The sequence below is a fragment of the Trachemys scripta genome, chromosome 7 (genome assembly GCF_013100865.1).
Source record: "Trachemys scripta elegans isolate TJP31775 chromosome 7, CAS_Tse_1.0, whole genome shotgun sequence".
Taxonomy (NCBI): Eukaryota; Metazoa; Chordata; order Testudines; family Emydidae; genus Trachemys; species Trachemys scripta.
This window is the reverse complement of record NC_048304.1, coordinates 10,483,091-10,555,179: the sequence shown is the minus strand read 5'-3', so window position 1 is coordinate 10,555,179 and position 72,089 is coordinate 10,483,091.

Here is a 72,089-nt window from a genome sequence, read left to right as displayed (position 1 = left end):
TATTCCTAAAACAGCACGAGTGCTCCAGAAAAGAGTTACGTTGGATGGTGTAAGTTTTACACAGGGAAATAGCATTAACTGACCATTTACAAAACTACCAAAGAATTTTCAGAATCAAGTTTTACTTCCCCTAGAAAACCAGGCTGTGGGTTTTCAGCGGAACTCATTAAATCCTGGAAAACAAATGTTTGACTATTTTGTGAATACCAGGCATTTGGTTCAATTTGACCTTATTTAAGCCCTTTAGCATTCACAGATCGGTGAAGCTTCTAAACTAGTCTGCCTGCGTCCCCCTAGAGCTCGTATTCAGAAATTAATATGTGCATTTGACCTACTGATGGCTTGGGCGACCCGTTTTTAAGCTTGGATCTCAAATACTAACACTGGACACTGCAGGAGTACGCCAAAGAACAGTGATGTTCATTGAGTATTTTTATATCCCCAATAGATTAGTAAATAATGGGCATGGTTTATGAATGCCTCGTAAAGCGCAAACTCATTACATTTTGGATTACTACCCACACAGCCCTGCTTTCCAGACTGTGGAGTTTTTCCCTGATTCCAAGAAGGCAGATTGTAAAAGCTAGTTGGGGCAGGCAATGGCTTTCAGTATGTGTTTGCCCAGTGCAAACAAAGCTCTCAACTGAGCCCTGTAGGTACTATAATTAATAATAATGCTAATACACTCAATAGTATTTTCTCCCGGACTCTTTCAGTGCTGCTCTGAAATATCACAGTTTAGGAATAACACTACTGGATCCACTAGCATCCAACACATTTGTTACTGACCTCAAAGCCCCGTCCAAAGCATTCTGGGTAGTGGGAATATTGATGATAGAATGATCAAAAATTAATTTAAAAAAAGAACATAAATAACTAAAATAGCTGTTTTTAGAAATAAAATCTCAGCCCTTTTGTATACATCTGGGATAGGATTTAGCAAGAACGGTATGTGCTGCGAATCATGTAGCGCTTATGCATGATGCAATTGTTTTGTTTCTATTTAAAGATCAGCCTTAGAAGTGGGAGGGTTTTGCCAGGGCTTTTGATGGCAAATATTTGTGGGCAAATTCTCTGCTGGTATAAATTGTCCTAGCTCCAGTGGAACAACTTATTAAGGGTCATGGTGGATTCTTCATCACTGGCAATTTTTAAATCAAGATTGGGAGGTTTTTCTAAAAGCTCTGCTCTAGGAATTATTTGGGGGCAGTTCTAGGGCCTGTGTTCTACAGGAGGTCAGACTATGTGATCACAATGGTCTCTTCTGACCTTGGAAATTATGAAGTCAATGGAACGATGACAATTTACACCAGTTCAGGATCTGTCCCTGGCTCCTGAGGGTCATTTTGAGATCCTTAGAAATGTAGTGATCCCTGAGTAGGAAAGAGCCAACTTTAAATCTTTATCACAGGGGTCGTCAACCTTTCAGAAGTGGTGTGCCGAGTCTTCATTTATTCACTCTAATTTAAGGTTTCGCGTGCCGGTAATATATTTTAATGTTTTTAGAAGGTCTCTTTCTATAAGTCTATAATTTATAACTAAACTATTGTTGTATGTAAAGTAAATAAGGTTTTTAAAATGTTTAGGAAGCTTCATTTAAAATTAAATTAAAATGCAGAGTCCCCTGGACCGGTGGCCAGGACCCGGGCAGTGTGAGTGCCACTGAAAATCAACTCTTGTGCTGCCTTTGGCATGCGTGCCATAGGTTGCCTACCCCGGCTGTAGCAGGTTTAACTTGTTTCCCTCCCACAGTGCCTTCTTTATACAGGCAGCCACAGATGCCACCAGCAAAATGGGTGAGCAGATCACGGTGCAGTGTTCAATCCCCAAGAGGCTCCAGTAATCTCAAGCCATTCTACCTCTAGTCTTTCATTTCATATCCAGGTAGAGCCAGTCAATCATAAGTAGCTCTTTGGTTGCTGCTTTGTGGACCCTTTGATACCAGTAGAGGGGGTACATATAGCTGTGAGATACTGGTGGATCCAGGCCAACAAGTTCAAATCTAGATCCCAATTTTTCCCAACGTCTGGGGGTATTTGGTTCAGCCCCTCTTTATTAGGAACCACTTGAAGGTGCATTATTAGAATACTTTGATGAAAACTAAAGGCTATTGAACAATTTTATCTATTAACACAACTGTGTAATTCCCAGCTGGCTGCACACTCGATTCTGCAACATGAAACAGATATCTTACCACAGACTTGGGGTGAAATCCTGGTCTCGCTGACATCAATGGGAAATTCTGTCATTGACTTCAACTGGGCCAAGATTTTATCTGTGATACACAGGGTCTTGATTATGACTTTACCATTGGCCCTTGGCTTCATCACCAGTGCTGCAAGGAACAGGCTAATATAAATGCAGTTTACGGTGACATTTCAACTGTATTCCAGTCTAGCTGCACCTTTCTCTTCCCGCTCTGTTGGGTTGATACATTTGGGTCTTGGCAGGTTTAAATGTGGGATGTGACGAAGGCCCAAAATATGGGGGAGGACAAAAAAAGCCATTCATGCAGGAAACTTTAACTACTGAGGGCTTAATTCCTGCAGAGTAAATAATTGTCTCCAAACATAACCTCTGTTCCAGGACTCTCCATTCCTGAGGTAAATGATTTTGAACAATAAATATGAGGTGGAAGGCAGGTAACTGTGAGATCAAAATGGGTGACATCCCCTGCAATGAGGGACACTAGAATGGTGTCAGATAGCAGAGACATTAAAGCAAAGGAGTCAAGTCTACATCAGTGCCAAATCCTTTCTCCACAAAGAGTGAACAGCTCAGGTTCTTTGAGTAGCATCTTCCACCACCCCTCCCCCCCCCACCCCAAAAAAGCACAAATTCACATCAATGGCAGAAATATGCCCAGACCACAGCACTGGATCTGATCCGTTCCCACCCAAAAAAATTGGGGAAGATCTCAACTCTCCATCTCATGCCCATCACTGCTCAACGTGTAGAACAAACTTGTCCACTTCTGTGAACTCCAGAGAACTCGACTTTCCACTTAACTATAACTTACTTGTTATTCTCCCATTTCAGAGTGAGAGAATCCAAAATCACAATTCCACCCCCCCTTTCCAATCTCATACTTCATTATATCCTCACATCATTACATGAGGCACTTGGGATTGTGCCTGCCTGAATTTAATTTATCAACGTTGAATCTAATGAATGTACACTACTGTATATAGGGGATTTTTTTTCACCTTGCAAACATAAGGAAATTAGCGACCCAAGCAGCAGGTATTTCTAAACTATCATAACCTAATGTAATGCTTCAGAAAGTTAAGAAAAGCAATTTTTCAGATCTGTTTTCTGCCATCAATTAATGCAGCAAATACCAGACTTGATTTATTCCAGTGTGTAGAAGTGGAATGAATGATAAAATCCCCTTGCAGTTTATATGCCAGCAGGTCCTGTAATTCTCTCCTCTGAGCCCTGGAATTACTATCCTGTTTTTAATTACTTATTTTGCTAATCTGCAAAAATTAACATTTTTTATTGCTTTAATCCTTTGCTTCCTCTCTGTTTTCTCTAGAGCTTGGAATGCAAACATGTCACAGATTTCCATAGCAGGACTCTTCTTACCACCACCTCCTCCAAGTCAGGGCATTATTGCTATCATATTAATGAGCTGGCAAAGCACACCAAGGCTAGGAGGATTTTGTCTCCCATATGTTTTCCCTGCCTTATGAAAATTGATGGCTTCAGTGACTGAGCTCCCTTTATGCTGCAATCCAAAGAGCAGCCTTTCGCTAAGGTTTCAATCTTGTTTTCTTTCTGTACTTACCAAAGGGAATTAGTGTTTGTGAAAAGGGGCTGGAATTATATCCTTGGAGACTGAGAGCCTCTCTTTATCCACTAAACGGATACCATAGTCAGCTACCCTGCCAATGTCCTCAATCCTGACCAGGAATGAATTGAGGGGTTGGCTGCCCATACCTTTTGTGCTTGCTGCTGACTCTGCCGATAACAATCCTTGGGATCCATGGATACACTTAGGAACAGAAGTAAGACCAACCCACAAAACCCACCTAACAGCTATCAGCTGGTATCTTTGGGTCAACACCAAACTCCTTGCATGTGAATCAATGATCTACAGGTGAAAAGCGCCCAGTCACATCACTCCAAGGCTGTATATAGATGACAACCATAGCATTTACTTTACTGCTGAAGTGAATGTGATAATATCGCCGATCTACAAGATGCCAACAGATATTTGGGTTTAAAACCTTCATGTATTATGTATCTTTACCATCTAACCTTTGTAGAACCTTTTCATGCATTAGACTTTCACTAGGACTTTTCAGACCGCTGCAGGTCCACCAGAGGAAGCTCCAGTGTAGATAAGGCCCAGGTGCGCTCAGGCATTTTTACCACCATGTTGTCTGACCCTGCATAGATCAAGGTTAGATGATATAGAGGAAGAAACACCTGAGCCTTGCTTGTACAATAGACTCCCACAGTGAACCTGTACCTGCTGGAAATTATGGGCCCAAACAATCCTAGTGCGGACACAGGCTTTGTTACATGGTTGGAAAGAGCTAAAGGCACAGAACCATGGCCTAAAACTGAGGAAGGACTAGCCTGGGGTAAAATCTTCAAAGGCATCCATGTTCCACCAACTGTCACTTAGGAACCTAAGAGTATGTCTATACTATGGGGGGGGGGGGGGGGGGAGGGGAAAAAATGTGTTCTTAACTTGAGTTAGCTACCTTGGGTTAAAATAGCAGTGAAGACACAGCTACCTAGCTATTAACTCAGGTTAGCCGTGCAAGTTCAACCCCAGGTTTTAACTTGGGGTAGCAGCATGAGTTAAAAGTCCAAGTTGTCATGTCATGATTGCTATTTTAACCCAGGTTAGCTATGTCTACACTACAAGCACACACCACTGTAGAACCCTGGGCTATGTCTACACTACATCGCTTTTAGCAACACGTCTGTGTCGCTACAGCCACGCTGCGAAAAGTCACGCTGTTTGTCCGATCTCCTGCCGACAAAAAACTTCCACCCCCCAAAAGCGGCATTTGCCTTGTCGGCAGGAGAGCGCTCCTGCCAACAAAGTGCTGTTCACACTGGTGCTTGTCATCAGCAAAACTTTTGTCTTTCTGGGGGGAGGGTTTAGCACCTCTAAAAGACAAAAGTTTTGTCATTCTATTGCCAGTGTAGCCATAGCCCTAGTGTAGATGGAAAGGTTTTTTTCTGTTGCTGTATGTAATCCACCACTCCGAGCAAGCAACTTACTTGCATCAATGCTGGAGGTTAGGTCATCTTAACTATAGCACTCAGGTGTGACATTTTAAGTGTAATCCAGGCCTGAGTTAACACACCATTTTTTCCTGTGTAGTCACGCACTAAATCTCATTGAAAGTCTGTGGACTCAAGCTTGGTCTACACTTAAAAGTTACGTCTGTCATAGCCTTGCTGACAAAACCCACAGTGTACATGCAGCTATGCTGATGGAAGAGGGCTTCTCTAGACATACCTAACATTGTTGAGGGAGGTGGCTGACTGAAAAACTCCTTCTGTCGGTGTTGGCTGTGTCTACAATAGATTGCTATGCCAACATAAGCTCTGTAGCACATACAAAACTTTAGACTCCTAAACCACTTAGGCACTTTTTGAAAATGTTACCCCCACATCTTAGTAAATTCTTAACAGTTAGAACAACTGAGAATTGAATAGATCTGGGGTTGAGACTATCCTGCTCTTCCCACATTGCTAAATTGAAGGGAGTGGGGTTCTAGCTGGGTGGGAGTGGGGTTTTGTAGTAGAGGAATCTCTCTATGGAAAAGGTTAAGAGCCATTGGAATAAACTAACTAGGGAGGTGATCCGGGGCCTCTGCTTAGGGATCCGGAGAAGAGCTTAGAGAAAACCTTAGTGGGAATGGTGTGCGGAGTCATCAGATAATAGGGGTCAAGTTGAAAGACCCAGATTGCTTTCCTGTGTGTGTGTGCTCCGAGTGAATCTGAACAGCCACTTACACTTTCTGTCTGTCCTCAAGTTAATCATGTCTTCTGTCATTTGAGATATCCATCAAACAGAGCTGAAGGATGAAAGATTTTTAAAAGCGATCACTTCACATCTGTGAAATCTAAATGAAGTGTTATCATCGCTGCTCGGAGAGGGGAATTAATTACCAACAGCCAGTGAAATGTGCAATTGCTTAAAAATAAAAAATAAACCCTTTAAAGATAATATAAAGCCCCAAGTACCTCTGCTGTTTAGCCTGACAAATGAGCAAAAGCTAATTCCTTATTTTTTTCTAACATTCTTATAGCTTGCACTGGAATGCTGTTCATTGGGTTAAATAGCACCTCATTGTTATGTTTTACGGAGCTTGTCAGTTTGTCTCTAAAGTCATAAACCTATTATATTAGCTGAAGGGAGAGAAACCTGCTTAAACCATCTTGTGATACACAAACACACACACACACACCATATTCTTTTAACCAGTACGGTAATGTTTTATGTGATACCCTCTGAAGGGGAACATAGAAAGTTTATTTCTTTAGCTAACGAAGTCCTCTAGGGCCTGGTCCTGTGATGTCCTGAGTACCCTCCTCTCCCAATGAAATCAAAGGGAGCCTAGGCCTTTCCTAACCTTGCAGGATCTGATCCGTAGTGTTCTTTTGCTGCTTAACTTGTGCAGCTATTCACAGGGGCGTTTTAGCAGCTGGAATTCCTTGGGCCTGAGTCTGATCTCACACCCACAATGCAACACCATTGACCTTGATTCAGCAAGTGCTTCATTGTAAGCACTTGAGTAGCCCCATTGATTTAAAAGGAACTAAAACACGTGCTTGAGTTCTTTTGCTCAATATGATGGACTTAAACACGTGCTAAAGTGCTTTGCTGGACTGGAGCCTTGCCCTGGTTTATGCCAGGGGAAATGAGAACAGAATCAGCCCCTTCCAGTGGTCTGTGCTGCATGTTGTCAATGCACTGAGAGTTATTGCATCTGCATTTGTATTTAATTAAAAGGTTCCACCTATTTACATGGAGTCAATCAATAACCTCTGCCCAAAAATGTCTTTGTAGTTGATTAGCAACGTACTGCAGACAAATGGCATTGAGTACAAATGATTTTTTGGAGGAGTAATGTAACCAAGCGGAAATGAAAAATATCACTATTTTCACTGACGCCATTGTATAACCACTCACGTACTGTACCTAGCGCAGTGCAGTATTTAGACAGTAAGCTCCTCAGTGCAGTGGCTTTAATTGTCTGTGAAATACCCCCAGGATACCCTGGGGTCAGTAGAACAACCACCCTGGGTGTACTTTGTAGGCTTTGATTTTTGTAGACGACGGATACGAGTTTGCAATGATCTGGTCTGATGGCTGCCAAAACTCTGTTTCTCCTCCCATAATGCTTCCCACAGATGTGAGTGAATGTAGCCCACTGGTGTGTGTACGGCTCTCCCTCTGTACCAATCCACAGAAGATACGAGTGCGTACAACCCAAACTAGGGAGCCCTGGCACTCTAGCTCAAGCTATAGCACTTCCTCCATAGTCTCCACTTCAGTCCCTGCTGTGTCTGCCAAAATGGTGGCCATCCCATGACTTTCTTCTCATCTAGCCTTTCTGGCTCTCTCTCATATTCCTAACCCAACAGTAAGAACAATACTTGGCACTTCTAGAACTCCAGCCATCCAAGATCCTTACAGTACTTTTCTCTTGGCCTGGGAGGTAGGGAAATATTCCTAAAATGGGAAAATCTGAGGCACATAGATGTGAACTGAGTTGTCCCAGGAAACACAGTGAGGGCTTTTCTACATGGAACAATTTTATGTAAGGGGTGGAATGAACCTCGTGCAACCTCTTATTTTGGCTCAACAAAGGCTTTTTGTGCCGATATTTAACCTATGGTGTGAACTAAAACCCATATAGCTAAACTAGTGCAGTCTCCTGTGTGGCCACTTTCATTTTGCATATGTGTCTCTTTTTCACTTTAGTTTAAGTCTACTAGGAACACGTTCAAGTTAAACTGAAGTAAACCTCTCTTAAACCGAAATAAGCGTGTCCACACAGGAGTGTGTGCACCAGTTTAACTGTATTAGTTTACAAACCAATTAAGTACACCTTTTGCAGGGAGACAAGGCCTGAGTCGCTGGCAGACCTGAAATGAGAACCCAGGCAGCCTGATTCCAAGTGATATGCATTGATCACAACACCAATCAACCCTTCTCCATTCTTGCTCCCAATATCTCCCCATCATCTTTCACCACCACCATTATCCTACAACCTTTGCCAGCAATCTGGCTTATTATCCCCCACCACTTCTACTTATACTCTCCCACATAATGGTCCAGTGTCCCCACCTGACTTCTCCCCTCAGTTCTTTCCCTTGCCTTCATTTACTTGTCACTCTTCTGGTCCTCTCTCCTGTACCACCATGTGTCCAGCCTAGATCCTGAGTGTCTCCCAAACATTGTTCCCGTCTTCAGGCCTGGTCTTTCCTGCCCACACATTCACGTTGTCCTCCTGAGAGGAGAGTGTTCTGCGGCTGCTCAGGGCCAAGCTGCTGCCTCCTTCCTACTGTCTGACTCTTCTCCACACGGCCTGCTCCATGGGGCACAGTGAGGGCAAGAAGGCCAGCAGGGGCAGCAAAAGGAGGAGGTGTCATCTCATGAGCAAAGATGGAGCCAAATCTGTCAGTTCTGAAAGCTGGGTGGCCTCTGGATCTGGGAATTTGATTCAGGCCCATCTCTAATTATAAATCCTTTGGATTGTGCTAAATATATAATATGTGGAGTAGGAATTGGCAGAATATGGCTGCACTGATAAATTTTTAGAGGACTCAAGGATAATGGGCATTTTAATAGGAAAATGTAATATTCCAAAGTGTCAGAAGAGCAATACAAGAATCTATGGGCCATTATTAACACACTTCTGTGGTGATTAAAATCACTTTTCCTTCAGACTTGCACCTCCCAACACCCCCAAGGCATATATTAGCAGACTATTATATGCCGACTCTTATCTTATTGCCTAATTTGAACACTAATTAATAGCACTGTACCATTTAAAACACAAATAGCACTGGGTACTATTTCACTGAAACTAGACTTGACTTACTGCAAGCAATCCAAGCTTCATTTTTTAAACGCATCCATACGTTTATGGGCCCATTAATAAGAGAGGAATTTCTTTTTCTTAGTCCCACCTTCCCAGATTCCATGATCATCCAGGGAGGTTGGAGGCAGAAGAGCTATGATCTGATTTCCAAAAGCATTCAGCCAGTAGTCAATGCTTAAACGTAGGCACCTGCTTAAGCACCTTACTGAATTAGGGCCCAAAGGCCCCGATTTGCCTTTCTAACACTTCTCATCTATTCCAGGTTTTCTTGTTCTTCAGATGCATGTGCATCCCCTCTGGATAACCTACCATGCACATTGAGGGGGTTGTATAGGTCAGGGAGAGAGCAGAGCTAAGCAGGAGGACTAACCAGGATCAGGAAGCAAGCTCCTGTGTGAGTATTTTCTCTTCTAAGGCCATGTCTACACTAGGAGCATGTGATAGGCCACCTTAGCCAATCTGGCTTTGGGTTAGCTGCTGCCTCAGTTTCCCTTCTGTTCCTGGGGCTAATTGCCTGCATGCATGCTGCACCGCATATAAACTTCTGTCTCCACAACCCATGAAGGACTCACTTCTGCACCCAAAGTCTTTTTCCAGTCCCAATTTTATTCTCCCATCATAAAATTTAGGCAAAACATCAAACACAAACAGTTCCTCAGCCCACTCTGGGCTACAGAACCCAGAGCCTTTCTCCCTTTGCCCCTTCTGCTTCAGGGCCTATTGCAGGAGGCAGAGCCCTCTCCCACCCACAGCTCCCTCCAACTTGAGATCTCTCAGCCCTTTATAGAAAACATCTGGCCCCTTCCCAGCTGGGTCTGATAAACTGAGCAGGGCTGGCTGGCCCCAGGCCCTTAAAGGGGCAGCCCAGTCTATTACAGAGCCCTTCCTCGGGATAGCGATACTGGGCTATACCAGCAAAACTGCACTTTGGCCAGTATAGCTTATTCCAGCCATCTCCCTCCCCCACCCTGAGCGGAATGAGTTACACTGGGGAAAGTACAGCTTTGCTGGTATAATTACCTCTACACTAGAGGCTTCTGCCAGCACAGCTGTGTCAGTCACGGTTCAAACCTCTCCATACTCCTGACCAACCTAGCTAGCCAGCAGAAGTCTGGCCTAAACTCATCTGGAAAATTTTGGATGCATAAATTCCATTTCCAAGGGTGGTGTGCTTTGGCATTATCACGGAGGCGAGTCAGGGGCAGTGATTTTTCATAGCCTACCAAACACTTGGCAAAGGCTGGGTAGGGGGCCATGCTGCGACTCCTGTTTACCTTACCATATGTGATTGTTTCCCCGTTATCTTGTCCTTCCCTTGTTTGTTTGCTTTTCTCTGCCTGTTATCGCTCATCACTTCTTCAGGGCATAGACTGTTGGTTTTTCAACTACATGTGTGTACGGTGCCTAGCAGATGGGAACTGATTCCTGGAAAGCCAGAAGGACTTCTGTCCCTAGTCATGACCGAATGCATCAGGACTCCTGGACCCTCAGCGTGAATCAGTTACCTGCTAACAATCTCGTTATCAGAGCCCACATTTATCCAAGCCACCCCTTAGTCAATTATTTTTTAGGACCATATCCCCCAAAGATCCCAGCTAAAGAACAGGGCCCCATTTTGCTAGGTACTGTACAGACACATAATAAGAGACAATCTCTGCCCTCAAAGAGCTTGCAATCTGGCTTTAAAAAAATGGCAAAGACTGCAAAGGAAAGCAGAGACAGAGAGAAATGATTTGCCCAAAGTTACACAGCAGGTCAGTGGCAAATGTGGGAACAGAACACAGGTCTCTTCACTCCTGGGAGCAAGTGAATTTCCAGTTTGCAGAACATTTTGGATGAACAAGGTTCCTCTGAAACTTTAACAGTGATTTCAATTGAGTTATTGGATGTGAAGGAATATTGTGCTCTGTCCTGCTTCTGGCCTTTGCACGAGCTATGTTTTTGAAAAATGCATTTGTTACTGGGTTAACATTCCCTCTCAATTGCAATCAGTCAGCGTAGATGCTGGAACTAGGGACGTGGAGGTGCTGCTGCACCCCTGACTTGAAGTAGTTTCCATTATATACCAAGTTTACAGTTTGGTTCAATGGCTCTCAGCACCCCCACTATACAAATTGTTCCAGCGCCCCTGTAAGTCAGGGAAGAAATGTGCGAGGTAAGGAAAGGAGATTTTCTACGCTAGGTAAAAAGAACAGGAGTACTTGTGGCACCTTAGAGACTAACAAATTTATTAGACATAAGCTTTCGTGGGCTACAACCCGTAGCCCACGAAAGCTTATGCTCTAATAAATTTGTTAGTCTCTAAGGTGCCACAAGTACTCCTGTTCTTTTTGAGGATACAGACTAACACGGCTGCTACCCTGAAACCTACGCTAGGTAAAGTCACCTCCCTGGGAAAGGGTTAACAAGTAATGCTTAAATCTAGGGATTCCACAGTGCCCTCTAGTGACAGATAAGAGTATCTGCACAAAATGATTGACGAAGGCTAGGCAAGCATAAACCGAGATAAAGGGTTTGCAGAAAAATAAAATGACGGCACAATAGGGACAAATACAGTTCTCCCAACATTAATACTTAAAGAGAATCTGACTTGAAATCAGCTTAGCGAAGAAGCGAGTAAGCAAAGCTTTGGATGCTTTTTCCTGTGGGATCACTTCTCTTTGGCCTTTTGGCTCAGACCAAGTGTGGTATTAGTTTAGTATCTGATATATCCTCTGTCAGGAGACTATATTCTGCTTTTGTAGGGGATTTGACACTCGTTTACTGCTGACCTGATCCTTTCCTGCTATGATCTGAGTTTTACACTTGTAAGCTGATCTATTGCCTGGAATGGTGGAGGAGCAGAGAAATTAATACATCCAATTCTGTAGAAAGATAAACAGCAATAAGAAAGGGGGAAATAATCTAAGGCTTGTTGGTGAATAGAGCCCGTCGCTTGGAACGGTGCAGACAGATGCAGTGTCAGGAGGAATAAAAAACGGGTGCTAGAGAAAGATTGTCAGTGACATTACTACCTGTCACACATGTGTAAAGTCATCAAACGGCAGGTGGGTGGCAGTGACAGCCCTGGGAAAGACATCTTCACTAGCTTCCTTGGAGCTGCAGTAATATGACGTTGCTGTATATCAGGGCAAGCAGGCTGTTCTGCTTGAAGCCAAGGGCAGCGTTCATGGCAAATCACGTATTCTACAATCTTACCCATTTAATTTGTTCTGAGTTTGCTGTTGTCAGACTCTGATTGCTATGAATTGTTTTGTGTTGTTGGAAAATGCTCCACAAACCTGTTAGGTGAATGTATTTCAGGTTATAGGGCGGTTGGTAAGTTCTTCACTTTGGCTATCTCGTGGGCCCTTTGTTCTGCCCGATAGGGAACCACTCATACAAGTCACATGGCACTGGTGCTGCTCTGCTCTCAGATTTGACGATTGAAACTTTTCTCTCCTCCTTTTTATAACTCGGAGAGATTTCAAGATGGCCATGACAGCATAAAAAGGTGTCAAATGCCATCAAAGCAAATTTAGTGTTTTTTATTTAAATAAGTTGTCATGCAGTATTGGGCAGCCCTTGTTCTGCCCTAAAAGCCTCTTTCCAACCATCTCCAGTTAGGTCCTGGTCTACATACAGTTTTGTGCCAGTATAACTCTATTAGGGTGTAATCTTTTTATCAAGATAGTTATACTTGTCGTATGCAACAGTATAACTGCATGTATGCTATGAGGGTTACACGACTTTAACTCTACCAGTCTGGTGGTAGATTTAAAGCCATGCAACATATGTGCAGGCCCATGGAGAGAAATTTGGGGCCCCGGTACATCATTTTGCCAGGGTCTGACCCCCCTCCCTTTTCACCCCTATTTCATCCCAGTTACAGATGTTTTCGGGGTGGTCCTAGCTTTGGGCCCTGGTACAATTGTCCCCCTTCTCCCCATCCCGCCAGCACTGCATATATGTGTAGACAAGACTGGTGGTGTACATGCTCCCTGCTGATCTGCGTGTCTTTTCCTCATGGTTTAGCTGGTCTTGGGGGTCAAAGTTGTGACCGAGCCGCTGAAATAACTTTCTTCTTTCTACAGCCTTTAACCTGTGTTAACTGAATCCACATTAGAGAGCACAGGGTGAGCAAATGTCATCCGCCGCAGAGCCCCTTTGATTGTCTTGGTCTGGGACGTTGTCAGCTAAGCTTCCACTGCAGCAGGGAGCAAACTGGAGAGAGAAGCTTTGACAGGCATGGAGATCCCCAGTGTCCTGAACTGAAAAGGGACAGTGGGCTTTCCCATTAATCTAGAGTCAAACAGGAAGAAGATAATTAAGGGAGCATGGTTAATCCTGTCCCTTTTTGAATGAATGACCCAAACTCTCTGCTTTCGTACATTTTGGGCATGTAATAAACTTCTTTGTTAGTAGTTTAAACAGGCCCTCATCAGGGGCCAAGTTCTTATTAATAAAGGTCAGATCCTTCTTAGGCCCCATCCTTATTGGTGTAAGCCGTTCAGATACGTATTTAAGAGGAAATATTCACCTTTTAAGATCTGAACAATGAGAAATAGTCTTCCAATTTCGGTACAGGTGCCAGTGTTGAAAAAGAGCTCACCCTGCAGCACAGGCCTCTGAAATTGGCTTTACTGACGTTGCCCACTTCGATACAAGCTGAGATTAGGGTGACCAGATGTCCCAATTTTATAGGGACAGTCATGATATTTGAGGTTTTGTCTTCTATGGGTGCCTATTACCCCCCACCCCCGTCCCGATTTTTCACACTCGCTCTCTGCTCACCCTAGCAGAGATGGACCAGAACCATACCCAAAACACCTCACAGCCCTGCGCTTTGGTGTAGCTCAGTTGTGGAGCCAAACTTTGAGGCGCTGGATCATCTCTCGCTCAGTAGCATTCCTTATTTCCCATTAAAGCCGGATAGCTACTATCAGACTGGTAGACTAAGGCCCAGATTCTTAAAGGGATTTAGCTGTCGATTTGCTTTAGAACGGTTCTCAAACTTCATTGCACCGTGACCCCCTTCTGACAACAAAGTTACTAAATGACCCTGGGAGAGGGCCGGAGCCTGAGCCCTGCCACCCTGGGTGGGGTGGAGAGGGGGCCACAGCGTGGGGCTGGCGCTAGGGCTTCAGCTTCAGCCCTGGGTCCCAGCAAGTCTAATGCTGGCCCTTACGACCCCATTAAAATCAGGTCGCAACCCACTTTGGGGTCCCAACCCACAGTTTGAGAACCACTGCTTTAGACGGAAGAGAAATGACTTGTGTGGTATATCAGATTATTGTAGTGTATGTTCCCTTTTTGATAAAGCTGGTGATTGCTTTCAGCATGCTCACTTATAAGGTCTCCAGTGCCCTACTCCGGCATTGTGTTTCATTATATGCTATTTTTTAGTATCAGTTTCCTGACATGTAAAGGTTTGAGCTGATCAAAGCATTTCTTCTATTCGTTCATGGCTTGCCAAGGGGCACAGCGGACATGTTATGGCTTCAGCCTAACCAGCAATGGTCTTTCTTTTTTCCTAAGTGGTTGAACAATTAAAGAGGAGAGAATTTTTTTTTTTTTTACAAAAACAAGTCCTTCTTTCAGTGAGGCAGAAGATCCTTCATCAGTCTAGGTTGGATAAAAATTCTACCTGGCTACAGCATTTCAAACTGTGATCTGCTAAGGACCCCAGTCCAGACTGAGCAGTCTACAGGTGGAGGTTTATAATAAATGTGGAGAGTTCACTACAAGAAAACGTAAACCCGGTTTTGGGCATATTGGGGGAAATCTTGTATCCAAGGAAAATACTCAAAGACCAGGAAGTGGATAATGGATTGGAGTCAAGTTAGGAAGCCTTTTGGGTATAGGAAAGATTTTACTTTGTTTTCAAGTGTGTATACAAAAGAGTAAACTCTGTCTCAGGTGTGGAATGTGATCTTGGGCCACCATTGCTATTTATAGGTCCTAAAAATAGAAATTGCCTTAAACTGCACAATCACTACAAGGTTGCTGATTTCATTGCTAATCAATGTTCTGAAAGGCTGTTTGGCTTCTCCACTAATTCTTTAAGCACTTTTACAGCCCTTCAAGTGTATTTCCATTTCCTCATTAGCAATTCTGTGGAAAGGGAATTGGTTCATGATGAGAGTCTTAAAGGTGACTTGTGAAGAGAAATATAAATTGGACTAGTATGCTGTCGGGGCTTTCTTTTGAGGGTTAATGGTTTGTAGTTATTTTATTTTCCCTCCTTGTTTTTTAGATGAGAAATTTGGGTCTTTTCTATTTATAAAACCTTTAAGAGCTAATGAAACTTTTATATCACAAGGTCCAAGCAATTGAAAGGGAAGCAATCTGTAGTGAGACCGTCTAAAATTTTTATTTTTTTTAACACCTATTTAACTTCAACTACTAATTGTTTTGGGAGAAGGGAAGTGTTTGCTGAAGTTTGAGCTCTCTCAACTGTCAAATGAAGTCTGAAAGCTAAAATATATACATGCTCTGAGAACCTCAAAGTCCTCCAGGAAACCTGGGCAGGCCAGGGTTGACATTCCTGATATTTCTAAGGCCTGCTCTACAGAGAGACTTTGTACCAGGATAAACATGTTGGTTACGGTGTGGTTTTTTTTTAGCAATATAGTTATTGGTCTAAAACTAGACCAGTAAAGGCCATTTATACTGGTGTGACCACATTCACACTAGGGGGGCTGTGCCATTTTAACCATACCTTTATAAAGCAGTACCAGGCCAAAGATAAAAAGAAAGCAACAAAACAAGCAAACAAAGCCTTTCAGACCAATACCAGGGAAAATTTAGCAAAAATTCTTGGGTAGACATGGCATCAGAGAAGGAAGGTATTCACCACAGTGTCTTGACCAAATTCAGACTCCTGCAATTACATTCTGCCTACTTGTAGCTGTAGCTGTAATTGGCATGTGTAGATTTTGTGTATATAGTTAAAAAAAATGTATTTAAATTTGAAGTGGCATGCTCCCATTCGCCTCCCGCACCTGACTGGCCTCAGCAAAACCCAGAAATACTGACTACGAGAGAGAAGCTCTTGCAGTACGTCCAGCTCAGGCGAAAGTATTGGTGAATCTCTGTCATGCGGTTTCATTTGAAATCTCAGTTGAAAAAAAAACACATGAGATCAGAGGTTGGAGTGAGCATCTGAACTTTGCGATGCTCATGTGAACTAAATAGAACCAACAAAGCTTTATGGCTGTACACATTACCAGAAGGCAGCAATGGTTCTCATTCCACTGATGTAAGAACATCCCTGATATAAAAGGCAATACGTCAATGGATTAGTCTTTCTACACCGATCCAAGTAGATCCCGAATCTAGGAGCTTGTCTATACTTGAAAATTAATTCAGATTAAGGTAGGGTATGAACTGAAAGCACAACAGCTATTCCTGAGGCACCATTTAATCAAGAAAAAATAAATCAGGTGTTGCATTTTTCACTAGGCTGCTATCAAAGAAAACTGTCAACAGTGGGAATCCTTCAGATTCATTTTTTTCCTAAATGTCACTTTAATTTTCCATTGTTGTTTGCCTTGTTGTTGTCAGCATGTCAGTTCAAGGATAGTCGAGAGACAAGGTGGGCGAGGTAATATTTTTTACTGGACCAACTTCTATTGATGAAAGAGACAAGCTTTCAAAGTACATTGTGTAATTCCAAAGCTTGTCTCTTTCACCAACAGAAATCAGTCCAATAAAAGATATTACCTCGCCCACCTTTTCTCTCTAATTTTCATCATTGTTCTGCATTTCTCATCATCCCAATTTTCTGCAAGAATTCAGTTTATTTTAGACTCTTAAGCAAGGAAATCAAATGCCCACTGCGGAAAGGGATCTGGGGGTCATAGTGGATCACAAGCTAAATATGAGTCAACAGTGTAACACTGTTGCAAAAAAAGCAAACATCATTCTGGGATGTATTAGCCGAAGTATTGTAAGCAAGACACGAGAAATAATTCTTCCCCTCTATTCCACACTGATTAGGCCTCAGCTGGTGTATTGTGTCCAGTTCTGGGCACCACATTTCAGGAAAGATGTGAACAAATTGGAGAAAATCCAGAGAAGAGCAACAAAAGTGATTAAAGGTCTAGAAAACATGACCTATGAGGGAAGATTGAAAAAATTGGGTTTGTTTAGTCTGGAGAAGAGAAGACTGAGAGAGGACATGAGAACAGTTTTCAAGTATGTAAAAGGTTGTTACAAGGAGAAGGGAGAAAAATTGTTCTTAACCTCTGAGTATAGGACAAGAAGCAATGGGCTTAAATTGCAGCAAGGGCGGTTTAGGTTGCTAACTAGAAAAGCTTCCTTACTCTGAGTTGTTAAGCACTGGAATAAATTGCCTAGAGAGGTTGTTCAATCTCCATCATTGGGGATTTTTAAGAGCAGGTTGGACAATCACCTGTCAGGGATGATCTAGATAATACTTAGTCCTGCCTTGAGTGCAGGGGACTGGATTAGAAGACCTCTCAAGGTCCCTTCCAGTTCTATGATTCTATGAAAATCCTGAATTCCTCATCAGAAGCGAGACAGGTTCTTGATATATTGGTGGTCAGTATGACCCAATCTGTGGAGCACAACTTATAGGCTTATGCACTGTTTTTGGAACCACAATGGAATCATGAAGGTATTTTTTTCAACTACTGATGGGCCATACATACATTTTCACATAATCCTTGTAAAATGGAAATCGCATTCAGGTTTGTGGTTATAGAGGTAATGCAGCTAACCTTTGAGATGGAGGCCAGCCAAAAATCGACACCCTTAACAAATCAGGCAGTGGCTATATGTTAGATGTGATTTAAAAAAAAAAATGTTAAGGAGCTGGGCTGGCAGTCTAATAGCACAGCATGCTAATAACACCTGGAACTGGCACCGAATGCCACCACACAGGCAGATCTAAATTAAGCAATGTATCTCAGTCCCTGAGTTCTTGGATTGACGCACATCAGATATGCTAAAGGAGGAGTATATTGTGTGTCAGCTCAAATCCCACACCCAGGGCCTGATGTCTTATCACATTAAATCTCTATGCAAATTAGACACAAAATTACACATACTTCTCTGACCATTATTAACAATACCTTATTAATTGTTATTAAATAATAATAAATATAGTATAATTATTTATTAAAGAAGAATTATTATTGTAACCTTATTAACAATACCTAGCTTTTTCATATAGCACTTGTCAGCCGTATCTGTCAAAGCACTTCACAAAGTGCTATTTTCTCTATTTTACAAGTGGGGAAACCAAGGCAGAGAGAGGTGACATGACTTGCCAACGTCATTGGCAAAGCAAGATCACCTGACTCTCAGTTCAGTGCACATTGGTTTAAAAACATACTGTTCCTGTTAGAATAAAAAATTTCACAGAAACACTTCAGTTGGTCTTAAAATCTAAATTGGGGGAATTTGACCCAACTGTCCCTTTTTAAAAAATGCATTAATCAATATTCATTACTTTGACCTTTTGTTTTAGTATTTTTAATTAAAAGGACGTGTAGATGTGTTATAAAAATACAGTTTATAGTACAAATGCAATCCATCAGGACTGAACTGTTCAGAAAGAAAAAGTTGCAAGAACAAATAGATATTTTTAATGTAGTGTGCACGCATGTGGTAAGCTGCCATTCGAAGGATGGGATAAAACACATATACTACATGGAATATTTCAGGAAACTTCAAGTTCATTTAATATGCTGGAAATTGTGGATAATAGATTCAGTACCTGCCAGCTGATAGTAAGTTTGCCATACCTCTTCAAGCCTTTGCTTGGTGCTGTATTTAAAAATAAAGGTAAAGAAGTGAGGCCCACAGGGAGGTGGGGAATTCACTGAGATAAGCTCATCTTCTCCATCATCTGTTTTGCCTCCCTCATAGACATTTTCTAACCCTCAGCTAGGGCCAGGCACTGAATTTCACAGTCCAGGGATTTGAATCAAGCAGAATATCTCTGCTGAGTGTCCATGAAATATAGGCCCAGCTTCCAAATGGCCAGAATTCACCAGTCATAAATCTAACAATAAATGAATCATCTACTACATTATGGCCATGCCAAGGTTTCTGACAATTGTAATTGTAAAGCTCTTTTATAATAGACTGAAAGGTCTGGTTTTTAAAGCAGTTAAGGAAAACTGCCCATATACATGAATCACAAAGGGGATTTAGTATAAAGCCCTAGTATTCTGTATCTAGCGTAGGGTGGGACGTCTGGGGCTAAAGACACTATCCTCACACCCAGGAGAGCTGGGTTCAATTCCTGCTCTGCCACAGACTTCGTGTGCAACCTTTGGGCAAGTCAGTTAGGGTATGTCTACACGGCAAAAAAAGACCCTTGGCAGTGCGTCTCAGAGCCCAGGTCAACTGACTCAGGCTAGGTCTACACTGGGGGGGGGGGGGGCAACCTAAGATACGCAACTTCAGCTACGTGAATAGCGTAGCTGAAGTCGGCGTATCTTAGGTCGATTTACCTGACCAGGAGGATGGCGGCGAGTCGACCACTGCCGCTCCCCCATCAACTCTGCTTCCGCCTCTCACCACAGTGGAGTTCCAGAGTCGACAGGAGAGCGATCAGGGATTGATTTTATCACGTCTACAGTAGACGTGATATATAGATCCCCAATAGATTGATCTCTACCCGCCGATCCGGCGGGTAGTGTAGACGTACCCTCAGGCTCGCAAGGCTTATGAGGTGAGGCTAAAAAGAGCAGTGTAGACATTTGGGCTCAGGCTGGAGCCCAGGGTCTGAGACCCACCCCCCTCGCTGAGTTTCAGAGCCCAGTTTTCAGCCTGAGCCCAAACGTCCACACTGCTCTCTTTAGCCCTGTAGCACAAGCCCCAGTTTTGAGGGTCGCTGCCGCAGGTCTTTTCTTTTCAGTGTAGATATTCTCTTAGGCTATGTTTACACTTACCATTTAAAACCGTGGGAGCGTCTACACTTGTTAATGACTTTTTCCGGTGAAACTCAGAAGTTTCACCGCAAAAAGAAAAACCGTCTTCACAAGAGGCATACAGCTCTTACTGCTGCTCTTTTTGTGCTGCGGTGAAAGCGAAGACACGTTCTACCAGCATAAATTCCTTTTGGCCTCTGAAGAATATCCCACAGTTCCAAAAGCGATCACTCTGGCCAGCATCTCCACTGCTCTGACGCCAGGTAAACGGACGTCCGGCCCTCCATCTGTAAGCCATGGGAAGTTTGAAATTCCCTTTACCTTTGCTTGTAGATATGGCAGGGAAAGCAGCCAGACAGCAGGGGTTTAAAAAAAAAAATGCCACGAAAGAAACAAGGATGTAATGGGGCTGCTGGGACATGAAGCAGGGCAGCAGGGGGCACTGAGCAGGGACCCAGAATGCCTTGTGCTCCTTCCCACAAGACCTATCGAGAGAGCTGCACTGTGGGATAGCTGCCCTACAGCGCTGCTCTCATCCACGATGGAAGTGCTGCTAGTGTAAACACTCTCTGACGCCTGAGGAATTGAGTACACAAACCAGTGCTTTTCTTTCAGCGGTTCCCTATCGCCGGTGAAACTTAGAGCGCAAAAACTCTACAAGCGTGGACATACCCTTAGTCTCTCTGTGCCTCAGTTCTGCAGCTGTACAATGGAGTTAATAGCACTTCCCTACCTCACAGGGGTGCTATGAGACTGAAATACTACCGGGAGGGACCATGCAGAGCAACAAAGTATGTGGCCCCAACATAACATTTAAGGGATGGCCTGAGAATGGCCAGCAAACTCTTTGGAATGCTATTATCCCTCAGAAAAATTCCATATCTCAGTCTCATAAAAGTTGATAAAACTCCTGAGATAGGGAAGCACAAAATGCCTGCTGAGGTTTTCCTGCTCAGATAAGAGAACTGCTTTTCTTCCCCCTGCTGCCCAGGGAACATTGATAAATCTAGTATGTCTGCTGAGCCCAGCAGGATGGCAAAAACTCCCAGAGGAACTTTTATTATTATTTTTATTATTCTAGTTTAAACTAACCTTTTACTTCAGTCTGGCTGAACTCAATTAAGAAATCATTAAAACCAGCCTTCAGATTTTGGTTGTTTCTTTAGAACAAATATAAACTGGGTTGAACATGATGCATCAACTATTTTTCTGGCTATTCTGATAGCAAGCAAGGATTCACACCATTATAATAATAATAAATAAGAAAGACCTTGAAACAGTCATTCTGCCTGACACAGCCATGCAGTTACCACCAGAGAGCAACCTTGTATATTTTTTCCATGGAAGTAGCATTGAGCCAGAAAGAAATAATATTTTTCAGGATTTTTTTTAAGTGCTTTTTGTCAGTCGAAGAGACAATAATTGAAACTTGTCTATCAATCATGTTAGCAGACAAAACAACATTGTTTATCTCTTGTCTCATTTTCCTTCCTACTTGATCTGCTTAGCAATATGAACAAAGACACTAAGTCAAAAATTCGACTTCAATGTTTCTATGTATAAGAGACACATCCTCTTCAGACAGGTAAAGGTGAAGCAATTCATTGTTTCGCTGCATTTTGGAGAATACTAAAAAAGCAAAATAATGCCAAGTACACAAAGCACACACCCAAAATATCCGTAGCACATTCAGAGGGAATATTTGTTTAAAAAAAAACCAGCATCTCTGCGCTTCTCATACCGAATGAATCTGAAATTCATAAGGGAAAAAGTTCATTGAAATACACTGGGGGATTTCTCAGGCACTCCCATCAGTGGGAATTTGTTGTTTATTGCTTTGAGTCCTTTTCTGCCATCAACTGTCACCCACTGAGGTATACAGATAATTAGTTCTCTGAAGGTTGGATTGCGGCCTTGTAAAGGAGCAGCAGGGCAGAGACTGGATTGTCACACTCAGAGATGGATTAAGATTTATTGGGGCCCTGGGCACAAGGAACATTTGGGTCCCGCACACCCTGGGGGCCTAGGGGCACCAGAACCAGGGGGGTCATGCCCCCCCACACACACACACTTCTAAAAGTGGGAGGACCATGCCTGCCTACTTTTTAAACACAGGCATAATAGCCTCAGGCAAGCACGGAGCTGCAGTGGCATGGGCATAGTTTGGGAGGAATGGCGGGGCGAGGCAGGGGGGAGGGGGAGGTGCAAACTGCAAGCCTGGTGCCAGAAGTGACAGGAAGAGTGGTGCCACATGTGGTTACTACCTCGGGCACAAAGCCCAGACAGCAGTGGGGGTAGCCTGTCCCCGGGAGCAGAAGGGACCTGGCGGGAGCAGCCTGGCGGTGAGCTGGGCACAGGCACTAAATAAGCCAGGGCAGAGTGCAGCGACTCTCCCTGCCAGGGTTCCCCACCGCCTCCTCTCCCCTCAGTGTGTCTGCAGGCCCTGGGGAGGGGGCAGGAGGCTGGACCACAGCCCCTGCCCCTGGGTCCCACCGGCAGTGGCACCTCCCAGGGGACAGGGACACAGGCCGGGGGCTTCTCTCGGACACCCTGGCCCCTGCCCAGGGCAGTGGAGGGTCCAGGTCTTCCCAAGGTGGCCCAGGCTTCCTGGGCAGCTCTTACCACTGTTGGGCTCTGGCTCGTGGCCTGGGTGGGGTGCCAGGGGAAAAGGAGGAGTAGGGGACAGGTTCACTGTTCCAGCGCTAGTGGCCCCTGACTTCTTCCTGCAGGTGCCCCCAAACTGACGGGGGGCCCCAGGGGCCCAGGCATGAATCCACCACTGGTCACAATTAGTCCCTCTTTGCTCCATGGGGAAAGGCGGCACCAGCTGTAGTCTTGATGTAGTTTATTTTCCTTCCCTACTCCAGCACTGCTGCATTTCCTGTTACCAGATCCCCACCCCTGCCTGCCCACCCTGCCCCCCTGCAAGGGAAGGGAAGGGCAGCCCCACAGCAGCTGTTCTGCCAGCGCAGGGTCTAGCGAAGCGGACAACCTACGCTAGCAGTCAGGGGCTCCTTATGACCACTCACCCCCCCTGCACAGTCATTCAGCTGGGTTCTCAGCTGTAGCCGGAATGAAGCTGCAGAAAGCCTGTTTTTATCACCATTGAAATGCTAGATACTGAGAGAGAACCATTTAGTACGCACAGAGGATTAACGCATGAGCCTCTACTACTTGAGCCTAAGGAATAACTTCTTTAGCTGGTAACTGTAGGAGACTCATAATCCCTGTGGGCCAGGGACTACTGGGGGATGCATACCACACTGAGCAATAAGTTACGCTTAGGCCTGGTCTCCACTGGGGGGGAATCGATCTAAGTTATTCAGCTACGTGAATAATGTAGCTAAAGTCGACGTACGTAGATCGACTTACCGTGGTGTCTTCCCTGTGGCGAGTTGACTGCCGCCACTCCCCCGCCAACTCCACCTGCGCCTCTCGTGGCGATGGAGTACAAGAGTCGACGGGAGAGCGCTCGGGGGTCAATTTATCGCATCTAGACTAGACGCGATAAATCGACCCCTGCTGGATCGATCGCTGCCCGCTGATCCGGCGGGTAGTGTAGACATACCCTTAGTCACTCTCCCGCAGTCGTCCCTGTGCCTACCCTACACAACTGCTGTATTCAGAATCAGCATGGTCTCTATGTGCATGTAGAAATCCCAAGAACTCTGCAAAGAATGATTGAATGCTTTCTTTAGATGTGGGTGTCCTATATTCTGTATATATGTACATACACACACAGTCTTCGACACAGTTTGTTACAGTGGTTGCAGTTCTTTAGACAGCCAATTAGTTCATGCCAAGTGAGTGCATTTTAGATGATATTATTAATATGTTTCTCCTTAGTAGTTGGTTGATGTACCATAACTGGTAAAAGGAGTTAGCTTTCTCTCTGATTCCGACATAGCTTCAGGCCACATCAAGCAGGGGCAAGCGATGAACATATTGGGTCCAAACAGTTCTGCTAAATTGATGCTGTCTGATTACATGTTTGGACTGCAACTTTTATTTTTTTTATAACGAGGACCCGAGCTGCTTGTGACGAAGCTGCGTTTGTATAGAGGGAGTTCATTCCCCTATCAGTCTGCTCTGAATATCCAACACCATCGTGGCACACAAGTGAATCTTTTTTTAGGGCATTCTCCTTTTGGGGCCCCATTTCCCTCTGTCACTTTATTTGTACTGTGGTAGTACCTAGGGGCCCTCAAGGTTCGTTGCGCTAATCACGGTACGCACGCATAACTCAGTCCCTGCACCAAAGAGTTTGTGATCTAAGAATAAGAGGAGACAACAGGTGGCTACAACTGGGGGGCAGGAGGAGTGGGAACAACACACAAGCTAACAATGGGCACGTCCACACTACAGCTGGGAGTGCACCTCCCAGCCCAGGAAGACAGACACACGCAAGCTCCACTTGAGCTAGTATGTTAAAAAAAGCAGTTTGAACATTGCAACTAAGGTGACCAGACAGGAAGTGTGAAAAATCGGGACGGGGGTGAGGGGGAAATAGGAGCCTATATTAGAAAAAGACCCAAAAATCGGGACTGTCCCTATAAAATCAGGACATCTGGTGACCCTAATTGCAACACGGGCAGCAACAAGGGCTAGCCAGCCGAGTACAAGCCTGCCTGATCCCTTGCGTCTGAGCTCGGGTATTTAGCCCACGCTGTTGCCCATGTCGCAATTTTTAACACACGAGCTCAAGCAGAGCTAGCGTGTGTCTGTCTGCCCAGGCTGGAGGCACACTCACAGCTGTAGTGGACACATACCCAATGAAACTATTATGGACATCATAGCTCACTTTCTTTAAGGGCCCGTATCCCCCCCAGGCCCTGCCCCCAGCCCTCTCCTTTCCCTCAAGGCCCCGCCCCTATCCAGTCCCGCCCCTCCCCCGAGCATGCCGTGTCCTCGTTCCTCCCCCGTCTCTCCCAGCCTCCTGCCCACCATGAAACCGCTGATCACTGAAGGCGGGCTGGAGGTGCTACGGGGGTGGGGCAGAGCTGATAGGGGGGCTGCCGGTGGGTGCTCAGCACCCACCATTTTTTCCCTGTGGGTGCTCCAGCCCCAGAGCACCCACAGAGTCAGTGCCTATGCCCGTATCCTGCACAGATGCACACATCCCTTCTGCTGGAAACCGAAGTTGATGGCTCTCACAGAAGTGATTAGTAGTATTTCTTGTGTCCTCTGCAGCTGAATGGAGAATATTCCTTCCTCCTCCAGGAGGGACAAAAATCCTGCATTTACAATACTTCTAACCCTGGCTAGGCAGTGACATTTTTATTTTTACACTTTTTTTTTACAACAATTGGTTTAAAAGCACTCAGGAAGCCGGTCAGAAGGGACACAATATGGTTTTAGACAAATTGCGTATACAATTTTTTATTAATCTGACTCCTCACAGTAACGAGGAAGGAAGAGTCCTGGTGTTTTTCCATGCAGAAGTAACGATGGTGCAGCAGCCTTTTAATCTGAATGACTTTAAATGTAATGAGAAGAACCAATTAAAAAGGGACAGAATGGGACTCTCCCTGTGAGTAACTGCTCGCCAGAGGGAGCGAGACGCAAAGGAAAGATGGCCTACGGGTTAGACAGCCGGCCAAGGGCTCTGTAACTAGAGGTTCGAGTTTGTCATTCTGCTGCAGACTTCCTGTGTGACGTTGGCCACGCCACGTAGCCTCTCTGTGCTTCAGTTCCCCATTTGTGAAATGGGATAATGGCACTGTCCTACACCACTGCAGTGTTGTGAAGATAAATACGTTAACAATTATAAGACGCTCAGATATGTTGGTAATTGGGGCGAAAGGGGAGCTAGAAGTACCTTGGAAGCACCTGATCCTACATAAAGTCTCTGAAAGAAACCATCGGGTGAGTCCGCACTCTGCGGTGGTATGTCCTGTCGGTCCTTTTTCCCAGAATAGCAGCCTCCTTTGCCTCGTTGTATGCAGTGTTGTTATTGTTGTGTTAGTGCCGGATACAAGGGAGGTGAGGTAATATCTTTTACTGGACCAACTTCTTCAGGGCTGAAGAAGAGATCTGTGTCGAAAGCTTGTCTCTCTCGCCAACAGAAGTTGGTCCAATAAAAGATATTACCTCACCCACCTTGTGTCTCTAGCTTCCTTTGCAGACTGGCAGTGTAAAGTCACAGTATGGAGAAAGCAGAGTCAAAAGCTAGTTATTTACTAGTTTCAAAAAAGAAAGCTGAAGTGTAAAAGGGATCACCTCTGTTCAGTACCCACATGCAGTTTTCCTTATGTGAGAGTCGTCGTCTTGACCTCCATGAAGAATTATTCCTTTTACATCTCCCCACTATGTATTTTGAGTTGCTTTGTATGAAGGATGCTACACAAAAAAAGAGGTAGCATTTTTAACTGCATTGTTTTCCGGTAAAGAAACACTCCTCCAAAATTTTATAGCTCCTCTATAGAAAGCATGGACATTCCCCAGCGTTGCATCCCAAAGTAATTTAGGATTCATCTCCATAAGTGTTTCTAGAGCCTCACATAGGGTAGTTCAACAAAGGAGCCCTGTGTTCCTATGTTCAGGTGCTAAACCTTCCATAAAAATACAGAGCAGGTACTGCTGAATCATGCTGGCAGATGAAGCTAGTTAGTTCTAAGCAGAACTTAAGAAAAAGCTGGTGTCTATCTCTGGGGCAGAGAGAACTAGGGGAAGGGACAGAGTAAGCCCTACAGTGAAACACTAGGAATAGCCAAACTTAGGCTGAAGTTTGTTTTGTTGGATTTATTTATTCCCATCCCAAAGCACAGGGAGGGGATAAGTTTGCACTATGTATGTTGAGTGTTTGCTCAGAGCAGGGTGGGATTTTCACTTGCTCATTCTGTTTACTAACCTCTGCGTAGTTCTATGAACACTGCACACCTTACTGGGTTCCCAAGAGACTTGGTCTTCCCTTGAATTTCCACCACTATGAGTCATAGAATATTACGGTTGGAAGAGACCTCAGGAGGCAGGGCCGGCTCCAGGGTTTTGGCCGCCCCAAGCAGCCAAAAAAAAAAAAAAAGCCGCGATCGCGATCTGCGGCAGCAATTCGGCGGAAGGTCCTTCGCTCCGAGCGGGAGTGAGGGATCGTCCGCCGAATAGCTGGACCTGCCGCCCCTCTCTGGAGTGGGCGCCCCAAGCACCTGCTTGCCAGGCTGGTGCCTGGAGCCGGCCCTGTCAGGAGGTCATCTGGTCCAATCCCCTGCTCAAAGCAAGACCAACACCAACCAGTCACTTCCTCACAGCGGAATTACTCATGTGTAGAACTTCGTAGAGGTAAGAACTGCTCCTGTGAAGCAAATTTGCTACATCAAAGGCTGGACAAATTATTAACCTTTGTCTAGTCCTTCAATGAAATACAACCTTCTGTGAGGTCCTTCGCGGCTTGACTCATCTCTCTCTGTCTCAATTTTATGCCCCTCCATACTTCCTGGTATAGATCCATAGATAGATAGAAACTATTTTGAGACCCTGGCTGGACAGACTGTTAACTAACTAGTATGGGAGTCATGGAGGATGGCGTGATGATAATTTCCAATAGAGCTGAAACCAGGAAACACTGGAAACCTTGAAAGATTTATTTTCATGAAATTTCCAGTCCATTTTTTGCCCATAACTTGTTGCTCTCCTGTAGCAACCTGCCATGTTAGGGAAGGAGAACAGGAGAAGCAACTGTTCTAATTTTTTATTTTTTTTTTTTACTTTTTAACTGTCCAGACACGGATGCATTACACTGCATGTTCAGAGCTGTATTTTCAACATTGCTCAGCAGCTATAAACGGGCTCCAGTTTTTAAGAGTTCAGCTCCCATTTAGGCATCCAAATAAGTGACCAGATTTTGCAAGGGAGCGTGGCATGTTGCGTGCTCTGTAGTGTTGAAGATCTGACTCCATTGCTGGGTGCTAAGCACTTGAAAAATCTGACTGTATCTACATGGTCTGACTCAGGAGATCAGAGAACCGGGAATGGCATTTAGTAGCTGCTTGTTTTCAGTTGCTTTTTCTTTTTCAAAGGATTTTTTTTAAATGATAATACTAATGCCTTTGCAGGAAACTCTAAAGCTCTTACTGGTTCACGCAGTGTCAATTTCTTTGTTAATACTTTACAAGGATAAATGCAAGCGAGGTTCATGGAAACTGCCTATATTTGTGAAATACAACAAAAAGGCATCTCTTAATGCTTCGTGAATACTAGTGTTTGGAAAGGGTCTTTGTTCAGCATTGGAGAAAATGACCTGCAAAAACCTCATTGTAACGATGAAAGCAATGGATTAAAGGCTACTGGAAAGAATCCCCTCTCCAGCTGTGAGTTCTGTAAAATATCCACAACCCCATACATGACTTTTCATGATTCATACCCTAGCTTAATAGCAATGGGCGAGATATTCTGCAATAGAATAAAAGCTGAAGGGTGACAGCAAATCACAGTCCAAAGGACGTAGCGAGCAGGGTCACACAAGAGGCATTGTTTAAATATTGTCATGCATGCTTACAGGCTTATTTTCATCTTTATGAGCAAACAGAGCAGAGATCCAAGCTTGCCTGACACAGACATCTTCTCTGCTATTGAATTCAAACATTGAGATATTCATTTATCAGACACAAGGTTTCCATCTTTGGACACTCCTATTGCAGTGCAAAGATCATCCTGTTGGGTGGCCAGCACACAGGTGCTACCCTGCATGAGCTCCTGCTCATGCTTTCGGCACAGAAAGGACCAGAAAAGATCTTCCTAGGCTTTAGGTAGACAGAAGCTTACTGTTCAGCTGCTAACCCTTTCTCAAACCCTAGTGAGCGTCATTACAACATGCCCTGCCGTGGATCCTACATTTCGCCACCTACAAAAATGTGTGACAAATACCATCTAGTGCAAGGTTGGGCAAACTACCACCCGCGGGCCAGATGCAGCTCCTCAGGGCTTTGGATCTGGCCCGTGGAATTGCCCCCCATGGTGCCACGGGCCCCGCGCCACTCTGCAGAAGCGGCCGGCACCACTTCCCTCCGGGCCACGGGCAGGGGGCAGAGGGCTCCGTGTATTGCCCTTGCCTCCAGGCACCGCCCCCCGCAGCTCCCATTGGCCGGGAACAGGGAACCGTGGCCAATGGGAGCTTCAGGGGAGGTACCTGGAAGTGCGGCAATGGCAGTGCATGTGGAGCCCTCTGCCCCCCTCTCCCCCAGAGGCCGCAGCGCTTCCTGGAGCGGCGCGGCATGGGGCCAGGGCAGGCATGCAGGAAGTCTGCCTGGCCCCGGTGTGCGCTGCTGCCACCCCAGAGCCGCTTTAGGTAAGTGGCGCCGGGCCGGAGCCCGAACCCCGGCTGCACCCCGACCCCCAACTCCCTGCCCTGAGCTGCCTGCCTGCACCTTGCACCCCTCCTGCACCCCAACCGCCTGCCCTGAGCTTCCTCCCGCAGTCCGCACTCCTGCCCTAAGCCCCCTCCTGCACTCCACACCTCAACCCTCTTCCCTGAGCCCCCTCATACACCCTGCACCCCTCCTCTGCCCCAATCCCTTGCCCTGAGCCCATTCCTGCACACTGCACCCCCTTCCACACCCCGCACGCCCTCACGCACCCTAACCCCCTGCCTCGGCCCTGCACACAATTTCCCCACCCAGATGTGGCCCTCGGGCCAAAAAGTTTGCCCACCCCTGATCTAGTGTGATCATGCTCCAAGTGTAAAGAGGTGCCAAACCCCAAATGTTCCTTAGCCTCCTAACTCCTGATTCTAGAAATCCCCTGGCTGTCACTTGACTCCAGACTGAGGGAACAGTGCATCTTTTGCTGTGGAATTTCTTTGTACACTGAAAGAAACTAGTTCCTAAATTCCCTTTGTTATGCTGCTGGCTCGGAGCGTCAATGGCCCAGCTTTCCTAGAGGATTTCATTCATTTTCTAGGTCACTCGCACTTTGGAGTCATACTATCATAACCTCTTACTCACCTCTCTTCCTTTCTGCTAGAGAGCAGTTTCCGATGCTGCTTAGACTCCTGTGTTTGACCCTGTAGTCTGTAGTTCCCATCCTTTCCACTGGCACCTTTTCTTCACCTCTGGGATAACTTATAATTGAGTGTCATCCATGCTTTCCTTTTGTGCTCTTGTTCACACACCATACTGTATTGCTTACTGTATTATTGCCAGGAACTCAGCTGTCTCCCGGCACAGTCACTAGCAACCCAACGAGCTCAGCTGCGCCCCATAAACCTTCACTAAGTAACTGTGCTCCCTATAACCCAGGGTGCTTGGCGTAGCCCTCACTGGAAATGCCAAGGTCAGGGCAGGCTGCAAAAAGGAGAGCAGATACTCCCAAGACTGGTGGGTAACACTGAAGTTAAACTCCCCAGCCAGTCAAAAACTGTGCTTCTGATCCCTACACTGGTTATCAAGAAGCAAAATAATAATAATAATAATTAATAATAAAAATCACACAATCCCCTTTATTGCATTCCAGTTCTCTGGCCCCCAGTCAGCACCTAGGTCCAGTACAGTGAGAAGTTATTTTAAAACTCTGCTCACTATACAAAATGTTCTTCTGACCCCAAAGTATTAGCCACATTACCAGGTCAGTATGAGTTTGGATCTTACCCAAAATACCACACTGCCAGCCAATCCTTTAGTGTCTAAAACTAAAGGTTTATTGTAAAGAAGAAAGAACAAGAAGAGAGTTGTTAAATGGTAAAGCAGTCACATACATACAGAGACTTCAAAGTCCATATATCAGGTTCTTAGCAGTATTGGTGAGTTTGCTGGCTTGAAAGTCCCTCTGGAATACATCCACAGCTTGGATGGGTCATTCAGTCCTTTGTTCAGAGATTTGTTTGTAGAAAGGTTCCTCCAGAGGTAAGAAGCAGGACTGAAGACAAGAAGCAGGCTTGAAGACAAAATGGAGAAGATGCAGCTGTCCTTTATATTCCTTTTGTCACGTGGCTTGTACTTTGTGTCCCAAACACAAGCTTCACAGCACATGGCATGGAAAGCCTTAGAGTTCTGTCCGTAGACATGCCCCTACATGGCTTGCTGAGTTATAAGGTGTCGTCCCTGGTCTTTTAATGGGTTCATTGTACAGCTGATATCCCTTGATGGGCCATCAAGCAGGCCAGGCAGTGCTGATGCCAATCTGTCTGGGGGTGTCACCCAGATGCACAGCACAAGTTTGAAATACAGATATACCCTACATATCTATAAGTCATAATACAAAGATGATACAAACATATAAACAAGATTACCAGACTTGGCAGATTATAACATTTTTGCAGATATCTCACATGGCATAACTGGTGAGATTTCTTGCAATTTTATAATATTGGTATTAAAGTATCATAGTGTTCCCCATATTCCATACAGCGTCACACTCCCTGATTGGACAGATCCCTATTTAAGGGCCAAAGGATCCCTCTTTAAGCCTTTAAGCATCAGCAGCGCAGGGGCTGTTTGATGTATTCCATGCCCGCAGCTGCACCAGACTTTCTTCCTGCTTCTTGTGCAGGCTTTACTCCACTTCTGGTTTGTTCTGCTCCAGCCTGAGTCCTTGCCTGCCTGAACCCCTGATTCCTAATTCCTGGCTCCAACCATTGGCTTGTCTCCTGACCACAACTCCAGCTCTGCTCTTTGGCTCTGTTCTTGCCTCCTGGCTCTCACCATTGGCTTCTCTCCTGACCACACCTCTGGTTCTGCCCTCTGATTCTGTTCTGACCACTAGGCAAGACTCCTGCTCCCACCAGTAGGTGGCACCACCTACAACTATCTTCCTGAACTTTGCTGAATTAGTCAGCTCCACTCTAACACGCTGGCCTTAAGATTTTGCTAATACAGAGATGTGAGCACACAAAAAACATCATCTAGTGTCAAACTGTTAGAGCATCACTGTGATAGTATTATTGTATTAGCCGTGTAAAAGCTGGGTGGTGGAAATGTTATAAATTAAGAGGGTACATGATGAATGTATGCAAATAATAACTGGTATAAAGAAGATATCTTCTTTCATGATACAAGAACAAGAGGACATTTTAATGAAATTGAAAGAGAGCAAATTTTAAAAAATAACAGGAAATTTCAAGCTGTGCACAATTTGCCTGTGGAACTCATTGCCACAAGATCTTTGCCTTAGCCAAAGAGTTTGAAAGTTAGAAAAAAGTATTGGACTGTTTATATGGGTACAGTAAATATGGAAAAGAATAAATCAGATTTTTGGAAGTAAACCCTCATGATTCAGGATATGAGCCAACCTCTAAAATATGGGGAGTGAAGACGAAATGTTCACTGTAGTCACGTTATTTCATAACTTCCTATTGCAGGGCTTACACCTTGCTCTGGAGCTTCTGATACTGGCCACTTTCAGCAGTGGCGTTGGAATGCTTTTTATAGTCACTTCCAGGACTGACCCGCCGGCCAATCGCACCAGCCCACAGGGCCCCCCGCAGCAGTCTTCCCGATTCGCTGAACCCAAGGGACGGCTCTGCATGTAGCTACACACATAGTGCCTGTACTCCATATGTCACCATAAGTGTAGACATAGCCTATGACTTTTTTTTCTTGAGTCTCACAGAAAACAGACACTTGGTTTTTGATGCTACCAAATCCTGACATTTTAAAACTCTGTTTCTGCAAGAAAACAACTTGTCATGGTGTTAGTTTAGGCAGAATGTGCCAACCAAATGGGATTGACATCACTTAATGGAATTGCTTATTAGAGCAGAAGGCAAAGGTATTGTAAGGAGAGCGCTTGGGGCATGTGATCAATGACAGAGTAAGGAAGGCACCTGTATAGTCGGTGATGTAAAACACCTGCCTCATTTTTATCCCCTTCAGACAGCCACCCATGATCCTTTATCTCCTCTAACACGCTACGATGACCTACACTGCCAAAATGAGTTAGACTGTTCCCGCTCTTAGACTGCTCAAGCACCACTGAAGTTTGTTATGTTGACTGTAAAGGAAACCTTTCTGCCCTCCTCTTGACATTTTAAACTTCATTTGCTCTCTGTGCACATGGTGCTAAATAATCACTCACATTTTTATTTTGATACCCCTTACCTTAGTACCTCTCATTTCCATCAGTACCCAAGGATTCAGGATGTGATTTTAACTTGTCCAATTTAAGTATTCGCTTCTACCACGGCAAGTATTCTAAACGTAATGGACCACCCTTCTGTAATCCCTGCCCCATCTCTGATGTATCTCCCAGCACACCCCAGGGGCTGTAATGCGTTGGGGATTCACCCGGACCAGTAAGAGGGCTGTGTCACCACCTGTCCCATAACCCTGAGTGCCTCTGTGCTGTGCCGCTTTGGCTCAGAGCCCTGATGCCAGCAGGCTGCTCATAGCACAGTGGCCTTGCCCTCGCGTCCACCAGCCTGGTTACTCCTTGCAGGGTGACACCAACAGCCCTTCCAGTCCTGATTCCCCTCCAAACCGTGTCCCCTGCTTTGCTCAGTCCCTCTCACTGGACCCCCCCAAAGAGACAGAGCACACACCAGCCTGTTAATTTGGCTGAAGGCTCACACTCCAGTTTAATGTACAGCACTGAGGTGGATTTGTAATAAAACAAGAATGAGTTTATTAACAAAGAACAGAGGTTTAAGTGATCGTAAGAGTGAAAGAGATGGGAAAGGTTCCAAATAAAAACAAACAAACCACGCTTTCTAGTGCCTAGAACTTAATTCTAGCAAGTGATAATCTTGGCCTAAGCGGTTTCCTCGCTTACATCAAGTTATCAGCATCCTGAATCCTCCAGACGAGGGGACCCAACTTTCCTAGGCTCGAAGGTTTGCTGTACCCTATCGGCTTCTCAATGATGAATCACAGAATGGCTTTTTGATTCCGCTTTTCTATCTCCCCAAAGTTCCTGGATCCCGTTTCAAGAAGCAGGAAGGTTTCCTGGGCGTGTAGTCTCCATTCCTTCTCGAGATTGGGAAGTGATCCTCTTCCTCCGCTTGCTCATCTGATGGCTTGTTTTATCTTTTCTGTAAATGTGCTTCTCACTCTCTTTTGTCACGCCTTGCTTAATTTACACTGGAGTCGCAGTCAAGCCTGTGAAACAACATTCCTTTGTCTTGGACTCTCAGGGTTTAGGCTCTGCCTGCCAAACACATTTGAGGACCACATTTCCAGCACTCATCTACAGTTCTTTATATACCACCTGTAACTACATCACACAATAATATTAATGACCAGAGTGTTGCATATGACATCTTACATGACCCCTTTTAGAAACCAATGATGATAACAGTGACTTGGGGCAATGAGTGTGTCAGGCCTGATGAAAGTTGTGGTATTGTGTGCCCTCTGCCACTCAGGTCACTTGGAGACACATCAGAATGAAGAGATTCTAGATTACTGGATAAAGATTGTAGCGGGTAGGAAAACTGGGCTTAATTTGTCATTGTACACTGTGCCAGGCCCTAGCTATATTCAGAGCCTGTCTAGCAACAGGACTTATTTTTCAAATCTCATCTGCACAGATACAAATGTGACGGGTTGGACCCCTTCGGATGCCACCTGATGCGCCGAGATACCACTGAGTCTACCTGTTCTGCCAGCGTGGGCCCCCTTTAACCTGTCTTGCTGAGCCAGGCTACTAAAGCCTCCTCCTGCACACACAGGCAGGGCCACACCCAGCTGCAGTTCAGCTCTAGGAAGACTCAGCTTAAGGGACTTACCCCAGCACACAGGTGTCCACCTCCCTTGGAGTGCAGACCCAAAGATATAGTATGAAATCCACCTCCTCCCTCAATGTGGAGGAAAGTATGCACAACTTCTTGCTTCCTTCCCCCCCCCCCCACCGCCCAATTAGAAATTACAGAAACTGGGTTTAATAATAAACAAAACAAATTTTATTAACTGTAAAAGGCAGATTTTAAGTGGTTCAAGGGATAGCAAACAGAACAAAGCAGATTACTAAGCAAATGAAACAAAACACGCAAACTAAGCTTGATGCACTAAATAAGTAGGAAAGAAATTAGTAAAGTCTCACCCCGACTGATAAACAGGCTGGCAGATTCTTACGGTGCAAGTTGCCTTGGCTTTCTTCTCACCGTTCAGTCTTTATTCCTCCGGTGTTTTCAGGGGTGTTGTTGTAGGGAGAGGGAGGACCCCCTTATGTTGTCATTGTCCCTCTTTTATATCTCCCTCCCCCCCCCCGCTAGAAAGTTTTTTTGCTGTGGCCTGGGTCAAATAGGTCCCATTGTACAGAGCTATCTGACCTGTGTCAAACAATTCCCATTGTGTACAGCTATTTCTGAGAGGTGTCTATTGCACACAGTTCCTGGGGTAATCCTTATGCTTGTGTGCATTACTTCAGTAAACCACTAACATTGGTTGGCTTCATCCAACGTAGCACATTTGAAATACAGACACATGGTCAATATTCCCAGCTTCAGATACAAAAATGATACATGCATACAAATTGGATAAACATATTCAGTAATTCATAACCTTTCCAATGATACCTTTCATGAGCCATCTTGCATAAAGTACTTTTCAGTTATGTCATATCCATAACATAACCATATTTCCATAAAGAATATGGGGTATAACGTCACAACAAGATAATTATCAGTAATTTCACACACACACACAGAATTAGTTAAATCCCAAAATTCCATCTGTTCATAATGAGACCTCTTCAGTGACTAAATTTAACCAATTTAGTAATTACTTTCAGGAGAAAATGGGCTCTATTAGAGTTGCACTGCCATTCCCCCAGCTGTTAAAGTGTGGACAGTCGCTCTCTTCCATATGAATTGAGATAATTTTCTTTGTTTCCTTATCTGATTTTGTTACAATAATTCAGCAAGTCCACTCTGGGCAGCTGTTCTTTGGGCCTCCTGGCCTGCCTTGCTTATACAAGAAAGTTGGTGATCATGTTGCATCAATTGTTTCTTCAACTGTGCATCTGTCCTTGGCTCCTGGTCCTGTTCCAATTGTTTTCAACATACAATTGGTTATTCCTTAGTTTTAAAAAAAATATTCACTTATCTAATTCGCCATCTAACTTTGGTCCACTTTCTGGCTATAGTCATTGAAAATATTGTACGAGAGTGGCTTCCAATAAATTAGCAACAACGTCATCTGGAAAGTGCCACACAGTTTATGTGACTTGTCCACAGGGTAAGAATCTGATACCCTTACTCAGGGCAAGTATCACCTTACATGGAAAGTAATCCCCTGTGAGGGCTGGTTCCAGGGTCCCATTATTGGGGGAATGGGGGCAAGTGATTATTTCCGGGGCTCTGTTATTAAATGACAAACAACCTTGCTGGAGTCCAGGGGCCAGTTAGATCCCTTGCAAAATCTTGGATTGTAAGAGTTTAAAAAAGAAAAATTGGGCTACCTATATCAGTATTTTGCTGTTAAGACTCTGTATTGGGCTAATTATGCGTATTTATTTGCTTAGTCCCGTTAATTCAACTGTTTCCACGGTGTACGTTAACTTATTATGTAGCATGTTTTTGCCCAGTGAGGCTCTGTTCTGTGTCACCCTCTCTTCTCATGCTTTAGTTTCAGCCTCTGTTTTGTCACAGTGTCTGGCAGCTGTTACGGATCAGATGATCTTGCTTTTTTTCTTCCTCCTGAGAGTAATACAAATGTGCTCATAGCTCTGTGCCTGAATGCACTTCCTCTTTTTCTAGTTAAAAGGAGGAATGTAGCTTTGTGGATGCCGGTCTTGGATTCTAGTTACCATATAGCATCCCTTAAATTCTCCCAGAGATGCTGAGGTGTTGATCCACACACTAATCACTGCAGGATTACACAATCATCCCATATTAGTTGGATTACTCAGTAAAATTGGCTTATAGGATTCACTTCATTCAAAAAGACGCAGCTCAGCTTACCCATTCTGCACAATTGCCGCACATCACTCCTGTGCGCCGACCCTTGCATTGGCTTCCTGTCAAGTTTCACACTGATTTCAAATCTTTTTATTGACTTTTAAAGCACTCTAGGGCCGGGGCTTTTCCTGCATTATTGATTTGCTTGTTCCCTCTAGACTGTGGTGAGCTTTGAGATCTTCATCCACCAGCCTGTTTTCAGCACCAAGTTTTTTTTTTTCCCCACTTATATATTGGGGTTTTGCACAGTTGCCTTTGGAACTCTTCTCCCGCCATCGTTGGGGCTGAGTCACTGGCTGTTTGGAAATCAAAGTTCAAACTTGCTTGTTTGCTGTGACCTAGATCTGCTCGTCAGCGATGCTTTATTTGATTTGTAAAGGACACGAGAGGCACCTGGGTGTGAAGTATGCTGGGTGAGAATTATATCCTCCTACACATCAATGCAGCTGAGCTTCCCCTCCGCTGCTGCAGTCAAACAGGTTCAGCAAAATAAGCCCCGGAGGAGGACAGAACAAAGGGAAATTTGCGATTGGTGTGTTCTGTTCTTGTAGAAAGTCGTTTTCACCGTGATCTGCCCTCCTTGGCGGAGATGGCCGCGCCTGGCATTGGCAGAGTGTTGAACGGTGGACAGAGGGCAGCTTTTGAGTTCATAACTTTCAGATTCATCATTTTTTAGGAGAGCTTTTCCCACCTCCCTCAAACTCCCCAGGAAAGATGTTTTCAAGAGCTTTATTCAGTGGTGTAGAATGCTGTAAGGTGGATGATTGTAAGGGGGAATTGTGGAGAGCAGCAATTAGGATAACTTGTTCTTTTTATGTGAATGGCACCTTGATTTATAGCAGGCATTTGTGGTCAATGTAAAAACACCCCCCTCCCCTTCATTTCTGCAGGCCCCTGCATAGGAAAGAAAGGGAGTTGGAGCTGTTGTTCTGGTTTGAGCCACTTTTACATTTTATTTACATTTTTCCTGTTTATTAGGGTGGTTTTAATTTCCTTTTTTATTAATGATAAAACAATAGTTAATTACAGTGATAGCACAGAGCACATCTTCTAATAAATCTACAGATATGGACACCTGTATTTTGCCTCCTACATACTTGTTCCTTGCATAGGTAAATACGCACGCCTCTCACTTGATTCAATTTTTCCATTTTAACTTCAAAAAGAAAACAAATACACTTAAAATGAATGTTACCCCGTAACAAGAGTGATGCTAAGTGATTACTGCCACAAGGATGTCTCAGGGGATGTCTCTGGAAGCTGCTTCCATAGTTACTGTTAGTCTGGTAAGTGAGTTTTTACCCTCATTAATTGTGAATTCTTGCTTCTGTTAAGACTTCCATTGATTTCATTGGGCTTTGGATCAAGCCCCATATTGTCATCTGTACAAGTAGCACAAAGAAGTCGCCAGAGTGGCAGACATGGGGAACTCTGAGGAAGGAAAGCACCTGCTGCTCTTTGTTTCTACTGTGAGCAGGGAAAGGGACCTAGTCTCCTTTACTGTTAATAAACAAAATGACACCAACAATACACCCGACCCCTATCACCAATGGAAACAATCCTGGAAGGCCCCGAATATTGGCTAACTGCTCAGACCAAAGGGGCAACCCTGGTACAGAAGCTCCCCAGGGCCTACCACTTCCGGGGGGGGGGGGTGTGGATGCTACAGAGCAAAGGAACAGTCTTGACTTGCATCACTTAAAGCAGTTTTCTTTTCACGTTTGGTACGTTCCTTCTTCATAGCCATTAAGTGCCCTCCCTCTTATCCTTCAAATCCTTCTTCAAATCCCACTTCTTCTGTCAAGCCTTGCAATGCTGATCTCTCAGGATGTGCCCTCACCACTTAACACTGAACGTCCTTCTGGTTTTTATATGGCTCTGAATAGCTTTGCCGGCACTTGAATAGTATTGTTAGCTCTTTGGGGCAAGGGGCCACGTCTCCCCATTGGTACAGGAGAGCACTGAGCATGCTAACAGTGCTTCATGAGATTTTTTTTTTTTAAAAGGCAGCAGGATGCATTCTCAAAAGGACATCTGAGAAAACCATGCAGGTGTTTGATTAATGACCCAGTATTGTGTTAGGTACTCTATACACAGGCCTTCCTCCCCCCCCACCCCCAAGATAAAGATATATTTAACCAGAGGGATCACAACACTGCAGAAAACTGAAAGCATTCTGAATACCAAGGGCTGCATCAGAGAGCCCTTCAGCAGGGTATACGGTGGCTATGGAAATGATCTTCTAGAAAAACTCTGCTTCCAAATCTCATACTAGGGGGCCCCATATAACCCAATGCTAGAGACCCAGGACCAAAGTCAGGGGGCTGGGTGGCTATAATTGCCGACTAGATTTGACCCGCTGCCCTAAAATCAGCAGATATGCAGTCAAATTTCTCATTGCGTGCATGGGAGGGGACTCCTTAATGTCATGACGTGCCAGGGTTAATGTAGCAGCGTATGAAAAAATATAGAAGTCTAATACCTTGATACATGAATTAATTGCCAGACAGTTGTCACTGCTGGAGGCATAATGCAAACCTCTAATAATTAAGGGCCAGATTGATATGCAGATGGTGGAAATCAGCATAGATGCATTCATTTCAACTAGTCCCAACCCTCTATTGGAAGACTCATAACTTTAAAAAAAAATTGAAGAATTAACTTTTTCTATTGAAAACTTTAGAATATAATTGTGTGTTTTAAATGTTGGGAGATGCCTAGAACTCTGGATACAGGAACCTGACCGGGGGGCGGGGAGGGAGAGTTGGTACATTGCATAAACTAACTATACACAGTATATTGCCACTAATATAATAGGCGGTGTGGCCTAGTGGATAAATCACTGGACTGGGACTCAGTAGATTTGGCTTCTATTCTCCGCTCTGCCTGTGGCCTGCTGGGTGACCTTGGGCAAGTCATTTCATCACTCTGTGCCTCAGTTTCCCCATCTGTAAGACTGAGATAACAATACTTGCTTTGTAAAGTGCTTTGAGATCTACTGATGGAAAGCACGATAAAAGAGTTAGGTATTATTATGGTGTATTTTAAATGGCCAGAACTTGGCAATACTTTTAATATTTACATCTTATGTAGGCCATTAAAAAGAGTCCTGTCCATAGCATGTAACAAAGAGAAAACCAAACACAGAGACCCATGTTAATCTTCCTGGGCTTTGGCCCTAGGACTCAGGCTAAGAAGTGAGGCTTTTTGCACACAAAGAAGCTTTCTTGAGTGAGGAGAGGTGACACTGCTATTTGATTCACTACTTGATTGAGGGCAATACAAGGTGTTCTCTTTAGTACAAGATGCCTGCAGCAATAATACCTGTGATAGAAATCCAAGCTAAGTTGCAGATACTAGGGATGTCAAAGCGGCCGTGCAGTGGGCTTTCTTTTTGCAGTACAGAATCCCATTGCTACACATCATGGTAAAGACATAACCTGTCTATTTATCGCCTTTCTGAGCCATCAGTTCCATGGCTTGACAGCAATCTGGTGTGCCTGAGAATTTGTGTCTCTGCTTCATAGTTTGTGATGTATATTAACAACCTGAATAATAAAGGGAACAAATGTGTCATTAGTAGTATTGTATATTATTCTGGCTTCTTTTATAAATATGGATTTAAATAGTCTATTACCTCAAAGCGCTGTTAACATTATTATTCCCAGTTGTTAAATGCGCACTGTACTGAATGTGCTTGGAATTCATTAGGTTCCATTTGATGTGGCATAAATTTGCAGTCCACTCTTTCTACAGAGAAGATGAAACCTGGCTATAAAATTTACTGCACTATTGTTCTAATGCACCCTTAATTAGTGACTTATAAGGATTTTGCAAGCCCTTGAGATAACTTGCAAAGCTTGAGTTATTTTATTATATGATCTCTGGTTAATATGCCAGATTAATAATGTATGTGAGCATTTATTAAACTCTGGGTAGCACTTATATACAAAAACATAGTTCTCCCTAATTGCTGCCAGAGGAGGAACTTCTAAACTGGCTCAGACAAGCCTATTTTTCTCTTCTTTAATATTGATGATCCGCAATTTCTGACTGGGACTAACACTACAGCAGGCTCCGTGGAAATGTTTCAGGTGTGTTTGTTTTGTTTTGTTTTTTAAGTTGATGGTGTGATTTCGAGGATGAGGTTGGTGGCCCTGGGTGGTGGTCTGAGGTCAGATGGACCCTGGCTCAGATTTTCAAAACTGGCTAGTAATTTTGGGTCCATTACATGTGAAAGGGATGTGATTTGCAGAGAGTGAGCACTTTGCACTTTTGGAAAATCAGGTTCCTTTAAGATGTCTGAAGTTGGGCACCAAACATGGAGACATCCGGAATCACTAGTCACTTGTGGACTGTAACATGTCTATCAATCCCATGCATTTACGTTTTGCTTGAAGGGACCTAGCAGGGCCGGTGCTACCATTAAGGCGAACTAGGCGGTTGCCTAGGGCACCAAGATTTGGGGCGCAAAAAAGCGGTGCCCCCAAGTTTTTTTTTACAGCGTTCCTCCCCGAACGGGTGGTCACTACTCCACTTCTCCCGCCTCCCAGGCTTGTTTGGCGCCGCAAGCCTGGGAGGAGAATTAGAGCAGGGGCGGCGTGCTCGGGGAGGCGGAGCAGAGGTGAGCTGGGGTGGGGAGGTGCCGCACGGCTCCCCGGGCCGGGGGGGGTGGGGAGCTGCTGCGGGGGTGCCTCAGAGTGTGAGGGGAGCTGCCGCAGGGCTCCCCACCCCAGCTCACCTCTGCTATGCCCCCTCCCCAAGCACGCCGTCGCTGCTCCACTTCTCCCACTTCCCAGGCTTGCGGCGCCAATCAACTGTTTGGTGCCGCAAGCCTGGAAGGAGAATTAGAGCAGGGGTGGTGTGCTTGGGGAGGAGGCGGAGCAGAGGTGAGCTGGGGTGGGGAGGTGCCGCACAGCTCCCTGGCGGGGGAGCTGCCGTGGGCGCGAAACTTCCTTGCACCGGCCCTGGGACCTAGGCAGAGAGATGGTTTGAATAGATTGGACCTTGATTGCTGCCATAATATGCCATGGTGTTATTAGTGTGGCCCACACCCGCTCAGTGTAGAGGTCTGTCCTCCTGTCGTGGTGGATGGGACACACACAGGTTGATGAGCCTATTACAACCTTGGCTAACAAAGCTGGGTCTTTTAGTGCAGGTAGCAGAGGCTGATGCTTCAAGATCCGGAAGTTCCAGCCAATGACCAACCCAGGGTGTTATAAATGGTAGATCAGCCACTAGAGGGAGACAGAGTGCTGCACTAACATGACAGTACAGATTACATTAGTAACATAAGTCAAGAACATTTTTAAATACGTAGGGCTAAGTTCTCTACTGGTATAAGTGAGTAAAATTCCATTAAGACAAAGGAGCTGCACCCATGCAGAGAGTTGGGCCTACGATTTTTAACCTAGCCCTCTGTGCTTTTGGTGGAACAAAAATGTCCTGCAGACAATCAGAGAGCCAGGAAACATTTCACAACAGATTGACAGTAGCTGAGTACTACCATTACAATATTAATGGTGCCTCTGCCCACATCCTCTCTCACGATATCCCTGGAGACTTCCTGCTTACTGTATAGCAGCAAGGGTTGGATCAAAGGTAGCATCCTGCAAGGAAGATTCATGTGAAAGCACACATCACCATCTATGGAGATCTTCCATTCAGGAATCAGATCAACTATTGAATAAACAGCCATGCAAATTAAAGGCCTTAGAGAGGACTACAGAGCATGTGACTGTAAATACCAGTTAAACAAATAAGCAGTCTGCTGAAAATAAAACAAAAAAAGAAAAGGGGGAAACCATGTGTCAAGGCTCCTTCGCTACTCTGAACTTTAGGGTATAGATGTGGGGGCCTGCATGAAAACTTCTAAGATTAACTACCAGCTTAGATCTGGTCCGCTGCCACCACTCCCAATGTGCTAATTCTCTTCCCCGGGTAGCCTTGAGAGACTCTTCACCAATTCCCTGGTGAGTACAGATCCAAACCCCTTGGATCTTAAAACAAGGAGAAATTAACCATTTCCCCCTCCTTTCTCCCACCAACTCCTGGTGGATCAAGATCCAACCCCCTTGGATCTAAAAACAAGGCAAAATCAATCAGGTTCTTTAAAAGAAGGCTTTTAATTAAAGAAAAAGGTAAAAATCATCTCTGTAAAATCAGGATGGAAAATAACTTTACAGGGTAATCAAACTTACAGAGCCCAGAGGACCCCCCTCTAGCCTTAGGTTCAAAGTTACAGCAAACAGAGGTAAACACCCTAGTAAAAGGTACATTTACAAGTTGAGAAAACAAAGATAAAACTAACACGCCTTGCCTGGCTGTTTACTTACAAATTTGAAATATGAGAGACATATTCAGAAAGATTTGGAGAGCATGGATTGATGTCTGGTCCCTCTTAGTCCCAAGAGCAAACTCACCCAAAACAAAGAGCACAAACAAAAACCTTCCCCCCACCAAGATTTGAAAGTATCTTGTCCCCTTATTGGTCCTTTGGGTCAGGTGTCAGCCAGGTTACCTGAGCTTCTTAACCCTTTACAGGTAAAAGGATTTTGGAGTCTCTGGCCAGGAGGGATTTTATAGTATTGTACACAGGAGGGGTGTTACCCTTCCCTTTATAGTTATGACACGCCCCCCCAAATCACAGATAGTATTGGACAGCCGGTTCCACACTGGCTGTGATTTCTTCCCGGAGCTCTAGGAGCTCTAGGAGAAAACAGAGTTAATAAGACACGTGCACCTTTAGATATACTACTGATTATATAAAAACTGACAATATGTTTCATTTTCCAAGAACAATGTTTAACCAGTTGATAGTTATGACACCATGCCAAAGAAGGAAGTACGTCAGCCATGTGGCAGCTGGCAGGAGCCAAGAAAAGGTCCAGCAATCGGTCAATAGGTAGACACTGTAATAATTGCAACTGCTTTGACAGAGAAAATAGAAAAATGCATGGGGTAAAGCTAAAACATGGGGATCTCTCAAGTGAAGGGAATATTCTGTTCATACATAGAATGAAGAGAAGCTGCAATAGTGGTTAATATAAATATGCTGAAAGAGTGAAATTCCCCCATGTGCATAGAGCCAGCACAAGCATTGTGTACCATTCAATTAATCAAAACAGGGCTTAAGTGATGCACAGCCTTGTTCTGACCCACTGCACGGGGATGAATGTCACCCAAATGGCTTCCATGCGACATACAGAATAGAAACCGGAGTGCAAGTGACTGTAAGAACGGAGACAGCAATAGAGCAGTTCAAATAAAATCTAAAGCTCGAAAAAGCGGAGGTGAAGTTGAATCAATAGTATTGCACAAATTTCAGTCTTTGAGTGTGACTGTTAATATAAATGATTATATTGAATCAAAATTTGGAATCCACACAAATTCTAATGACCCAATACATGTTAGAATGCAGCGAGTTTCCCATGCATATGGGATTGGATCTAAATCTATGGAACGACTCCCACTGACTTCAATAAACTTTGGATCAGACCTGTACTGTAGAAATATTTAGAGCAAATGTAAAAGGAATGTGATTCATGGCCTGGGTTTTTTTAATGGTTCAGATGTGAATAATCAGGCTGTGGATTTTGGTTTTTACACTGTAAAATCGGTCAGCCAGAAATATGGCAGATGAACCAATTAGCTCTAGAAATCTTATGGCTAAAGCAGGCCTGTAGCTTGTGAAACTGTCCTAGCACAGCAATAATTTCTGATGTTTCAAACATCACATGAAGCATGCAACAGTTTATAATTGCCACATTCCCATTTTGTCTATTTTTGTGTGACTTTTATCCAGCCACATTTACATCTGTCTCAGGTCAAAGGTGACTCTAACCATGGTACAAAGGACTGTCCCTTTTGTGTTCCAACCCATTCAAAAAAAAATCAACCAAGACAAAACCTTGCCTGCCACTCTCAGATTGTAAGCGACATAAAATATGCTTTAAATAAATCTTACTTGCCTATGCAGAAGAACTTTTCAGCTTGCTGAATATGAAAAGTACTGGTGGAAAATTATTTATCATTGCAGTATCAGTGGCTTGTGCCTTTGGGAAAATCAATTGTGATACAGCAATATTTCTCACTTTCCCACATAATGTGATCTGCCGAATTTAATCCAACTTTGCGTTTGATGGTCCCACTAGGATGAAGAGGTGAAGTTAATGTCATCTGAACAATGCTAGGCATCATCCTCCATGAAATGTTCTGTGACAGTTGAAAGGTGCTGAATTATCCCCAAAATAGCCTGTTGACTTCACAGCCCACGCAACCTGGCAGATTATAACAATGCAAATATTTTGCTCTTCACCGTGCTTCTGTCCACTCTTTTCTTTTTTTTTTAAATTGCCATTTGAATACAGTGTCTCAGCCTAGCTGAAGAGAGGACAATGCACATTTCTCCTGCCATGCTGGGTTGTGCCCCTTGGGAATAAAATTCTGTGCCAAGTGTGATCAGATGCTAAGGTAAACGTTAGCTAGGGCCAATTCCTTACTCAGTCTTTCTCAAGCAAAATTCCCATTGAATGCAATGGGAGTTTTGCCTTAATATGGTAAATAATGCAAGATTTGACCTGAAAGGTATTTCATAAATCAGTCTTGCGGAAAACGCTGCACTTCGAATTGTTCAGGAATAGCTCACTTTTTGTTGTTGCCCTGCCTTCACAAACCCTGAAATGGTATTTTCTCGCTGAACATTTTAAATGTGAAGTGTTTGCTTTTCTTATTCGTCGTTAGCTGCATAACGGTCTATGCTGAGTACGCGTGAACTTTGGTGTACGTAAGGTTGTATGGTGTCAAGTATCAGGGGGTAGCCGTGTTAGTCTGTATCTATAAAAACAACAAGGAGTCTGGTGGCACCTAAAGACTAACAGATTTATTTGGGCATAAGCTTTCGTGGGTAAAAACCTCACTTCTTCAGATGCATCTTTTTATAAGGTTGTACACCACTGAAAATGACTTGAGCTACTCAGGCAGTGTCACTAACTGCGGCTATCACCCTTAACTTCTGGGATCATTCCATTTTAAGTACACCTCTACCCCGCTATAACGCGACCCGATATAACACAAATTCGGATATAACGCGGTAAAGCAGCACGCTGGGGGGCGGGAGGGGCTGCCCACTCCAGTGGATCAAAGTAAGTTCACAATAACGCGGTTTCACCTATAACGCAGTGAGATTTTTTGGCTCCCGAGGACAGTGTTCTATCGGGGTAGAGGTGTATAAGAAATCTTATTTGCTTTTAGCTATACCAGGGTTGTCAAGTGTATTTTGCTGGAGCGCCCTGGCGTCGATAGAAATATGACATGGAGAGATACTTGTTGCAGAAGTACAACTGAGCACTGCTAGGCCTTTTCTTTCCTAAGTTAAGGCCGATCCCAGAAGTGGAACTTGATTGAGGGCCCAATCTTACCGGCTGCTGAGTATCCACAACTCCCACTGAAATGTTAATGAAAACTGTGTAGTGTCTATGTCACCTATTATGGAATGAACCAATGCATGTATGGTGTATGAGCTACCGTAATATCTTTTATCAGATCAACCTCTGTTGGAGGAAGTTACAAGCTTTCAAGCTACACAGAGCTCTTCTTACAGGTCTTCCAAAGTCTTTGTGGCTTCAAAGCTTGTATCTTTCACCAACAGCATGGGCGGCGGGGGGGGAGGCTAGCCCCCCCCATACTATCCACCCAAGCCGCCCCCCCATGGCAGAGAAGTGCCAGCTGGCCCAACCCCCAAGCTCCAGGCCACCAGCTAGAGCTGTGCCCCTGCCAGCTTCTGGGGAGAGGGGGAACGGGGGCGGAGCTGGGGCGGAGCCACAGCTTGGGTTAGGGGAGGCTTAGCCTCCCCTGGCCTTCAATACCCACCACCCATGACTAACAGAAGTTGGTCCAATAACAGATATTACTTCACTTACTTGTCTCTGTCAGACCCTGGGACCAACAAGGCTACAACAACACGGCAAACATGTGTTGTATGTTGGTCTCCTCGTCGGAAACGTCCATGATAACTGGAGGGAAGAACTAGGAGTCCACACAACAATCACAGAGTCCCAGCTCTGCAGGACTTCAGTTGAAGTTGGCACTGTGTGAAAGTGAAATAAAGGTTTACTTTGGCTGATGCCTAATACTTATAGACACTCTTTTAATGCACTTTTATAAGGAGGGATGAATGGTTCTATTGAGAACTAAGCACAGTTGCCTACTTTCACACGGTAAATAAGCACCCCGACTTTCACAATTAGCCCAAAATCAAGCTAATCCCAGTTCAAAACAAGGCCAAAACAAGCCAATCCCTAAGAGCCCCAACACTCTGTGACTAGATCCCCCGGCGTGCAATCTGGGACTGTGGGCCCACTGTGCACCCCAGACTCTCTCCCTCCCTTGCCACTGCTTGCCTGGAGTCGATCAAAAAAAAGAAGCAACAAGCTACAAGCCAAAAACTAGCCAACAAGCAACTCACAAGCCACTTAAGCCAAAAACAAGCCCAATTTCTGTGGTTTTTTCATGGGTTTGACATGTCTGGAACTAAGTGTCTTTCAGTGGGTCTGAGAAAAATAGTTCTTCATTAGGCTTTTTATGAGGTGGATGAGAGCAAAGTGTGTTTGCCTTAGGGAGAGAGATTTTAAAGGTTATTTTTTTTTACAACAGTGAATCTTACAGGTTGATCAAACTGACTTTAATGAGGAAGTGAGATCAGTAAAATTCTAATCACTAGAGCTCAGAGAATAATTCGCCACTGCTAATTTCTCCTTTGATTTAGTTTGTGAATTGTCAACAAGCAAACTTCAAAATTCTCCCACTGATTATCATGTAAAATTGCTTGCGCATTTACTCCAAAAATAATTCTTGATCTGCAGCTTATTTGCAAACTGTTCTCAGTGAATAGTCACTATTGGTGCTCTGTTGGTTAGCTCCATAAATCACAAGTGGTTTTTTTATTCCAGGCTGTCTGTATAGTTAACCCACACAGCACGAATTGTGAATTTTTCCATTCAAAGTTTCTTTGCTGTGACGATTTGAGCTCAGCATTTGCCTTTAGTGATACTTGAGTGCAGCAAATGAACACAAAGGGGAGGTGAAAATGGTCAAATTAAAATTTGCTTTTAAATTCCCAGGACTGTTCATGGATTTCTAACAAGCATTTAGTGTCATATGCCCTGTGCTGGGCTAGCCTGCTCCTTTGAGGGCGGGAGGCTTGGAACTGGCCAGCCCCATCCAATTAGCCTTGCCTGCCACATCTAGATGGGGCGTCGGGTTAATTTGCTGGGTCTGGAAGAGCTGAATCTCCTATAAAGAGCAGCAGGAAGCTGTGGAGAGGCGGCAGAGAATGAGAGAGGCTCCTACAGGGAGGACCCTGAGACCCTAGTCATTGCTCCAGCTAGGAAGGGCTGGCAGTAGCCTGCTAAGACAAGAATGACCCTGAGACACCAGGGGAGGTTGGGACTGTGACCAGGGCTGCTGGGACGGATTTCCAGTTGGGCACAGTAGGCACATGCCTAGGGTTGCCAGCATTCTAGGGGCACTTTACCTCTCTAAAAGTATGTGTAACAGAAAGGTCAGCTGTAGGCGGGGGGGGGGGGGGGGGAAGATGCCGTGCCTAGGAGCACATAAGGTATAAATCTGGCCCTGACTGTGACCAACTGGGGGAAGACTTTTATGTTTATTTTGAACTTTAAGTTAATAAATCCCAAACCCAGGAGGGCTGTTGTCATTAGACTCATGAAAGCCTGTGTGATGTTTATTTAAGAAGCTCCTTGAATGGGGGGAAACTGAGGTAGTCCAACTGCAGATCAACCTCTGGCCACAGAGGGGCACTCAGGAGGTGGCCAGCCCAGTGGCATGCTCACCTTGGTAAGAGAAAGCAGTGGAAAATGCTAAGATCCTAAGAATGCACTGCGGAATTGAGCTGTCTAAGTTAATATGCACATAGTACAGTCCAGTCATGTAGTAACCAGAGTGGGCATAGCTAGAAATGCCCAGTGAAAAGATTCTAAATCTTACAGATGCTGGGTCAAATTCTGGCCTAATTGAAGTCCCTGGGAGTTTTACCATTGACTGACTTCATTAGGGTCAGGATTTCACCCCAGGTGCTAGGGAAGATGTGAGACGCAGTGGGGTAAGGTGTATGGAAATGTACTATGAATTTTTCAAGGGCCTTGCAGTCTGGGTTGAGGCGGTAAGAGGAGCTCTGCTTAGTAGGCTGCCCCACTCTGGAGATGCCCTGCAGCAGAAAGGAAGAAATGGCTGCTAGAAAAGTTGTGAGAAGGGCATTTGTTCTGCCTGTTAATGGCTGGCCTGGTGTATGGCCAAGCATAGCAACTAGTGCTGTCGTGGTTCCACTTTGTGATGCTATCACAACGATGTCACTGGGCATGTCTGCAGGACTGAATCCAGAACCTCTGGATCGAAAAGCATGAGCCGAAGGGCCAGTCTCCTTCGCGCAGAGGTGATAGCAGGCTCCTGAACCTTGTATGTGGCCCAGTCACTTGAGAGGGCCGAAGTCCCACACTGCCAGTGTGGGTGACATTTACCAGTATTTGTACAGTGCCCACAGTATGCCAGGTGCTCTGCAAACATATCAAATACACAATCCTGGCTCTGCGGGGCTTACAGTCTAGATGGACAGCATACACGCCCAGGATAGAGAGACCACAGAGATCAATGTGAATAAGCAGCAGAATGTGGTGTGAATCTCATTGCTTTTCCTATTTGTTTAAGGGGTTATTTGCATTTCCTTCAGGGGCAGAGGGTTGTAGGCTTGATTGAAGAAGTGCCTCGTAAGCGGGGATTGATAGGTGGGGAAGTTGATTGCTATATGATGTGATCCGTGTGGGCAGCGTACGCTGGATATTATGAATTGTTTTGCTTTGCTTTTGAGTGGTGCACTAGAGGCAGAGATTCCTGACCAGAGGAGAGGAACATTGTTTGAAATTGGTGTTGAGAGAGCAATGGGTGCAGGGACATATAAGAACTTTGTTCTGGTAACGTCGTAGATCTGAAAATGTGATTCTACCCTGGGAAGCGACCTTGTAGAAATAGCGTCTTCTTACCAAATATGTCAGCTCCCGGTGTGCGTTCACATCCGCTGACTCTGATGCCCAGAATATGTTCATACCCCCGTTAGCGCTGGTGGTGGCTGAGCAGTGCTATGCAAGAGGTATCTAAATTCTTCCCTGCCTCATGCTGTATCAAGGGAACTGTGAATGAAGTTCCAATGGGAGGCAGTGCAGTTTTACAGGTGTCACTGATGGCAGAATTTGGCCTGCAAAGCTCATGATGCCCAAGCCAGAACGAATACAGCTTGATTCTCAGATCCCAAGCTGAGGCTGCAGGACTAGGAGATAGGGAAAGCCATCTTTTACTCACAAACTGAGCACATTTATTCATATCCCCCCTGGCCTACCCTCCCCCCATTACTAAGTACGGGCTGTGACCAGTAGGAAATGTATCTGTGTGAACATACAAATTCCAGTTTAGTTTTATGAACTCTCTGTATGTTTATACACGTAAAGTTGTGTCACTGCCTCATTCCTCTTGTCATAAGGGGAGAAGGGCTGGCATGCGTGTCTCCTCAACAATTGAACCACCTTCCCCTATGTCATGGGGTTTGCTGCACTCACTGCTGGGGTGCCGCCTTGGGGCTCATCTGAGGATGAGCTCACCAGTAGTTTGACACCCACCTCCCTCCCTTGCAGTTTCTCCATCCCTTGTCCCAATCCCTCACTCTGCGGCCTCTCTCATGCCCCGGGAGCTGCAGCACTTCCTCTTCGGGGCTTGGCTCTCTGGCTCGGTCACTATAGTTTCCCCCCCTTTTGGGGTATCAAATTCTTTCTAAACAAAACTGTCTCAGGCAGTCTTCAAAATCCACTGCCTTCCCTGTGCCACTTTCCCAGTGGCTGGTAGGGGAACCCTGGTCCTCCCTCTACACTGGGTTCCAGCTGATGAACCCTACTTAAGGTACCTACGGTCTCACCCTTGCTGCCGTTTCCCAAGGCTTTCTCTCAATACTGAGAGTAACTGCTGACTCTCCCACCCTACAGCCCCTTCTGCTTGCCTCTCCCTGGCTTTATAGGAGCCAGCCTCTTCCTGCCCAGCTAGACTTCAGGGTCATTTAAGGCTGTATATCAAGCCTACACCTCACCCAGGTGCAGCAGCCCATCCTGTTAAGCAGAATTTTTGGAGCCATTTTAACTGCTTCGGGGCGGTGTGGGGTAAACACCCCATCACACCCTAGCAGAACAATGAGATGGCTGCAGCCTAAACAAAACCTGTCTTCTTCCACCGCCCCCCATTTGCCTTCAGGGGATAGGGCTGGAGCAGTGGAAAGCACTCAGAAGGGGAACAAAGAAACAAATAGTCAGCAGGTTTAAAACAAATAAGAGGAAGTATTTCTTCACACAATGCACAGTCAGCCTGTGGAACTCCTTGCCAGAGGATGTTGTGAAGGCCAAGACTATAACAGGGTTCAAAAAAGAACTAGATAAGTTCATGGAGGATAGGTCCATCAATGGCTATTAGCAATGATGGGCAGGGAAGGTGTCCCTAGCCTCTGTTTGCTAGAAGTTGTGAATGAGGGACAGAGGATGGATCACTTGATTACCAGTTCTGTTAATTCCCTCTGGGGCACCTGGCATTAGAAGACAGGATACTGGGCTAGATGGACCTTTGGTCTGACCCCGTATGTGATGGCCAGTGGAGTTCTGTTGGTCACATACAGTCCCCAGCTAAAACCTCTCCAAAGTATCATCAGTGATCTACAACCCATCCTGGACAACGATCCCTCACTTTCACAGGCCTTGGGTGGCAGGCCAGTCCTCGCCCACAGACAACCCGCCAACCTGAAGCATATTCTCACCAGTAACCACACACCACACCATAGTAACTCTAACTCAGGAACCAACCCATGCAACAAACTTCGATGCCAACTCTGCCCACATATCTACACCAGCGACACCATCACAGGACCTAACCACATCAGCCACACCATCACCGGTTCATTCACCTGCACGTCCACCAATGTAATATACACCATCATATGCCAGCAATGCCCCTCTGCTATGTACATCGGCCAAACTTTACAGTCCCTACGTAAAAGGATAAATGGACACAAATCATGAGGCTCCGTGCTAACGATTTATAATCCTTCTGTCTCAGAAGCTGCTGGCATCTGCCCAGTCATGGCAAACTTATTTTTGAAAGTCATGCTTCATATTTCAAGTCCACTGTGCCAGCTGTGCCTGACACAGCTCTGTCCTAGTTGGTTCATGATTTCTACAAAATGTACAATACTTTATTCTCTCCCCGTTTCTTTTACAGCTGGCTGGAGCACCAGCTGTGCCCCTCCTTCTGTTCTGCTACTCCTTACGCAAGCATGGAAGAGCCTAGCATGCTTAAAAACATTACCCGCAGCTCCTTTGCCAGTCGGAGCAGTTATCTCGCAGCTGAGATAGAAGGACAAAGTTATAACTTAGAGAATTTTTCACTTGACCAGAGCTCAAAGAGCTGGGAAATCAGACACTTCAGCAATAGGAAATCATTCTGATTATTTGCCTGCTCAGCTAACCATTAGCAATTATTTTTGCTTGTGCTTCTCACGTTAAGATTTGGGGCAACAAATAAGTGCACAGACAACTTGTATTAATGTTTTTTTATTATTAACGTTATTATCTGTTGTCATACAGTAGCAACTACGGAGCCCAGTCAAGGACTGAGAGACACAGTGTGCAAGGCACTGTACAAACCCGTAGTAAAAAGGCAGTCCCTGCAGCAGAGAGCTTACAATCTAGGGTTTTGGCCAAATGCAACAGGTGGATGAAATAGACAAGCAGAAGTGGAAGGGAAGGAGCAGGGAGGGGAGGGAAAGGACACAGTGAAACAAACTCATTTTTCCATAATAAGCAGCGTGCTCAATTCACTACCTGCCTGTGTCTTGTCACTCAGATGGAAGTACCCTATAAACCTCATGGCAGAAGCAAATCTTAAGCAGAGTTTTGCAGGAGGATACAGACTTTGTGGAGTTTGTCCCATGCATAAGGGTGACAAGCAAACATGCCAAACCCGTGGAAAAAATGCAGAAATTGGGCTTGTTTTTGGCTTAATTGGCTTGTGAGTTGCTTGTTGGCTAGTTTTTGGCTTGTAGCTTGTTCTTGTTTGGCTTGTAGCTTGTTGCTTCTTTTTTTTGATCAATGGGGCAATGGGGAGCAAGCATGGGGCGGGGGGGGAAGAGAATCAGGGGTGCACAGCGGTTCACCACAGTCCCAGACTGCACACCCGGGGGATCTAGTCACAGAGAGTGTTGGGGTTCTTAGGGATTGGCTTGTTTTGGCCTTGTTTTGAAATGGGATTAGCTTGATTTTTGGCTTATTATGAAAGTTGGGGTGCTTATTTACCACGGGAAAGTTGGCAACTGTGCTGACAAGCACAAAGGGCAATTAATATTTGCCCCATCTTCTCCCCTCCTTCACCCACTCTTAAGAGAGATGACTCAAGCACTGGATCCAATTGCCAGTCCCCTGAACCATCCAGTCCCCCTCCCTCGCCTTATTTGCTTTCAAAGGCTCTAGACCAGGGGTTTTCGAACTGTGGGTCGGGGTCCCAAAGTGGGTCGTGACCCCATTTTAATGGGGTCACCAGGGCTGGTGTTAGACTTGCTGGGGCCAAGGGCTGAAGCCAAGTCCCACCGCTCAAGTCCAAAGCCAAAGCCCGAGGGCTTCAGCCCTGAGCAGTGGGGTTCAAGTTACAGGCCCCCTGCCTGGAGCTGAAACCCCTGGGCTTTGGCTTTGCACCCCCTTCCCCCCCACACACACACACACAGGGTGGTGGTCTCCCCTCGTGGGGTCATGTAGTAATTTTTGTTGTCAGAAGGGGGTCGCGGTGCACCGAAGTTTGAGAACAGCTGATCTAGACCAACAAATTAGCAGCCCCCTTTTCTCAGCCAGCTAGCCCCGTTTTTTTACAGTTCATTGCAGCAGCATTGTCTCTGACAGTTGTAAACCTCTTAAAAGTAGTGAAAAATATCTGATTTTTCCCCCCATGAAGTCTAATTGCTTGAATTTCCTAGTGTGACAGATTCCACATGAGAAATGTATTACTTTGTAATCCAGACAATATTTGAGGCCTCATTCTCCTCTCACTTACAGAAATGTAAGCCAGGAATAACTCCATTGAAGTGAGTGGAGTTGCATCAGCGTAAAGGGAGGTGAAATCAGGTCGATTAACTCCACTTTTTCCTGATTGTATCCTGCAAGTGAAAGTAGAACCAGGCCCTTTGACACTGTTAAATTATTGTTCATCGTCCGTGCTCTAAGGACCTGATCCGAAGTCCATTGACGTTGATGGACATCTTTCCATTTGCTTTAATGGGCTTTGAATTCAGCCCGTGTATGCAGTTGCAATGCAGTGGCCAAATTCTGCCAAACAATAGCAAATCTCAGCCCAGGAGCGTTTACAGTGAAAGAAATTCAAAGCATACACGGAATTCAGTGGGGGGAAATAAGCATCGATATTGATCAAGTGTTCCATGGTTGTTGTTCTGTTAAGTTCTTAGTAAATGTTTTGTCTCACTTAAGTTACAGAAGAACAGAAATGGATATTACTAAAGAAAAAATTAGACTTGACTTAAATTGGAAACATCTTGAGCCAAACAAGCCAGATATCCCTTCAAACTCTGTCATCTTAAATTTTAAAAGTGAAAGTGCTGCCTTATAAAAATGAGGTATATTATTGGCTTAGCCCTAACTTTGCAAAGCAAATTTGTATTCCTGGCATGTCTTAGAACGGGGGGGAAGGTGGAATGGGAGGAAATTTATCTTCACTTGAGAGTGATGCAACAGTGACTGGTTCACAGGAACATTTTTCAGACATCTCAAGAGCATCAGGCACAAAAATATACATATCATGAATCTCCTGAGAAGACAGGGAGCTAACTTCGATGACGACAAGCCTGAGAAGGGGGGAGTAAGAGCATCAGATGAAGAGAGGAGGGTCTGACATGATAGATCAACATTTCCAATGTTACTTGCCCAGAAATCCAGTGTAAACAGCTAAGAAAAGGCATATCCTTCAGGGGAACAATTTCAGTTCTGTTTGCAACATGCCTTTCATTTAAAATGAGATTTTCAAAGGATCCCAAGGGATTCTGGTGCCCAAAACTGTATAGAAATCCAATGGGAGTGGAGCACCTTAGTCTCTTGACAATCCTAGCCTTTAGTGTCCGAACTTGAGCTGTTGGATATTTCTGAAAGCATCACTGCAGGAAGAGGCCAGCTAAGGTCTTTGCAGGAACATTTCAGAAGGGAATGTAGTTTCCTTTGGGGTTTTCACCACTCTGCAGCCTAATTTATCCTGACAATGTAACAATTGCAGCATTGTTGTTTGAACAGCAGAGCAGTTAATGTCTTCTTTTCTTTCCTGTGGAAATTAATGACTGCTTTATCGCTCTAAAAAAATCTGCGCTAGAGTTGGACAAACTGTCAAGAAAGATTAAATTAGGGCTTTTGGAAGCCATCAAAGATGAGAGAGGTGTTTTCACATCTAGGTAGGAAAAACAGGTAGTATTGCACGCTTGTGTCACTCCTATAGATTTCATCAATGACACTGGTTTTACTGGCCCAAGATCTCCAGATTCAATTTGCTCAGCACCTCTGAAAATCAGACCACTTATTTAGGAGCCTAAATATAGATTTAGCCACCTACTTGAGTCACCCATTTTGGGACTAATATTAGGGACTTTTCTCTTATTGCAGGCAGAATTGTTTGTATTGAGGCTCACCAGCCCAAAGCACTCACTGATTTGTATAACTGCTGGCTCCCACCGGCCTCCCGGTAGCAAAATATCTGACAGTGCAACACTGGAAATCGTCCACAACGCCCAAAATAGAAAACTGATACTGGGGTGAGTGACTGGGCAGCTCTAGCGAGAGCAGGATATAAAAGAAGAGAAGAACTCCACGAAGATGGTGACATTTGCCTTTATCTTTAGTAATTCAACAGAGAGAACATTTGGAATGGAGTTGTGCTCATGGAGGTCTAGTAATGTTAATAATACCCAACTCTGAGATAGCACTTTACATCAGTAGATCTCAGAGTGCTTTATAAAGGAGGCCAACATCATCATGCCTGTGCGTTCTATAGATAAACCTTATGGAACAAAGAGTCACTTCTGGGACTGGGAGCAGGGCCCCAGCTGATGTGAAGCATAGCTCCATAGAAGTCAATGGAAGTACACTGATGTGTCCCAGCTAAAAATCTAACCCGCAGACTGATGTTGGCATTTCTGTGTGGTGCCCATCTTCTGGCACTGCTTGGCATTTCTTCCGTCTGAGGCACAATGTCCTGTGCATCCCCCTTCTCTCATTTCCTATGGTTTCTTTCTCTTTCCTCTCTCCTGTGGTTCTTTCTCTGGCTTTTCCTGCAACATGAAGCAGTGACCACTGGTAGGGTGACCAGATGTCCCGATTTTATAGGGACAGTCCTGATTTTTGGGTCTTTTCCTTATATAGGCTCCTATTACCCCCAACTCCCTGTCCCGATTTTTCACACTTGCTGTCTGGTCACCCTAACCACTGGTGAAATACTATGTTATAACATGAGCAAGAGGCTGTATGTGGTACTTAGCTTTGGGTGTTGTTGTTGTTGTTTTGGCTTGAGGGAGGCTGTGAGGGGGGGAGGTTCTTTTTTTGTGTGCTTATTTCATTGTTCATGCTTTTCTCCCTCTCAATAAGAGAAGCCATTAATAAACATTTCAATAAAGCCAGCAAGAGATTTTTGTTGGTGTTTGTTATTTGTATCACGGCAGTGCCTAGGGGCCCAACCAGGGCCCCACAGAGCTCAATGCCGCCCTGGAGAGTTTACGGTCGAAGTCTGTGACAAGTGACAACAGGTGGCTACAGATGGAGGGAGGCCAGATGAAGTATAATAAGCAGTGCTCAGAGCACACAAGGCAGTATGCACAGATGGGTCAGTTTCCCAGATTAAGTCACATGAAGGGACTTTTTGGAAGAACATCTCCATGGCATGAGGAAAGAAGCCTTAAATATGTTGTAAAGGCCAGTAGAGGATTTCTCTGGCATGACAGAATCCTCTGATGGAGCAGAGGCAGCAAAGCTGTCACTTTCCCTGTCACTAATTCAGAAGGTATGGTCGGGGGGGGCCTGCTGCCAGGCCGTCCCTAGACACGGGAATGGCCCCCTTGGTGGCAATCTAGTTTGAGAAACCTGCAGGCTCCTTTGCATTTCAGTGCAGGACTGGTGCATGCCTGGTACCCCTAGAATTGGGAGAAGGTGAGATTGGCTTTAAACCACCATGGCATACCCTTTCCTTCCTCCTGACTGGTGCTGGGCACGCTGAGGCCAGATCGGAGGATTTGACTGACTATGGCATGTCACGTTTGAAAATCAGCCCAAAGGCATCCAACACTGTGTCTGAAATTAGCGCCTACTATTCAGAGCGGGGCCAGTATGTCCAGAGTGAGAACTGCCTGCTTGCCGGTCCATGGCATGGAATGAGTGCCATGTTAATTATAGCATCATATGCTGCTAAATGACACAGAAGATAATATACAGTAGCATAGCTGTAAGTCTGTGGAAAGAGTGGCCTGAAACAGATGACACCATCATGAAATGGGAGCAAAATTGTCCACAGTGTTTTGATGTGTTTGGACAGTATTAAGGCTGATTTCCCTCTTTCTCCCATGAGCTGTCGCGGGGGGGAATTGAACTCATTCCGTATGTTTCTTTCCCTCATGCCACCACCTAGTGGGTTTTATCCGCAACTGCTGCTGCAGTTCGCATGAATGCACAGTTCGATTGGGGTTAGCCTGCTGAGCTCCTGCTAACTGATCTGACATCTGATCACCACCGGCTCAGCAGGAGATATTGTGATAACAAGGGCCAGGTGATTTCTCTCTAGTGCCACACTTGTAGGAGTACAGTATTTCTAATGATCTGGGGATAGAGTATTTGGTTAGCAAGTAAATTCCAGAAACTGCATTGTGAGTGATGAGTAGTAATGTAGTTAGTAATGTTAGTATAAACTGCCTGGCTCCTGAAGGAGCTGGTGGTAATTCACTGAGCCAGAGAAGCACATTCAGATTCTGGCCCCATTCCTGATCCACATGCTGGCTGCTTTGCACCATTCTGCCTGCAAAAATCAGCCTGAAACCTGGAGAACCTCTGTGCAAAGGGGGATCCTTGGCTGCTCCCACACCAACCCCCTCCTGGCTGCCAGTGTTGGGGGCACAGTAATGAGGAACGGGGCACGACTGGGGCTGCTGTACACCTGGTGCTCCTCACAGGCTGTGTCAGGGAGATGGGGTTTGGCTTCTTCAGAATGGGCAGAATCTGTTAGCCCTTCACAATGCATGTGGCATTCAGGGGGTCTGCTGAAGGGCAGAAACGTCTGTGTCTCTCCATCAGCTTCTTGGCAGCACCACTCCAGTGTTGTCACTAGGTGAGGGGACACCGATGCCACAAACAAGGCCACAAGATGTAGCTAATGTTGCAGAAGAGGGGGCACTTTGTGACAGACTTGGCAATTCCCTGCACTATCCTTGAACAGCCTTCCTGAATTAAGTTTAAGTATCCTGAGAGTCCGTTGTATTAAATGCAAAGGTTGGATGTTATTGTGGACTGTGACAGCATGTAATTTCTCGGGGGAGGGATGGGTTTTGAACCTTGGGAAGTGTTATGAATTTTACTCCTGGGGGAATTCTGCACCACTGCACATGTGCAGAATTTATGTTCCCCACGGATTTCTTTGCTTCCCTACAGAAAAATGGCTTTCTGATAGGGAAGCAATAGGAAGCAACAAAAGCAGTCATGTGACCCTCCCCAGCAGTAAGTTTCAGGTGCCCAGTGCAGCCGGCAGAGAGGTAAATCACTGTGGGGCAGGGGGCAGGACTGGGGAAGACCCGGCTGGTGGGTCCTACCCTGTGCTGGGCTCAGCTGCTAGCCTCGGCTGGGTTGGGGAGGATGGGACTTCCTCTTCCCATGCACGGCATCCAGGGCTGTGTCAGACCCACCCCAAGATTTCTCCCCCGACTATAGGAAGCTCTGCAAACTCTCCCTCCCCACCATGCTTCCTGCAGCCATCACTCCTCAACTGCAGGGGGAAGGATCACTGTACAAGGAGTTGCTCCCCCATTCACCCAACCACTGTGCATCCAGACCCCCTCAAACCCAGAACCTCCCAATGAGCCTCACCACTCCCAACAAGCCCCACTCCCACTGCACCTGGACCATCCCGATGAGCCACCTGCACCCCGACCATACAAGCCCCAACCAGCTGTACCTGGACTCTCACCACACTGAGCTCCACTCTCTCAGTATCTGGACCCCACCACTGAGCCCCACACACCCAGACACCCCCCCCCCCCCGCCAAGTTCTAACTCCCCCACACCCAGGAGGGCCGGCTCCAGGCACCAGCTTGGCAAGCAGGTGCGTGGGGCGGCCACTTCAGAGAGGGGCTGCACGTCCAGCTATTTGGCAGCAATTCGGCGGACGGTCCCTCACCCCGGCTCGGAGCGAAGGACCTTCTGCCGAATTGCCGCTGCAGATCGCGATCGCGGCTTTTTTTTTTGGTTGCTTGGGGCGGCCAAAACCCTGGAACCGGCCCTGCACCCAGACACCTGACCTCTCCTGCTGAGCCCCAACTACTTTCACCTGGACCCCCCTGCAGAGTCCCATTACCGTTGCACCCAGAACTCCCTAACAAGCCCCTGTGCATCCAGATCCCCCCACACCTGGATCTCCCACTGAGTCGCCTGTACCCAGATTGCCCCACACAGAACCCTCTCAATCCACACCTGGATCCCCCCCACTAAGCTCCTCCACACTTGGATCTTGCCTTGCTGAGCCTGCCTGCCCACACCTGGTGCACCTGGCACGGAGGGGCAGGGCCCTGGGGTGTTTTTGGGGCAGGCCTGGTCCTTGCGCTGTATCAGGGTTGGGTGCAGCCTCACCACTGAGTCTGTGTCCTGGGGGGAGCTGCATAGTGATCTCCCACCTCTGTGGCCTGTGCTCTCCAATGCCATGCTTGGAGCCTTCACATTTATTTGACAAATAAAATTTGCAGAATTTTGCAAAATTTTAAAATATTGTGGGCAGAATTTTTTATTTTTTTGGCGCAGAATGCCCTCAGGAGTAGAACTTCAGAGGACTGTATTGTACAATGTGCCAGGTGAGAATGGACTTTTGGGACAAACAGTATTAAATGGTTTTCCTGGGGAATCTCTAGAGGGAGGTGAATGCAAATTCCCCACCTCCGGTTGTGAACATCCCAGACTTTTGAAGCTATGCCCTGAAGAGGGCACCATTGTCTGCTGATTACCTGCTCCAAAGGGCCCATGCTGAATAAAGGAAAGACTAGGCCTATTCAAGCTGAGGCTGTTGTGATCTGGTATGAAGGACTGACTCCTCCCAGAGTCCATGTTGGAGTTGTGGGGGTGACCTCTACGTTTTTTAGCAAGCGTGAAGTTTTTTCAAACATTTTAAATGTTTTCTCTGTAACGCTTTCACCTTAAGAATAAGTGTGCTTGCTTAGAAAGAGCTATGTCATAACTTGTAACTGCTGGCAATTGCCACTGTCCATAGCCTCTAGAGAAAGCAAAGCTCAGACACTGGTCTGCTTAGGCAGTCTGGCTTGCTGGGAATACCACAGTGTAGGCAGGGAATTGTGCAGCCTGGAAAAACCTAGTCAGGACGGAGAGAGACGCAGGCCTCCACCCAAGAGAGGGCTTACACTGGGTGTCCTCAGGGGACCACAGAGGGGGATTACAGGTGCAGTTGCCCTGAACTATGGCCCACTTTCCAGTTGTTTCCCCCTGCTTTTGCTGTCTGATGCTCCCTTCATCGACATGGATTTTCAGGAGTCACACACCCACCCTAGCTCTGGGAGAAGTCAACTGTGCAAATTGCCTAGGTGCTGGCTTTACATTTCCTTTATGAATCATGTTACAGCACGTTCAATTAAAGCAAAGCTACCACCCCAGGAATAGGGAAGGGACCGCCAGCCCATCAGGGACTCTCTGCAGGTGGGCAAAGTGTCACTTTTCAGCTCTTAAAACCATAGGGAGCATTGCCCCGTAGCCCTGCTGCTGCTCTCTTTGCTGGCCGCTACCGTATATCTAGATGACGCCATCCAGTCGCCACCAGATCAACCATAAAGCTGTCAGTGGTGCTGTATTGTGGTCTGCCTGGCCATATAATTAGTGATCTATGCTCTGCAAAGCAGACCACAGTACAGTTATAACTATACAGGCACTCCAGGGATGCCAAGCTGATGACACTTGGAGCAGCTGCACAGAACTGAAAAGCAGCTGTGATGACATGGCCCCAAATTTTTTTAAGACAAAGAGAGGAACATTTACATAAACTGAAAAGTAATGCTGTCCCGGGAAGTAGCACTGAACCTGCTAATCTCTTCAGTATATGTGATTATTATCATGACCACTAATTGCTCCAACCCCTGCTGCCTTCATAGATTTCCTCTTAAAGCAACGATAAAGGATGAGGTCTGAATCTGCCCTGCCTTGTCCCTTGGGCAGTTGTTTTCCACCTGTGACTCATGGGTGAGTTCTTCTCTCTCCCCATCCCCGACCCACTTTTCTTTTTCTGTAGCAGGCTGGGTAGCCCCACCATCTTCCCATTTGCTCAAGCCCCCAAGGTTTCATCGTTAACTCGGCCCCCTCTTTGACCCACTCATCCAGGCTGTCCAACTCTTGCTGCTTTATCCAGCAGAGCATTTCCAAGAGCCAACCTTGCCTCTCGGCCCATGCGGCCAAAACTCTTGTCCAAACCTTGGTCATCTCATGTCTTGACCGCTGCTATCCCTGGCCTAGAGTCCTTGCAACCTCAGGCTGCCCAAGTCTATTCCAAATGCTCTGCTAAGATAATCTTCTTGTCATCACTCTGACTGTGCTTCTCTTTAAGTCTCCGCATCAACTTCCCTTCTTTCACTGCTTCAAATGCCCTTCAAAGCCCTTCACAATTTAGCCCTGTCCTACCTATCTGCTCTCATCTCTTAGTGCAAGTTTGACTCCTGCCTCCGTTCTACCAGTGATGCCAGCCTCCATTGCTCACCTCTCCCACAACCACTTCTGCACTATTTCCCATGCCATCCTTTACGCCTGGGAAAAGATCCCAGCCAAAATGAGTAACCCCCCCCCCCCTCTAGTCCTCCTCAAAACTCCTCAAAGCATATCAGCAGCAGCAACCTGATACATTCCCACTAGCCTGGCTGTTATGATTGTCTACGAATTGCACACACCCTATTGTGGGTCAAGTATCAGAGGGGGAGCCGTGTTAGTCTGGATCTGTAAAAGCAGCAAAGTCCTGTGGCACCTTATAGACTAACAGAAGATCTTTTCTGTTAGTCTATAAGGTGCCACAGGACTCTTTGCTCCTATTGTGGGTGTTTCCCTATCGCCCTTGCCGGGCTCACCTGTCTGTCTCAGCCATGAAGATTGTCATCTTGTGGGAGCAGGGCCTGCCCGTTAGTCTCTGGCGGTGCCGTAACAAGGGCGAGGCGAGTGAGGCACTTGCCTCGGGCGCACAAAGCGGAGGGGCGCAGCTCTACCGCCCAAGCTGGGCGGAGGAAGGAAGAAAAGAAAAAAAAAAAAGCCGCGATCAGCAGCACTTCGGCGGCAGCTCTACCACCCCCACTTCTTCGTCGGCAATTCGGCGGTGGGTCCCTGAGTCCCTCTCGGAGGGAAGGACCTGCCATCAAATTGCCACCGCCACTTCATTCATTCTTCGGCGGCAATTCGGCGGCGGGTCTTTCTCTCCGAGAGGGACTCAGGGACCCGCCGCCGAATTGCCGCTGAAGAGCCTGGAACCGACCCTTGCCTCGGGCGCAAAAATTCCTTGTTACGGCTCCAGTCTCTGACCTGTGTTATGCAGGAAGTCAAATTAGATGTTCTAATGGCACCGTCTGGCCTTGAAAATCTACTAATCTATGAATGAATGTGTCTCTGTTTGTATAGGACCTAGCACAAATGGCACCTTGACCTGTTTGGCCTCTAGGCGCTATCCCAATATAAACATTATTAATAATGACCCACTTTAAAAGCATGAATTGCTCCCAGGAAATTATTGGATGGGAATGAAAAATCCCTCGTAATTATATAGTGCTCTTAATCTTGCTATTTATGTAATTTTTCAATGCTCCTATTTTAGCCAGTAGGGCAGGGGTCAGCAACCTTTCAGAAGTGGTGTGCCGAGTCTTCATTTATTCACTCTGATTTAAGGTTTTGCATGCCAGTAATACATTTTAACATTTTTAGAAGGTCTCGTTCTATAAGTCTATAATAGATAACTAAACTATTGTTGTATGTAAAGTAAATAAGGTTTTTAAAATGTTTAGGAAGCTTCATTTAAAATTAAATTAAAATGCAGAGCCCCCCGGACCGGTGGCCAGGACCCGGGCAGTGTGAGTGCCACTGAAAATCAGCTCGCGTGCCGTGCCATCGGTTGCCTACCCCTGCAGTAGGGCTTGCCTGGGGAGAGTTTTTGCCTGCTTGGAGCCTTCGTGTCTTTTAAAACAAACATTTGTTATCCCTTACTCCAGAGTTTCAAGCAAGTGGCTTTAGAGTTCTATGGCTTCATGTTCTTCTGGTAGTCAGCTGAATAATTAAATAGCTAGGCTGGAGGTTTTATTACCCAAAAAATCAGCAATTGAGCATTTGTTGCATGGAAAATGGATGCATTTCTCTTTTGGATACATTTGGACACAGTATGAATCCAAGCCTCTGGTGGGTTCACCTATAGCAGTTTTCAAAGTGTTAAGTGAGATGAAATTAAGGGAAAGGAAACACTTTGAGTCTAAATATTTCATATCTTTGTCAAAATGGCTTGTCCTGTTATTGAAGTTGAACATCTGCAGCCTTTCCCCTTAATTCTCCACAGGGTAAGCCAGATTTTAGTCATGGACTCCCATTAAAGGCAATGAGAGTCAGAGGCAACAGCCACTGAATTTTGTTAGAGCTCTTTGTTGTTGATTCTACAGAAGAAATTTCCTTTAAGAAAATAATTTCCATTAGAGGGTCTGGTACCATGTTTTAAATAATCCTGTAAGAAGAACACTAAATTAGGCCTTGATTTTAAAAAACACTTAAGCACGTGCTTGACTTTAAGCATATGAGTAATCCTACTGACGTAAACAGGACTGTTCATGTACTTAAAGTCAAGGTCAGCTTAAGTGCTGTGCTGGACTGGGGCCAAACTCTTTGAGGCAAGCCCTGCTTTTTGACTTTGACTTCAGTTGGCATTGGAGCCAGCCCTTAGCACATGCTTAATCCCATCCCTAAGTGGTTAAAGTTCAGCAGGAATGTATGTGGTTTGCTAAGTCCAGTCCTGAGAAAAGATCTCAAGGTATGGCCCATGCCAAATATTGCATTATAATGAGCCCACTGGTAGGTGATTGAAATAGGGCAGCCTTCCCTTTTAAGGGCAAGAGGCCTTGGGCCAGTCAGCCCCGTTCAGTTACTCTGTTCCTGCTACACATGTGCAGAGGGTTGGACTGAAGAGGAGGAAAGTCCAGCAGGGGAGGGCTGGCTAGGAAGGAGAGCAGACAAGCTGTTCCAATGTGGGCTCGATCTGGGAACCGGCTGAAGGCTACAGCCTGTCGGAGGCTCTTGGTGGGAGGGTAGACCTGACCCAGGTTGGGTTGATTGGAGCCCAAAAGTTAGTGGTTAGACAATTTTCAAATGTGTGGAGTCTCCAACAGCTTCTATTATCCACAATGGGAAAATCAGACACGTGCCTTAGTATGGATATAGCAGCCCCAAGCTTCTGATTTTGAAAACTTTGGCTCTTTTCCTACTCTGCTGTACAACCAGCTGGCAACCACTTTACCATTTGGAATCAAAAGGCCAACAGGCAACTGCATTGTGGGGGAGGATTGGTTAGTGGTTTGCGCATTGGTCTGCTAAACCCAGGGTTGTGAGTTCAATCCTTGAGGGGGCCACTTAGGGATCTGGGGCAAAATTAGTACTTGGTCCTGCTAGTGAAGGCAGCAGGTTGGACTCAATGACCTTTCAGGGTCCCTTCCAGTTCTATGAGATAGATATAGCACCATATATTTATTTTATTTTAATCTTTCATGCTGAATAGCATGGATGTTTCCAGGATGCTAAAATTATGCAGCTGGATTGTGACATGAATTGAATCAAAGGCTTTTGCTTTCAGCTTTTGTCCTCTGTCATGGCCAGCTTTTGCATTTCGTTTACATCTGTGTGTGTGTGTGTGTGTGTGTGTGTGTGTGTGTGCGTGCCTATTCACAAAACCAGCCGGTGATTGAACCCAGCCATATGGATAGTCAAGTATCATCTTAGCAGAGATGATACCCAAATCTGTCTGTCTTTGTTGCATCAAAGGACTGTTTCTTCATGTTTCATGCTGTCTGATGTCTGGCACTGCATGAGGCAGAAGTTTCTGAAAGTGAATTAAAATTGAGTGGGTAGGAGGTTCAGATATAGGGCTTTGATTCAGACAATAAGCTAAAGCTCTCACTGTGGATAGGAACTATGGGCCATCTTGTGCCATCAATTTTTCAGCAGAACTCCGCCTAGATTTCATAAAATGTTTCAAAATCGATGGCACAACATGGCCCCATGAGTGCTCTTTGGCTTCGTATTCAGTTTTGCGCTTTCCATTACACTTGTGAGTTCCAGCTCGATAACATAATAATATTAATTCATCGTGTTATGATCAGTCTTGCTTTACGCCCCCCACCAGGACTTCACAGTGAGACATCAGAACTGGAATTGGGCCCAGTTATTTTAATGGGTCTTCCAAACGCCTTTAAATAATTGTCAGTCTTGGTCTAAAATAATTATTTCACTCAGTCCATGTACTGTAGCTGTTCTGAGTGATCTCTAGTCCCCAGTTCTACTGCAGAGGAAAAGTGTTTGGCTGTAAATATCGGGAGCCTTCTGGTCTGCAAGAGGACTGGAGGGCAGAGAATACTGGCTGTGCAGTAGGCAGATCCACTCGCCAGACACGTCAGCCTGGCAAAGAATATAAGGCCAAAGAAAAGAAAAAACCCTGTGCACATGGTAAAGGGGAGCTGACTGAGCTGGTGAGAGCTCATGCAGACTAGTTTCAGAGCAGCAGCCATGTTAGTCTGTATCCGCAAAAAGAACAGGAGTACTTGTGGCACCTTAGAGACTAACCATGCAGACTAGCTCTCTGTTCAGCACAGCCACCTGTTCTTTGCCCTGTTTTACTTCAGCTTCACTCCCAAGGCCATGAAAGCAGAGGAAAGTAGTACAGTCGTACAGCTGGAATAACACTCCCCCCATGGCCCCAGCGTGCAAGGAGTCGCAGATGTTTGCAGCCATGGAATTCCAAAGCTATACTTCTTGGCCATCATTTTTGAAAACCTGCACTGGTGCAAGGTGCCTGTTGGGTGCTCAGATGGGAGGGCGATGCTAGAAGGCAGGCTGGTTTTGTCTCTTGTCTAAAAGAGGCTGTTTTGCTTCTTTTCTTTTCCTTCTCTTTCAGAGCCAAAGGATTGGTTAAATGCTAGCAGAAAGGCAAGGCAGATTTATGTATAGGGTGCGTTTCCAACTGAGTTGCCCAAAGCACTGTCCAATTATAGAACACAGGCACTTAAAATAACATCCAGGAAAAACAAAATATAACTTGCAGTTCACAATCAATTCCCGAACAAAGAAAACAGATTAACAATTAAAGGCTTGTCTAAATAAATCCATCTCCTAACGACTTTTAAACCTAGAAAGAGAAGAGGCCAAGGAAATATACTGGGGATGAGCACTCCTAGCAGAGCTGCTCTACTTTTGATGTAAGGGGAATTTATTCTTTTAACTGATTTTTTTTAAATAATTTATTGAAGAAGACTCTCTTGTCCTTCTGGTCTAATGCACATTGCCTACAAGGACTGGACTGACGCACAGCTCTGCAAGGCTAGGGACCTAGTACAATTTGGTCTGTATGGAAAAGATTTCCAGAACGATAACACTGATGTGGGGCCAGATCTTCAGCTGGTGTAAATCAACGTCGCTCCATTGACTTCAATAGAGCAGTGCTGTCTCACACCGGCTAAGGATCCGGCCCCAGTAAGTCTCCCTGCAACCTCCCAGTATGGTAGAGAAACAAAACCATGGGACGATCTGTGGTTGAGTAATGCAGAAGGTAAAGGCAACTACTCAGGATGCCTTTAGTGCCAGTAGTGGTGGATTAACACACGGGCCCTGGCCAACTGGGGGCGCCCACAGGATCACCAGAACCTGTGGAGAAGTGGTGAGGCCAGAACTGTGGTCCCACCCGCTGCTCTTCCTCTTCCCCTGAGGCCCTGCCCCAGTGGCCATGGCAGAAGCCAGAGTTGGGCCATGGTAAGAGCCGCTCAGGGAGCGTGAGCTGCTGTGGGGAGCCCTGGACCGCCCAACTGAGGCGCTGAGGTGCCCAAGAGTAGCCGCTGGCCTGTGTCCCCACCCCCCAGGCATGTTACCCAGGGCAGGTGGAGGGTCCAGGGCTCCCCACAGTGGCCCAGGCTCCCTGGGAAGCTCTTACCACAACCCGGCTCCGGCTTCCAGCCTGGCCATGGGGTGGAACCTTTAGGGGAAAAGGAGAATCAGGGGGCAGGGCCCTATGGCAAGGGGCATGTTCTTTGTGCCCTTGTAGCGGGGTGGTTACTCCACTCCTGCCTGAGAGGGTTTAAAACAGCCCTGGCAGAGGGCTGGGACAAAGGGAAAAGCTACTGGGCTGATTGGGGATATAGCCACAGCTTGGCCACGCCCCAATCATGCCACAGCTGGCCTGTATAAAAAGGCTGGGAGCCAGAAGCCAAAGAGTCTCTCTTTGCCTTCAGAGGGAGAAGGGCGTGGCTGCAGCGAGCTAGAGATAGGGTACCTGAGTGGAGCAGGGCTGAGGAAAGGCTGAGGAGCTGGGGAGCTCCAGCCTGGATAGCCCCAGGCTGTGGCCTAGCAGAATGCCAAGGGGTACTGGGTTTGCAGAGGGCCGCCCATGGGTAGGCCAAGGTAGCAGGTCCAAACCCAACCTTGCCTGTGATGAGTGGCCTATACTGCAGTCTGCCCCAGGGAGCAGGGGCGAGTTGGTGACTGGCAGTGGCCTTATTCTGAGGTGAGGTAGGGATAGTGGGTGAGGGTTCCCTGGGGAGGGGAGACCCTAGTACTGAGGGGTGTACTGCTGGGGGCAGCACCCCAGATAAAAGGGCACCGGGGTCCGGGAGGGACACGGGGGCCAGAGGACAGGTGGATCACCGGCCTGCAGAGGGTGCTCCAGAGGCTGGATTGAGCTAATTCCCAGAAGTCACCAGCAGGAGGTGCTGCAAGGGTGAGTCCGCTTCTCTACAGCCCTCAGCCCCAATAAATCTTAATCCACTTCTGAGTGCCAACACTCATCCTATCTATTTAGTCCTTACTTCCCTCTGCCAAACATCTGTTTAGCAGATGGATTTCAAGGGTGTAGGGGATGAGGCCAACGGAGGGATTAGGGAGCCGGCCACTCTAGACAAAAACGTTCCTCTAGGAAATCCATGTAGTAAATGCAGTGAATGTGACATATAGTGCATGCTGCCAGATTCAGTGTTAATTCCTGCTGCCCTGGATGGGTCACAGAGTGTAGCTGTGGGCTAAGCAGCCAAGCTATTGGGCAGACCAGGCTGCTGTTGATTTGGATGGTTTTATATTTCTCTGAATGCAGAAGGGGAACAGATAGGCCAAGGTTTGCGGCTGACATCCAATCAAACAGAGAAACAAGTGATGTAAAAGAAAGGTTTGACATCAAGAGGGAGACACAAATGGGGAAGTATTAGGGGCATTTCTGCTTAGACAAATATAAGGTCATGAGATTTAAGGTTCAAAATAAAGAGGGAATATATGTTCAACAGGCACATTTCTTCTCCAGGGGACTGATGGGACTGAAGCTAGACACACCCAGGAAACGGTTATGTGGCTGTGGTTGAAAAGAGTACTAGAAGTTCTGACATTACACAAATGAGGACACAGAACACAAGTTAAACGATTCTGTATGAAGCATTTAGAATAAAGGGCCTTAGTTAGGGCAACGCCCCTTAGGCTGAATTTCAGCCTTGTATGAAGTGAACTTAAACTCTATTGAAGTCAAGGGGCAACATTTTTGAAAGACCAAAGTGATTTAGAGGCCTAAGACTCATGGAAATTCAGTGGCACTTCAGCACCAAAGGCATTTAGGTGTTTCTGAAAATGTTATCCAAAGTCTAAAGTGGAGGCATGTGCTATAGGAATTATGACATTGAAGATGGTGAAGGCTGAGGTAGTGAAGTGCTTTGCACTAATTTTAGGAGACCAAATAAATCAGAAAGAAAAATTGGACCTATTCCCTCTTCCCCCTGAAAGTGGTAAATATTTGGCCTCTCCTCGCAAGGCCAGCAGTAGAAGCAGCCAGCAAACACTATCACTAAGTCCTTAAATTTAAAAAGTATTTTCCATGTTATTTACTGGATAGGTCCTTCAGCTAGAAGTAGAACCAAGTTGGGCATGATCCCATATTGTCGTCTTTTGGCTAGAATTGGGTCCAGACCACAACGGTAGGATCCAGATTTCACACACCCCAAAGTGGTAGAGTAGATTGATCCAGCGTTTTAATTCTGCCAATTATAGAGATAGGGCCAACTGCAAAATGTGTATTCAAGTTCAAATGCTGAAGTCCACCCCATCCTCTTAAATTCCAGAAACGTTCAGAGCTGGGCGTTTGGTTTGGGCTGACCTCCACTTTTAACTCATGGTGCCTGCAATCCAAACCTAGGGAAGTGTGATTACATCAAAGCTGCTAAATCAAAGTGCAGTCTGTAGCTTTGATTTATATCGTTTGACTTAGACACTATGGTTTTAAGTTCCTAGTGTTTTTTCCATGCAGAGTATTAACCATGTGGTATGTCAATAAAGCGTGTGTGAGAAAAGGATGACACAAATGCACCTTTACACGTCTCTTTTCTTCTGATGTTGTCTAATACACTGTGTCTGCTTTATAGATTTTCTTCCCAACTCCATCATCACAGCAAGTTCTTGTCCGTTGTTATTGGAAAGATCCCGGTGTTCTTTAGAAAGAGCCTGGTGGTCTCTTGCAGTACTGCGTGAATGGCAAATTAAAAAGAAGTCCATTTTTTAACGAGAGATACTGCAGCTATTCAACACAAATAAACGCAATGAAAATAATTAAAGGTCACATGGAAACTCAATATCATTTAAGATCTGCAAGCTGGTCCACATAGACCTGTAGCAATTATGATGCATGCACCGTAATACAACACTAATGGTTGCAAAATGTTCTTTGGATTAATTGGCTTTGGCAGATTACACACTCACATGATTTTCTACATTTTTGCCCTTCCTGACAATCATTCCATGCTCTAGGCAATCTTTGCCTGAGCTGTCAGTCTATATAACCATCACATTATTCTGGGTTTTTGAACATCGGAGTGCAGTAGTTTGCCTTTCAGCAGCACCCAGTACGGTTTAATCATGTCCTTATCTATGTACTATTGTGGAGTGGAAAGTTGTTTCTCTCATTTTAGGTGAGGCAGTTGGCATAGTAAAAGCAACAGCAGAGCAGGAACAATGTAAAAGTGAAGGGATTTGTGTATGCATGCATGCTCTCTGTATATATATATATAGAATCTCTTGCAGAGATACTTAGGTGCAGTGACCTCCATGGCCTTGGGAGCATGCAAAGAAGTGAGAGCAGAGCATATTTTAAGAAGCAAACCACACAGCCATGAGTGTGAATATGCACATACTGTTAACATGTGCAAACAAAGAGCAGAAGGTTGGGATTTGGCCATTGAGTCAATAGCCAAAACCCTTCCAAGGTTTGCATAAAATGGTTACAGTTAGTAGGCTCGATCTAGCTCTGGTTGAAGCCAATGATCAAGCAATGGTAGGAGCAAGATTGGGCCCACTCTGGGTAAGCAAGAAACTGATCCTGTGAGCTGCTGAACCTTCTTGTGCACCTTTAAGACCAGGCCCCTTGTTGGTACCAGTAAAAGACTCTGGTGTATGAAGGCCCAATTCAGCAAACTACTTAAGCACATGCTTACCTCCCATTCAAATCAATGGTAAGCCCTTGCTACAATCCCTTGCTGAATCAGGGCCTAATTTGCTTGCAATAAGAGGAAAATAATCTGGAAAAGATTCAGGTGTCTACAGTACCTTAGGTTAGCTCTCACTACGCCTTCAAGGCATAGAAAGAAATCTAGTGGAACATATTCTATTGTCAACTCAAAAATGTATATTTAATGAGATCAACTGGTTGAAACATTTCAAATGATTAATGAAGGCAGCACTTTTCAGAGCTCTCAGGGCTGAATTTTATAAATACCATGATACAGTCGTGTTTGTAAGAAGAGGATATCGTTCCAAAAACGAGTGATAGCAGTGCCAGTATCCTGGGAAAAATACCTCAGAGGAAGCAAGCAAATTACCCTGAATCCTGCAGTCATTCCAGTACATATGCACAATAGCTCCTTAAAGAGAAATAGTCTTTTTATAAATATCTGCAGTACAATCGGTCACGAAGGAACATCTAGGTTTGAATGGAACTGGAAATCGCACAAAACTCCTTTCCATGGTTTGCCCTTAAAACAAAGCAAAACTCAGTGGAATCAGCTCCTTTTCACTTTGAAATCTGGGGATTATTTGACGCTGAAACTTGAAAGCAAACCTCATAGGTGAAACCATAAGAATCAAATCATTCAAGTCATAAAAAAAGGCACTAAGGTTGTTCCACACAGCTCTAGGTAAAACCTAGTGGATGAATGAACCTCAGAACAATCACTGAATATTAAGCATCAAATCATCTAAATACTCGATAAAGAGATGAGCTCAATCTTGGATCCAAACCCTTGGCTAAAGAGAAGATTTGATCTGGATCTTACCTTTGTGGCTCCAGGTTCTCTCTAATATTTATGAAACCTTAACCCCATCTTTCTGATCTAGAAATTAGGATAAAAATCCCCCTAGAACAGACTTCCTAGCAAAGTTCTGGACACTTATGGATTGTTCTAGGTAGCAAATAATGTGAGAACAGCTTTTCTTGTGGAATTTGGGTGTTTGTTCTTCTGTTCAGCCCCCCCCCTTTCATATATAGGAGAGCCGAAGTATCCTACATTTCTTGCAATATCTTCATCTGTAATTGGTTAGCATTGGGAAAGGCCCCAGAGGTAACTGAGTCTCTGGACAATGACAGTCTGTCTTTCAAATACCAAAGACCATTTATGGTAATGGGAAGAAACGAATATAAAGAAAAGCCAGCCCCTGCTCCAAAGAAAGAATTATC